This window comes from Carica papaya, chromosome 3 (genome assembly GCF_054855325.1).
Source record: "Carica papaya isolate Zhongbai chromosome 3, ASM5485532v1, whole genome shotgun sequence".
NCBI classification, from domain to species: domain Eukaryota; kingdom Viridiplantae; phylum Streptophyta; class Magnoliopsida; order Brassicales; family Caricaceae; genus Carica; species Carica papaya.
In genome coordinates, this window is record NC_142311.1 from 21475966 (window position 1) to 21535959 (window position 59994).

General features: G+C 34.3%; 3 protein-coding genes and 1 non-coding gene across 6 annotated transcripts; 3 read left to right on the forward strand and 1 right to left on the reverse strand.

Annotated features, from left to right (window-relative positions):
- Nucleotides 1–25610: 25610 nt before the first annotated feature.
- LOC148266839 (uncharacterized) lies at nucleotides 25611–28102 on the forward strand. The gene is made up of 5 exons (XM_088216266.1): nucleotides 25611–25775; nucleotides 27225–27311; nucleotides 27440–27697; nucleotides 27768–27821; nucleotides 27908–28102. Exons 1-3 carry the CDS (start codon nucleotides 25758–25760, stop codon nucleotides 27662–27664), a joined length of 330 nt encoding a protein of 109 aa, XP_088072392.1. The 5' UTR covers nucleotides 25611–25757; the 3' UTR covers nucleotides 27665–27697; nucleotides 27768–27821; nucleotides 27908–28102.
- Nucleotides 28103–28342: 240 nt separating this feature from the next.
- Nucleotides 28343–33460, forward strand: LOC110818487 (Protein kinase superfamily protein). Its single transcript, XM_022047385.2, has 16 exons — nucleotides 28343–28483; nucleotides 28568–28646; nucleotides 28736–28804; nucleotides 28910–28999; nucleotides 29082–29220; nucleotides 29430–29532; nucleotides 29932–29984; nucleotides 30086–30152; nucleotides 30827–30935; nucleotides 31094–31159; nucleotides 31291–31359; nucleotides 31465–31528; nucleotides 31617–31733; nucleotides 32499–32530; nucleotides 32684–32762; nucleotides 33046–33460. The coding sequence occupies exons 1-16, from the start codon at nucleotides 28476–28478 to the stop codon at nucleotides 33264–33266; spliced, it is 1365 nt and encodes a 454-aa protein (XP_021903077.1). The 5' UTR covers nucleotides 28343–28475; the 3' UTR covers nucleotides 33267–33460.
- LOC148266840 (small nucleolar RNA U3) lies at nucleotides 30437–30650 on the forward strand. Its single transcript, XR_015818179.1, has one exon. It is a non-coding gene; the product is annotated as a small nucleolar RNA U3 (small nucleolar RNA).
- A 3661-nt stretch (nucleotides 33461–37121) lies between the features above and the next one.
- On the reverse strand, nucleotides 37122–45003 carry ROPGEF14 (RHO guanyl-nucleotide exchange factor 14). 3 transcript variants are annotated; one of them, XM_022047391.2, is made up of 8 exons: nucleotides 44765–45003; nucleotides 43715–43880; nucleotides 39844–40233; nucleotides 38816–38970; nucleotides 38662–38736; nucleotides 38302–38571; nucleotides 37754–38101; nucleotides 37122–37597 (listed from the first exon to the last, which is right to left on the reverse strand). In XM_022047391.2, the coding sequence occupies exons 2-8, from the start codon at nucleotides 43785–43787 to the stop codon at nucleotides 37211–37213; spliced, it is 1698 nt and encodes a 565-aa protein (XP_021903083.2). In that variant the 5' UTR covers nucleotides 43788–43880; nucleotides 44765–45003; the 3' UTR covers nucleotides 37122–37210. The 3 variants fall into 3 exon arrangements, with proteins under 3 accessions (XP_021903083.2, XP_088072395.1, XP_088072394.1); XM_088216269.1 differs by lacking the exons at nucleotides 43715–43880; nucleotides 44765–45003 and adding an exon at nucleotides 41297–41629; XM_088216268.1 differs by lacking the exons at nucleotides 43715–43880; nucleotides 44765–45003 and adding an exon at nucleotides 41225–41629.
- Between the last annotated feature and the right edge of the window lie 14991 nt (nucleotides 45004–59994).

A 59994-nucleotide genomic window follows, 5' to 3' on the forward strand; every position in this document is an offset into this window, starting at 1 on the left:
TCTTCTTCACAAATAATAGCAGAGCACCTTAAGGGGAATGACTACGACGGATGAATTTCTAACCAAGAAGTTTGGAAAGCTGGTTTTTTAATTCTACGAGCTCAGTACGACTCATGTGATAAGCAAGTTTTGAGATTGGGTGAGTTACAGGAAGTAGGTCAATAAAAAACTCTATCTCCCATGGTCAAGATAGGGCAAGTAGTTCTTCCGAAAAGACTTTCAGAAAGTTATAAACTGTGACATCTCAAATGCTAATTAAGGTAAATGGGTGTCAAATACAAATTCAAAATAACGAGTTCATGATAAAATTTTATGCAGCAGAACAATTCATACAAATTCCTTACAAATATATATATAAGTTCCAATACAAACCATGGTACGATCTCCAACCATGGCCGTACCAACCATAGTGGTCTTATTAGATATGTACAGTCATGGAAGTACTTAGCCAAGGGTGACCCCTAACAAATATTCGCATTACCACTCTCGTCAGAGGGTATGTCGTCATCCACTAGAAGCGATCCTCTTACACCTTTCCAGACCAGATGAGGGAGGAGAAAATAGATACCCCTCAGAGATAAAAAGTCTAACGAGACACTTGATGTAATATACATGTCAAAACATATATATATTGCGAACCATTCATGCTTCATTCCACTTTTCTCTTTTCTTTTGCTTTTTATTCTTTATTTTTATTAGGCAATAATACCGACTTCATATTATATATTATGACATGTAAATCATCAAGTGTCTATAATTCACATAGCATGCTTAAAAACAAGAACAATTCGGCTTATCTGAACTATAAAAGCAAAGGCATACAAGTAAGTAAAATCACATTCATCATGTTTAATAATTTTATTTTATCTAAAAATATCTCTTAAGATGTCAAAAAGAATATTAAGTTTCATACCGAAACCTTGATGTTTTCTCCTTCACTGTTCCTTTTTTCTTTTCCTCCTTCTCTCGCTAGATTACTCTCTCTCTTTTTCTCTCTCTAAGTCTAGAAAAATGGAAGAATTGAAGTGTGGGGAAGAATGGGATGAGAAGACCTATTTATAGAATTTTAGAACATCGAATTTGTGCCAAATGGCAAAATTTAGTGAAGAGAAAGGAGAAAAAGATGATCAGCACGACAAATGAGGGAGAAGGGCCTCCTCCACCATGTTGCTCGAGGTGATTGTGATGCACAACCCAAGGCAGCAGTGCCCCGACCGACGTGCTGCAAGCTAGTGTACAGGCACACAGGCCTCCTGACGCGCACACAAGGGCTAGCCTGCACGCACATAAGGCCTAGCCGCGTTGGGCGCCGCGCGCGCAAGACTTATCTGCGCAGTCCTATCTGTGGGATTTCTTCCCGTTTCGCCATTTTTTATTTTTTCCAATTTTCTAAAATTAAATAAAGTAAAATAAAATAAAAGTAAAATAATTAAAAATCAACCAGATTTACGAGTTACGATAAATAATACGCGGTGTAATTTAAATGAGTTTAATGCGGCCAAAGGCCCAAACAAATTAGGTTTTCTAAATTAATTAAGCACAACGATGGATGGGGTGTTACATCCCCCCCACGTTAAAAAACTTTGGTCCCCAAATTTATCTCGAACAGGTCCGGATACTTCTCCCTCTTCTCACTCTCCAACTCCCACATGACTTCCTCAGGGGTATGATGCTGTCATCGCACCTTTACCATGGGAATCGTCTTTAAGACCTTATCGGTCCACCCAAGAATCTCCACAAGAACCTCCTCATAAGTCATGTCATCTTGTACCTGCACCTTGTCGCGAGGAATAATATAAGAAGAATCAAGGTGGTACCTTTTAAGCATCGAGACGTGAAAGATATCATATAGGCTCGTAAATTCTCGGGATAGAGTGAGGCAGTATACCATGGGTCCAATGCGCTAGATGATCCAAAAAGGTCCCGCATGACAAGGGTTCAACTTTCCTCTCTTCCTGAACTATATATTTTTTTTATGGAGGAAAACCTTGAAAAAGACCTGATCTCCCACGACAAACTCCAAGAGTTACCTACGATTGTTGGCATAACTCTTCTGATGGCTTTGAGCAGATGCTAAATTCTTGTGGATGATTATGATATTCTCAATGGTCTCCTAAACGAAATCTGATCTTAAATGGCACTAGTTTCCAACTTCACTCCAACAAGAAGGAGAACGGCAAGACCTTCCATACAATGCTTCATAGAGGTCATGCCGATGCTGGAATGATAACTGTTATTGTAAGTAAATTCACAAAGGAGAAGATACTCATACCTATTATCACTAAAGTTGAGGGCGCAAGCACGCAACATGTCTTCCAATGTCCGGATCGTATGTTGCGACTGATCATCTGTTTGGGGATGATAAGCGGTACTGAAATATAACCCATACCCCAGAGCTTCCTAGAAGCTGTCCTAAAAGTGAGAGGTAAACCAAGGATCACAGTCAGAACCAATGGATGAGGGAACACTATAAAGTAGAACAATTTCATCAACATATAGGCAGGCTAACTTGCTGGTGGAGTCAGTGATTTTAATGGGCAGAAAATGGTCGGTCTTGGTCAGTTTGTCCACGATGACCCAGATAGCTTTTTGACTAAAATAGATCCTGGGTAATCTTGTAACAAAATTCATAGTTACATACTCTCATTTCTATTCAGGAATCGGAAGACCTTGTAACAAACCATCAAGTCTCTGATGTTCTGCCTTAATCCGCTAATAAATAAGGCATCAGAAGACGTAGTCAACTATCTACCTCTTTATTCCTGGCCACTAGTACTGATGCTTCAAGTCCTAGTACATTTTGGTACTTCAAAGATGGATGGATAGCTTGGAAGCATGGGCGGTCTTGAGAACATCCGCCCTTATAGAAATGGGGACCCAAATTTGGTTTCGAAATATGAATAATCCATCATCTAAAATTTTAAAATTAGGAGATTCATCATAAGTGAACTTACCTAGATTTTTGATGAGTTTCGAGTCCGAGATTGATTTTATCAGATTTTTATAAAGAGATCTGATAGGGCTCGGATCTGGGTAAGATAGGTGCCTTTACCATAATAGCTAAGGGGGAGAGACTGCATAGTGTCCATCAATTTCTAACTAGAGGCCATGGTTTGAGCCAACACAGTAGACTCCTTTTCAGCTCAGTGCATGAGTGACCCCATTTCCTATCCCGAAGTGATAGATGATCTTACAGCCATAGTCCTTCAAAAGATCCATCCATCGTCTTTGTCTCATATTTAACTCTTTTTGTGAAAAGATGTACTTTAAAGTCTTATGGTCAGCATAAATTTAAAAGGTCTGACCATACAGGTAATGATGCCACATCTTCATGGCAAAGATAATGCTACTAGCTCTAGGTCATGGGTAGGGAAGTTCTGCTCATGAGGTTTCAATTATCGGGACCCATAAGTGACTACTCTACCATGCTGCATAAAGACACACCCCAAGCCAAAATGAGATCCATCACAGTAGACCTGAAATCTTCCCGTATTGTCAATGAAGATCAACACAGGAGTAGAGGTGAGGCGATGCTTTAATTCCATGAAACTTTTACTACACTCATAATTCCATTTGAAGGGTACCCCTTTTTGGGTAAGTCGGGTCAATAACCTGTCAAGCTAAAGAAACTACATACCTCGACCACATTCATGGGCAGATTTCAATTAACTACCGTTTTCACCTTGGACGGGTCTATAGAAACTCCTTTACTCGAAATTATATGACCGAGAAAGGAAACTCAATCCAACTAGAAAAAGCATTTAGTCAATTTAGCATACAGTTGGTTCCTACGAAGAGACTCCAACACTTTAGTCAAGTGCACTGAATATTCTTTAAGACTCTTGGAATACACTAGGATATCATCAATAAAAATGATGACGTATTGGTCTAGTGCGTGCTAGAAAACTCTGTTCATTAGATCCATGAAAGCTACAAGGGCATTGATTAATCCGAACGGTATTACTCTGAACTCATACAAATCGTACCTGCACCAGAAGGTGGTCTTCAGAATATCTTCTTCTTTGACTCCCAACTGGTGGTATCTCATCCTGAGATAAATTTTAGAGAAGACCGTGGCTCCTTGTAGTTGATCAAAGAGGTCATTGATTCAAGTTAATGGGTATTTGCTTTTAACAATCACTCAGTTGAGTTTTCGGCAATCCTTACAGAGTTTGAGGGAACCATATTTTTCTTCACGAACAACACCGGAATGCCCCAAGGAGAATGGCTAAGGTGAATAAACTTTCAGGTAATAAGGTCAGAAAGCTGATGTTCCAGCTCTGTTAACTCAGCATGACTCATACAATATACAGGCTTCGAGATTAGCTTGGTTCTGGGCAGCAATCCAATTAAGAACTATACTTCTCGTGAGGGAGGTAGACTAGGAAGTTTGATGGAAAAGATATCCAAAAAGTTGTAAATAATTGCTGTGGCACACACAGTAGGATCAACACCCATATTTCTGTTCATTCAATGGTTAAGAAAAATAATAACAAAAATTTTATTCTTTTTTTGGAGACTGTAAAGTTACAATTTTACTTTTACAATCGATTATAGCTCTATACTTTTCCAACCAGTCTATTCCTAATATCACATAAAATCCTATAAAATCTAATAGTATTATATTTATAAATACCTCTATTCCTGAAGCTTTTATCATGCAGTCTTTATATACACAATGAGCCTCTAGTAATCCCCTAGAGGAAGTTTCTACCATTAATGTTTCTGCCAAAGGTTCTTATCTAAAATAAAGATTACAAGCAAATGTACGAAAAATGAAAGAGTGAGTTGCAACTGTATCGATCAAAGCCTTGGAATAAGTGTCATGAATAAAAAGCATACCTTGGATAAGAACAAGAGTAGGAAGAGCACCAGGTTCATCTAAGTGGTACACGCGACCTTGTGCTATAAGTCGGGCAGCGTCCTTTAGTCGCTGGGGGTAGTCCTTTATAAGGTGTTGGGTGCTTCCACACCGATAACAGGAATTATTGCTATGTTGACAGGGTAGGTCACCATGCGAGCGACCACAATGCTGACAGGGTTGGTTAGATTGGGCAGGTTGAACTGTAGGTAGAGGCAAAGCAGGGAGAAGGGCAACTCTATTTTATTTATAAGGGTGGCTACTTACTGGGTTATGTAATATCCTCCTAAGTTACTGAGGTTGTTATTGGGTACGAATTCGAGTAATGCATTGATGCTTGGCTGATATGAGATCTTCAACTAACTGGGCATATATGAGCACTTCCGTATACGAACTAGGTCTTAGCATTGCGACCTTGTCATAAATGTCGACACGAAGGCCCTTGAGAAACTTCTTAGCTTTTTGGCTCTCGGGGGTGACCATTAGAGGGGTAAACTAGACAATTGACCAAAACGGGCTACATACTGGGCAACCGTCAGACTCCCTTATCGGAGGTCCCAAAATTCATCCTCATTCTTTTTTCGGACATAAGCAAGGAAGAAGTTATCAAATAATGCATCCATGAAAACTTTTCAGGTGGTAGGGATAAGTAGGACTTTCTTTTTAAGCTACCACCAATGTTCTATTTTACTGTTTAACATGAATGCTGCAAGGAAAACTTTTTGTTCCTCGGTCAGGTCTAGGACAGAGAAAAGCTTCTCTATCTATAGGATCTAGGCTTCGGCTACTAAGGGATCAGGGCCACCTTCAAAGTGTGGGGGGTTAAATTTCCTAAACTCTGCTATGTTGTGGGAAATAGATCTCTCGATGTTTCAAAATTCAGGGGCAAGAGGTAAACAAAGGTTGGGTTGATTCAGTCCTATGACTATAGTTAATCCTTAGATAGCTCGGAAGAGTTCGGTAAATTCAACCCTGGTCGAGTAATCCAGGGCTTCAAGTCACTCAGTACACTCTACGGATGGTCTTCCTCGCGTCATTCCTATAAAAAAAGGAAGACACGAGTTGGTGGTCTAGTTTTAAAAAGTGGACTTATTTTTTCTAGGTATTCTAAAGGGTTTTTTTCTACCTAAGCCCTCAGTGTAAGGGATTTGATCCGCAATTATTCGACTACGATACCATCTATAACATATCATTTGCTATACAGCAAACGGGTGTCAGATGCAGATTCAGAATAACGAATGCATGATATAATTTTATGCAGCAGAACAATTAATACAAATTTCTTACAAATATATATATGAGTTCCAATTACATACATATAACTGAGGCCTGAAGTGGCTATAAATTACAAAAAAAAACACAAAAGAATGTCACTTCTTTCACTATGCTATTGGACTCATCAGAGTGTGGAAGCAATCATGCACTCAAATTTTGTGGATCCACGGGATCCTCATAGACTTCCGATGGTAGGTCAGCCTACGGTTCCTTATTTTCTTCCTCATTTGGGGGCATGGAAAGAGTGAGTTTTATATCCTCAGTAATAAAAATAGTATTAAATTATCATAAGGTTTTAAAAGTGAATTATTTTAACTTAAAAGCTTACCATTTACCCTCCTCGTAGACTGATCCTACATTATGAAAATAAGTTATTCATTAAGAAAACAGTACATTAATATGAACAAATCAAACATACATTATGCCAAATAATAGAAAAAATCAAATAAATCATGAAATGCTCATATTTTTATGTCATACTTCGCGAAGTCATTACAACTTTTATCTCTGAAAACAGATACAGATTTCCAACTACCCAAGTGAAATGAATAGATTAGATACGGATACGACAATTTGCTCAGACCCATTTTCGGTTGGCCAAACCATGGTATGATTTACGACCACGGCCATACCAACCATAGTAGCCCTATCAAATATCTACAGTCATGACAGTACTTAGATAAAGGTGACCCCTAATAGATATTCGCACTACTACTCTTGTTAGAGGGTACACCGTCATCTAGTAGGAGTGGTCCTCTTACGTCTTTCCAAACCATATGGGGGAAAGGGGAAACAGATACCCCGAAGGGTTAGGGGAACAAATACCCCTCAGAAATAAAAAACTTAACGAGACACTTGATGCAATATGCATGTCAATATATATATATATATTTCGGACCATTCATGCTTAATTCCACTTTTCTCTTTTTTTTCTTTTTTTTATTCTTTATTTTTACCAGGCAATAATACCAACTTCATATTATATTTTATTACATGCAAATCATCAAGTGTCTATAATTCACATAGCATGCTTGAAAACAAGAATAATTTGACTTACCTGAATGATAAATGCAAAGGCATACAAGTAGGTAAAATCACAATCATCATGTTTAATAAATTTATTTTATCTAAAAATATCCCTTAAAACGTCGAAAGAAATATTAAATTCCTTATCGAAATCTTGATTTTTTTCTTTCACCGTTCTTCTTTTCTTTTCTTCCTTCTCTCACTACATTACTCTCTCTCTCTTTTTCTCTCTCTAAGTCTAGAAAAATGGAAAAATGAAAGTGTGGGGAAGAATGGGATGGGAAGACCTATTTATAAAATTTTAGAACCGTCACATTCATACCAAGTGATGAAATCCGTGAAGAGAGAGGAGAATAAGATGTTTGGCACGAAAAACTAAAGAAGAGGGCCTCATCCACTGGCAGCGACAGCGCGTAGCCCGAGGCAACGGCAGTGCACTGCCCGAGGTGACAGCACTCTAGCCGGCGCATAGCAGGCTAGTCTGTAGGTGCACAGGCCTCCTGTCGTGCATGCAGGGCTAGCCTGCGCGTGTGTAGGGCCTAGGGGCGCTTGCCACCATGCATGCATGCCTTAGGCGCACAGGCCTACTGCGCGCATGCCCTAGGTGCACAAGCCTACTGCACGCATGCCCCAGGCGCATAGGCCTACTACGTGCATGCCCTAAGCGCGCAAGGCCTATCGACGCAAACCTGCTACGCAGATGGCGCACACACAGTGTGCGATGCCTGTCTACTAACAAGGTGACGCAAGGACGGCCGCCTGTGTACAAAGTGACATGCGAACAGCCACCTGCGAACAACAAGATACACGTAGGACCTATTCTCGCACGGTACGCGTTGTGTGCACGTCCCGTGAAATCCGTGAAGAGAGAGGAGAATAAGATGTTTGGCACGAAAAACTAAAGAAGAGGGCCTCATCCACTGGCAGCGACAGCGTGCCGCCCGAGGCAACGGCAGTGCACTGCCCGAGGTGACAGCACTCTAGCCGGCGCATAGCAGGCTAGTCTGTAGGTGCACAGGCCTCCTGTCGTGCATGCAGGGCTAGCCTGCGCGTGTGTAGGGCCTAGGGGCACTTGCCACCATGCATGCATGCCCTAGGCGCACAGGCCTACTGCGCGCATGCCCTAGGCGCACAAGCCTACTGCACGCATGCCCCAGGCACATAGGCCTACTGCGTGCATGCCCTAAGCGCGCAAGGCCTATCGACGCAAACCTGCTACGCAGATGGCGCACACACAGTGTGCGATGCCTGTCTACTAACAAGGTGACGCACGGACGGCCGCCTGTGTACAAAGTGACATGCGAACAGCCACCTGCGAACAACAAGATACACGTAGGACCTATTCTCGCACGGTGCGCGTTGTGTGCACGTCCCGTGCATGTGTGCATGCAGGTGGGACGTGTGCGCTGCACGCATATCCCGCGTCTGCTAGGCACGTGTGCATACGCGCACAGTGCGCGGTATCTACATGCGCAGCTATGCTTCTCCATGGGTTTTTTTACCAGATTTCTTCTTGTTTTATTATTTTTCGATTTTTTCAATTTTTTAAAATTAAATTAAATAAAATTCAATGCAAATTAAATAATAAAATTAAAATTAAATAAAATTAAATAAAAAAATTAAAAATCAACTGGATTTATGAATTACGATAAATAATACATGGTATAATTTAAATGAATTTAATGCAGCCAAAAGTCCGAACAAATAGAGTTTTCTAAATTAATTAAGCACAACAATGGGTGGGGTATTACACAAACAGTGAAAATGGGATACACAGTAGGATCAGCATCCATATTCCTATTTATTCAATAGTTAGAGAATGACAAAAGTAATTTTTTATTTCATTTCTGGAGATTGCAAGGTTACATCTTTACTCTCACAATTAATAATCACCATATATTTCTCTAACCAATCTATTCTTAAAATAACGTCAAACCCTAAAAAATCTAAGAACATTAGATCTACAAATATTTCTCTTTCTAAAGCTTTTATTTTAAAATTTTTATATACATAGTGAGCTTCTAATAATCCCCTAGAGAGAGTTTCTACACCTAATATTTCTCTTAAAGATTCAGGACTAATATCTAATTTACAAGTAAATGCACAAAAGATAAAAGAGTGGGTAGCACCTCTATCGATCAGAGCTCTGACATAAGTTGGATAGAAAGCCTACCTTTGATAAGGACAAGAGTGGGGAGGGCAGCGGCTTCATCAAGGTGATACACACAACCCTGAGGTACAGGTCTGGCCACGTCCTTCGGCCGCTGAAGGCAGTCCTTTATAAGGTGTTGGGCGCTTCTGCACCGATAATAGGCGTGATTACTACGCCGACAAGATAGATCACTATGCGAGTGACCACAATGTTAGCATGGTTGGGAAGGTTAAGCAGGTTTTCGAGTAAGTGGAGGTAGAGCAAGGGGAGGGGCAACTCAGGGTCATTTATCAGGGTGGCTACTTACTAGGTCGGGCAGTCTTCTTCTGGATTGTTGAGATTAGTATTGTTGTTGTTGGGTACGAACTCGGGCAATGGGTTCGTGCCTGGCCGAGATAAGGTCTTCGGCAAACTGAGCATGTTCTAGCACCTCGACATAAGAGCTGGGTCGTAGCATCACAACTTGGTCATAGATATTGGCACGAACGCCCTTTAGAAACTTTCTAATCTTACGACTTTCAGGAGTGACCATTTGAGGGGCAAACCTAGACAGTTAGATAAATCAAACTGTGTATTAGGCAACCACCAAATTTCCTGGCAGAGGTCCTGAAATTCCTCCTCCTTCTTCTCTCGGACATAGGCTGAGAAAAAGTTATCAAAGAATAGGTCCATGAAAACTTCTCAAGTGGTAGAGATAGGTAGAACTTCTTTTTTGAGTCGTCACTAGCGTTCTGCTTCACCGATTAGCATAAAGATTGGTATGGGGACTTTCTGTTCCTTGGTTAGGTCTTAGATAGAGAAAAGTTTCTCTATCTGCAAAATCTAGGCTTCAGCTACTAAGGGGTCAAGGCCACCTTCGAAGTGTAGGGGGTTAAGCTTCCTCAACTCTAGTATGTTGTAAGAGATAGACCTTTTAGCATGTCGATATTCTAGGTAGGATGTTGGCAAGGGTTAGCTTGGTTCTATCCTACAGATATAGTCAATCCTTGGATAGCTCAGAAGATTCAGTAAACTCAGCCCTGGTTAGATGATTCAAGGCTTTGGGTCTTTCGGTTCATTCTACAAAAGGCCTCCCCTGCATAATTCCTACAAAAGAAAAGGAAGACACGAGTTGGTGGTATATTTTTTGGAAAGATGACTCATTTTTCTAGTTATCCTAAAGGACCAGAAGTGGCGACAAAATCTAAAATATCAAAATATAAAAAGAGGCACTTCTTTCACTATGTGGATGAACTCATCAGAGTGCGAGACAAGTCGCGCATTCAATGTTTGTGGATCCACAGGATCCTCATAGAATTCAAAGAGTAAGTAAGTGATCGGTTCCTCACTATCTTTCTCATCTTGGGAGGCATAGAAAGGGGTGAGTTCTATATACTCAGTAAGAAAAACAGTATTTAAATAACATCATAAGATTTTAAAGGTGAATAATTAAGTCAACAATACTTACCATTAGGGGTCATGTCGAGGTCCTTTCTTAATTTATGAAAATAATTTATTTATTTATAAAAACATCAAATTCATCATATCATTGTTATAACAATCAATTTAATCAAGCTGATAATAGAAAAAATCAAATAAATCATTATATGCTCAGGTTTTCATGTCATGCTTTGTGAAGTCGTTCTGACTTCCATTTACTGATGGCAGATATGAATTTTTGACTACTCATGTGGAATGACCAGATCATATATATAACAACAATTTGCCAACAGCACATTTTTGACTTGCCAAACTATGACACGATCTATGACCATGGTCATGCAAACCACAGTGATCGTATCAAATAGTCTATAGCTAGGCAGTATTTAGCCAAAGGTGACCCCTAACAGATAATTTGTGTCACCACTCTCATCAGAGGGTATGGCGTCATCCACAAAGAGCGGTTCTCTCACGTCTTTCTAGACCAGATGGGGGAGGAAAAAATAAAAATTCCTCAAAGATAGAAAGTCTAACGAAACACTTGATGCATTATACATGTCAATACAAATGGTGGCACACCGTCCAATCGATGGTGCACACTGCCCAAGGTGACAAACGACGTCTAAGAGGATAGTGACACACTGCCCAAGGCAGCAGCGTGTCTCCAAATCGGCCGCGCGCTACAGGCATAGCCTGCAGGTGCGCCGACCTATCCTGCCTTATGTAGGGCCTACAACGTCAGGCCTACTGCGCGGATAATGCGCGCACAGGGCACACGGCGTCACACTAGTTTACGCGCGATGAGACACTCGTGCAAACTGGTCTCGCGCCCTGTGCAGACAAGACGTGCGCACAGTGTGGATGTCCAGTGTTGGCTACGCACATGTACGTTTCCGCAGCATGCAATGCTCGCACGGGCAGGTTTTCTCTCGAGCATTTTCCTACAAGATTCTGCCCCTTGTTCCATCTTTTCTCCTGAAAATTTATTTTTAAAATAACAAAATAATATTAACAAAAATAATAAAAATATAATTTTTAGAATAAATTAAAAAAACGAATTTAAATTTATGAAATGCTATATTAAAAAAAACTGTGAAATAATTTAAAGAGTTCAAGTAGCCTTAGGGCTCGAATAAATAGGGGTTTTCCAATTACAATTTAAGTGCGAAGGTTTGCAGGGTGTTACATATACAGACTCAATGATGCAGTGCTTTCAAATAAACGTGGAGCAATAGTTTTCACGTGTCTACAGAGACAGTTATTCTTCATTCCTCGTGTAATGCCAAAATAAAAGTTTTCGCGCACACCTGCTAGGTGAGGCAATTTTCTTTTGACGAGTCAAAAGTTTTCTTCACCTGGCTGACGGTTTAATCTTCTCTAGTTTATATGCAACAGAATGACTCATGTTTCCTTAGGAGTACAACTGGTTTTTTTGAATTTTGTAATAATTTGTTTCCCTCAATATTATAAACAAACTTATACTTGAAAAAATGAACATAATAGAATTAAATGGGATGTAAATTCACAAGCAAAACGGATTAGCAACGAGGTGTTTTTGTTGCTAATTTATACAAAACACAGTGTAAAGAAAGATAACATAGTAAGCTCAATGAGGTGCCTAAGCTCTGATACCAAATGACGTTGGGTGAAAACGTTTACCCCACGAATCAAAAGAACATCGATCATGAACACACTATATTCAGCAATTCAAAACTTAATTACCTAAATTAAACCCCCCTACTGGCATCATAATCAATGTATTGAAGGCTTTTACAAGTAACTAGAAAAATAAAAAAAAAAATAGAAAAAGACATCACAGCTTACCTTATAAGTTGATCTTGATTCCCCACTCAACGAAGCAGTCTGAAGCTCCTACCTTGAAGACACCTGAAGAACTTGAAAATTAGCATAACTAATTTCAAACTAAAGCTTTAGTTTATTGAATTCTAAATATATTTGATTTATAGCTTATGGTGAGGCCTTTATATAGGCTTTTACCTAATTAATTCTACTAAAATGAAAATACTTCAAAAACAATAAAATAAAACCTATTCACAATCTGTATCATAGAAATATTAATTAAATAATTATAACGGATTAGATTTACATTAAAATAATAATATAAATTAATAAAATAAGTGCAGTTTTTATCCCATGTGAGTTTTTGATAAAAACACATGGAAAATATGCAAAAAAAGAGTCACAAATTCAGCCAAACAACTGCATATTCACACCAAGCATGCCAAATGTGCAGGAGGCATGCCTGCATACGCATTATTCTGCTAACATACATACGGTCCACGTACGCACCCCGTACACGTAACTTCTCCCAGCACGTGGCACGTGTTCGCCTTTATTGTCTGGGCATACATATGACACGTTGTTCGCCTTTTGTATTCTTTTGCATGCGCGACCTCCTCCATACGTGCGTGCCCCTATTGCATGTGCGCCATATACACGTAGTCTACTTCATGTGTGCACCCTTGTGCATGTGCAGCGGGCTATTCTACACATGCGCGCTACCAAGTATGCAAAAAAACTTGTCTGCACACTTTACATGCATTCCTTATTTAGGCGAGAGTCCCGCGGGTCTGAGACCTCCTTCTCGCACATGTGGTCGCCCGCTCGTGTGCGTGAGCTAGTTCACATGCATGACACATGCTCCCTTCTCTTCTATGAGGACAGATGGCTTATTCTGATCTCGCTTTTGGATCTCCCATTCTTGGGCAGAAATATTCAATGCAATTTGGAATTTCTTGGCCCAGGTCCTTGTGATTGGTCTAGGAGGCACTTGAATTTGTTTTCCTAGTTCTCCAAGTCTGTCTTGGATCTCTTTAATTTCCTTGTTTGGTTCCTAAGACTGAGTTTCCTTGCAGGTGTTGCCTGGATTCACTCACAAGCTTTTAAGGTTTTTGAGAAACTTATGTCATATTTACGTAGAACATTCTTATTATCTTAAGGTAAACTTTACGAGTGTTACTTAAAAAACTAGTCCATTCTTAAAGGTTTATGAGTTACTTTATCTAGTAGTTAATGCAAGAGAATTACTAGAGATTTAGTCGTCTATGTAGCTAAATAGGAGTTTCTGATAGTTATGCCCAAATAAAATAAGAAAAGAAAAAATGTTACAGACTTACCGATAAGTTAATCCCTACTTCTAGGCTCAACAAAACTTTTGAAAACTCTTATTCCTCGAAGAACATGAAGAAGCTAAATTAGCAAAAATACTAATAGAAGTATACCCTTTCCTGGGGCAATCTAGATGAATACAAACTCTTACATAAAATAATATCTTAGATAAAATTCAATCTAATTCTAGGATAATTACATAATAAAATATTTATTCTATCTTATCTAAATACAAAAAAATTAATTAAATAATTCTAGGGATATAATTTACTTTAAAATAATAATAAAAATAAGATAAATCTTATCCCATGTGATTTCTATGTAAAATACATGGGGAAATTAATTTAGGTATGTAGGATTTAATTTTACAAAATATGGAGAATTAAAAAGTGGGTATTAAAGCCTTTTAAACAAAAAAAAAATAAAAAATAAAAATATTAATTAATTAAACAGTGAAGAACGGGTCGGCTGAGTTTGGACAATCCGGGCGAGTCGGACCAGCCGATCTATACAGGCCACAGACAACAGGCCCACAGGTTGGGTCGTGGGTCATGCACTAGGCTAATTGGGCCGGTTCCAAGCTCATCCATGCGGGGCACACAAGTTTGGCCCCTTAAGTTTGCGCACACGCGGCTATTTTCGTGCGTGGGCCGAGCGGGTTGTGAGCATGGGTGCTGTCGTGTGCTCATACGCGTGGTCTGTGCAAGCACATGTGAGTGTGCACGTGTATGGGGCGTGCAAGTTGGGCTGTATGTTCGGGGCATGTGTGGGTCACTTTATTCGCACGTGGACCTCTGTGCCCATACACCAAAGAATTTGCCTGCCTCCGGTTTACCTACAGGTATAAGGCGACTTTGATTGGTACATCACGAGACCTTGGAACATCAGTGGACATGGGGGCCAAGTGTCTTGTATATGCATGGCAACACATGTGTACCCTACGGGTACCCATACCCATACTATATTCGGGCTTTCTTCTTGGGCTAGGAGTTTCGAGCCGAGCAGTTCCTTAGCAATAAGGCCCGTTACCCTTCGTGTCTCTAGCATCTTCTGGTGTCGTTTCTTCCTAGACCGAGATTTTTGTTTGGTGGATTTATCCTCACTCTTTGAGCCTTCAGTATTTTTGTCTTACATTTGCTTTCTCTTGTTCTCAGAAGCTCATTAATATTAGCTCGTTGCTTGCCTTCCACAAATCTAGGCTTGTCTTCAGTGGGTATCTGTCATTTTCGCTCGGGTTCTACATTACAATTCTTAGTTTTCATGTATGATGTCTTACATGCAATGCCAAGCTTTGTGAGAGGTCATTAATGGAAATGAAGTTTCACAATCGGTGGCAGAGGATTTAAATGGTACGTCATGGAAATAGAAGATAAAAATGGGCAAAGCGATGTTCATTTTGAAGATTATAATCAAAGATGATGTGCTAGAGCAAATATGAGATGCCAAAACCCCCAGAAAAGCTTGTGATACATTCACCAAGTTATTTTCAAAGAAGAATGACACAAGACTTTAACTTTTCAAGAGTGAGTTACCATCGATAGCACAAAGCAACATGACAGTCACTCAGTACTTTAACAAGGTGAAGTAGTTATGCAACCAAGTTCTGGAGTTGAATCCACAAGCTCTAATCGAGGAACCAAGATGAAGAAAATAATTGTTAACAGTTTGCGATTTGAATGTAGAGACTTTATCGCTGCAGTATAGGGATAAAAAAATCTACCATCACTTGTTGAGTTCGAAAATTTATTTGTTAGTTAATAAGCCTTGCTAAACAAATAGGAGTTTGGTTAAAGGGTGAAAAAAAGCACATTACACCACCAAAAGCATATGCAATTCCAAGCAACATATCATAAATGGATCTAAGATAAATGGGAGTAAGGCAAAACTTCATTAAAATTAGAGGAATGCTCGTGCAAGGGAGCTATAAAGTATCACAGAAACAAAAAAATAATTAAAATGAAGTGTTATGATGGAAGAAAGGTCATATGGAAAAAGTTCGTCGGTCGAAGAAAAAGTTAATGAAAAGTGACATTGCCATTTCTTAAAGTGAAGATGAATGGGGTGTTAAGGCATTCTTTGGTGTAGAAGAGGAATTAGCTCTTATAGTAACAACATCTAATCAAATTGGTTGTGAGAAAGATTGGATCGTTGATTCGAACTGCTCAAATCATATGACGTGTAGAAAGTAAAAGTTGCAAAATTTTTCAGAGAGCAAGATAAGTCGTGTGGTAGTGATAACAAATAACTCGGAGTTGCAGATAGCTTACATTGGTAATACATTAGTCTCTCCCTGATATAGTGCTATAAAGGTGCCACTTTAAAATGTCCACTATGTTCCAAGTATGAAGGAAAATCTTCTCCTAGTAACAAAATCGACCTCTTAAAGCCATTTTATTTTGTTTGGTCTATATTATGTAAAGGTATATCATGAATTTAACATTATAGAAGAGTTAGTGATAAAAGGATAGAGACTAGAATTAGTCTATGTGATCTTTGTAAAAATTGCATATGTTGACAAGACAAGGAAGAATGATGTAACACCCCAAAAACCTTCGCGCTTAATTTGTAATATGAACCTCTATTTACTCAAATCCTAAGGCCTTTTAAAACTTTTTAATATTTCGTATTTTTATTTTTTCTGATGAATATTGTAATTCGTATTTTAGTTTTGTATTTATTCGATTAAATAATTCTTGAAATAAATTATTTTATTTCATCATAGGAAAATTATATTTTATTTATTATTTAAATAGATTCAGGGAAAAAACAAAGAGAAAGGTGGAAAAATCCCGTAGGAATACCCACATGAAGGATCCCGCCGGCGCGAGCTCTGCACACCGCACGCGTCTGCGTGCGCGCGATCAGCGTAGGACTTGTGCAGTGTGCGCACGTCCCGTCCGCATGGAGTACGAGGCGCGGTCTATGTGCACATCCCATCGCGCATAAACATGAAAGGTGGAAAAATCCCGTAGGAATACCCACATGAAGGATCCCGCCGGCGCGAGCTCTGCACACCGCACGCGTCTGCGTGCGCGCGATCAGCGTAGGACTTGTGCAGTGTGCGCACGTCCCGTCCGCATGGAGGACGAGGCGCGGTCTATGTGCACATCCCATCGCGCATAAACAGTCACGACTCCGTGTACCCTGTGCGCTCGCCGTCCACGTAGTAGGCCTGCACGGTAAGCCTACATGCAACACCCTACACACCGTAAGCCTACGGTGTGTGGCTGGTTGGGCGGTGTGCCATCGTCGTTTAGGTAGGATGCCTTTAATTTTTGCACTGTCGTCACATCGTGACATCTATCTGTTAGTCGTCACATCTCACTTTCCTATTGACTTTCTCTCTCATCACTAGATTTTGTCACTTGTAAATCCAATGATCCCCATTTTTTTATAAATAGGGACCCTCCTTCACCATTTTCTCATCACTTCCATTTCCATTCTTCCATCATCCAAAAGCTTTAGAGAGAGAAGGAATGATCTAGAGAGAGAGGGAGAGAATGAGAAGAAGAAAAGGCATAGGGAAAACATCAAGGTTTCGATAAGAAATTTAGTATTTACTTTTAAACATCTTAAGGAGTATTTCTAGAATAAATTAACAAAGTTTAAATTAATGGTTGCATGATTTAAATTATATGCTTAAACGAAAAAAATTTATGTCAATGCATGTTTTACGATCATATATGAACTTATCAATTTTGCATCTGTAATTTAAATGATTTAATATTTGAGATAAATATTGATATATGATGCAATTAACGATGAAAAAAATGATTAAGCATGAAATGATGTATAAACATGAGAAATACGTATTAACATTGACATGTATAATTCATAAAATATTTTGTTAGGCTTCTTATCTCTGAGAGATTTCTGTTTCTCTCCCCATCTACTCTGAAAAAATGTAAGATAATCACTCCCTATTGATGACAGCGTGTTATCTAATGAGAATGGTGATACAATATGATTATAGGGGTCACCTTTGGCGAAGTACAACCATGGCGATAGTTAATATGTAGGAACACTGTAGTTGGTACAATCATGGTCATATACCTTGTCATGGTTTAGCAAGCTGTAAATGTGCTGTTGGTTTGGTAAGTCGTAAATGTGTTATTGGTTTGGCAAGTCGTAAATGTACTGTTAGTTTGGCAAGCCACAAATTGTTGTTATAAATTAAATAAATTGGTCATTCCACATTGGTAGTCGGAAATCTATATTGACATCAATAAATGGAAGTCAGAATGACTTTGCGCAAAAAATAAAATGAAAGACAGTGCATATCATGATTTGTTTGATTTTTTCTATTTTCAGCATGATTGATTTGTTTGACATGATATGTCTATGACATGATGGATTTGATTTTTTCTTTAATAAATAAATTATTTTCATAATTTAATAAAGAACTCCGACATGACTCTTGATGGTAAGTAATGATGATACTTTAATTGTCCTTAAAATTTTATGATGTTATTTAAATATTATTTTTCTTACTGAGTATATGAAACTCACCCCTTTCTATGCCCCTCCAGATGAGGAAGATAGTGAGGAACAGATCACTGACCTACCCGTTAAAGTCTTTGAGGATCCTGTGGATCCATAAACTTTTATGAGTGCATAACTTGTCATACACTCTGATGAGTCTATTTACATAATGATAGAAATGGTCCTCTTTTGTGTTTTGATATTTTGTATATTGTCGGCAATTCTAGCCTTAGAAATATATGTAATTTGGGAACTCATATTTTGTAAGAAATTTGTAATTAATTATCTCCGTTGCATATATTAATCTACTATGCACTCGTAATTTATTTCTGTATCTAATACCCTTATATCTTAATTAACATTTGGGATATCACAAATGAGACAATAGGTTTATGGCACATGTGGTTAAGTCACGTTAGCTATTCCAAGCTAAATATGATTATGAAAAGGTTAATGTTATAGGGACTTCCCAACCTTAAGTAAGAATAGACGCAATCTACGTAGGATATTAGTATGGAAAAATGCATCAATGGCCATATAAAGGGTCCAAATTTAAAACAAATGAGCTGCTAGAGTTAATTCATTTTTATATGTATGGACTTATCTAGCAAGTCTCTATTAGTGAGATAAAGTACATAGTGATTTTTATTTATGATTTTTCTAGATACATATGGGTTTATTATTTTTAGGAAAAATCTAATATATTTTTGAAATTTAAAGCGATTGAAAAGATAAAAGAATCAAAGTTTGGTACAAAGGTTCACTATTTATGCACTAACAATGAGAGAAAGTGTATCTCATATGAGTTCTCTTATTTCCTTCTGGAGTGTTGAATACATTATCAAGTCACATATCTTAGCACTTCACAATAAAATGACAAAGCACAAAGGAAAAATAAACACTTGGCAAAAGTTTATCGCAGTATGCTTCACGCAAAAAATGTCCCGAGACGATTTTGGGTAGAAACAATGAAGATTTTAGCTCTTGTCATCAATAGGCTTTCTCAACAAAATTTATGTTTTTTTCACTATTTGAAAAGTTATGGAATATGAAACCTATAGTTAGCCGTTTTCGAGTTTTTAAATGTGTATGATATATAAATATATATATATATACTTGATCATTTATGTAGCAAGATTGACAAGAAAATTGTTAGGTGTATCTTTATGGGATATAACAGTCAAAGGAATGGGTAGAAATGTTGTGATCCTATAACTAGGAAGTGCTACACATTACAGAATGTGACGTTTGATGAAGTATCCTCATGGTAGTCCTCAAAAAAGGGGATATTACCATATTCAGATTTTTTAAAATATGAATTACAATTTTCATAGATCCAGCTAAGTTCAAGAGAAGTTAAAGATCCATATGATAGTTGTGATGTGGAAGAAAGCACAACTCAAAGTCCCAGACAAATTGGTGTATATGAACGACTAAATGAAAAAAAAATGAGTCCAATGAAGCAGAAGTGCCAATTTCACTGAAAAGATCAACAAGAACAAAAAACCTAAATCTCAAATATGTCAACACTACCATAGTAAAAGAGGAACATGAAAAAGAACCAGAGATGTTTAAGGAAACATCTCATAATTTAGAGTAGAGTAAAGCTATGAAAGAGGAAATTGTTTATTAGAATGAAATCAAACTTGAGAGCTTGTGTCAAAACCAAGAGATGTGAAGCTTATTTCCTGTTAATGGATTTACAAGATAAAGGATTACATAAATATCAATTAAGAGTCATAAGGCTTGTCTAGTAGCTTGAGGATTCTCTCAACAATATGGACTAGATGATGATGAAACATTTAATCCAGTTGCAAAGCTTACGTATAAGTCTTACTTGCACTTACTGCAAGCAAAGATTGAAACTCATGGCAGATGAATGTGACGAATGCATTCTTACATTGGGAGTTGGATCGAGAGATCTACATGAATCAACTGATGCATTATCAAAGTCAAGATCATCATAAATATGTGTATAAGCTACGGAAGGCACTCTATAAATTAAAGCAAGCATCAAGAGCTTGAAATGATAAGATTGTTGAATTTTTAACTCATAGTGGTTATTCGGTGAGACCTACGGATTCTAGTTTGTTTGTTAAAACTAATGAATGGAAGTCAGTTATTATGTTACCATGATTGTAATACGAAACTGTGAAGAAAAGATTCTTTAAATAAAGGAGAATCTATCACTTCGTTTTCATATGAAAGAACTTGGACAGTTCAAACACTTTTTTAGTCTAGAGGTTGATTGTACTAAATAAGAAATATTTATCCATAAGCAATAATATTTTAGAGATTTGCTGAAAAAGTGTATAATGGTGTAAGCAAATTTCAACACTAATGAAGCCAAATGCCAAAATGTGTGATGATGAAGGGAGAGATTTAGAAGACACAATAATGTATTCATTATAACAATCGGGAATTGAAGTCTCAAAATTCAAAAGAAATGGAGCTAGAATGTAAAAATTTTCTTCACAATTTGATGAAGTGAATCTACATATATTAATGAAAATCATTTAAATAATAAAACAAAATAAAATAATATATATATATTTTAGTATTAATTGATATGCTTAAATTAAAAAATAAAGATAATTAAGAAAAACATATCATAGGGATCAAATTGAAAACATTTTGGGAAATTAGGGAAAACTGTAAATGCAAAAGAATCAAGATGAAAGAGAACTTGCGATTTACAGATAAATGGTAAATTTAAAAAATACCTAACACATTAGTAGCTGAGGTGTCTCGAGGAACCAATTAAAGGAAGCCCAGTCTGGACATGTACAAATGTGCTAGATTCAAATGGACAGACGACATCTTGCCATGCATGCACTGCGTGGCAGATTAAATGATGGAAAAAAAAAACCTAGATTCAATGACCTGGTTGCACCCTTCTAATTCAACAGTCACGATTAAATCATGGCCATTATAAGTAAGGATCAAATTTTTTTAAAAAAAAGAGAGAAAAATCGAACCCTAATTGAAAATTAGGGCCGATGGAAAAAGAGGGAAGGAAAGAGGGATTCTGGTAGACTGAGAGTTATTCCTTGCACTCACGAACACCAAAGAGCATGAGGTAGTCGTCCTTTAGTGTACATTTTTCTCTTTACTTAAATCAGAACCCCAAAACTCTGGTTATTCTAGATCAGTTTTTGAAGCAAACATGGATGTTTGGTTTTTGTGTGTGTGTGTGTGCAATCAGGTGAAAAAGAAAGTTCATTCCATAAATTAAAGCACTCCATCTGAATTATAGGGAAGGGTGAAAATAGTTTAAGCCTGAGACCCCAGTTTTGTAATTTAGTACTCCTTTAAGATAATAGATTTATTAAATATTTGATGTATTTAAATAACCACATATTTATTACGCGTTTTTGTTAATTTAGACATGAATATGGGAATGATATGTTAATATGCAACTCACGGTGACCAATGGTTCATGGAGTGACCTAGTAGTAACAGGAAGGTTAGGTGAAAACATTAGGGTGTGGGAAAAGTAAAGAAATGAGCCAAAAGGGCTTAATGGGTCAAGGACCAAATTATCCGAGCCCACATTTGGTCACAGGCTGAGACTAATAACATTATGGATCGAATTGGAAATTAGATGGAGAAATGAGGGTTGTGGGCCACTGAATAAGGGCCCAAAAAGGGAAACTAAAATAATAATAATGGTAATAATTATTATTATTATTATAATAACATAAAAGTAATAAATTGAAAAAATAATGATAATAATTATAACAATAAAACAAATTGAGATGAATATATATATATATAAATAGATATATCTATAAGAGATCATATTAATATATTACTAATAAGTTTAAATGGGCCAAAATAAACTAAATTGAGTTTATTCAAAAGTCTAGACGATAGACCCACCATGAGAAGAGTGGGAATAATTAAATTAATCCAAAAGGGTTGAATGGGCTAAGTATAAAAAAATGGATAGTGGGAGTAATTAATTTAACTTTAAAGGGCTGTAATGGGTCTGGTATAAATTGAAAATAAAATGAGAATAATCAATTTAACCCTAAAGGGCTTTAATGGTCCAAGAATGAAATGGGGATTAGTTAAGTAAATAATAAGGGCCTATTAATCTAAATGGAGATAGAGGTGAGTAAATGATCAATGGACTAAATGATTAAGTGCTGAATGGGTTAAATATGGAAATGATAAGTGAAAAATATAGAAACTCAAGTGACACTAGGAAGAAAAAATTTCATAGAATGTAATAAGTTAAGATAAAGACAATCAATAAGAAAATATTACAAATATGCCTATATCAACCGTGTATAAGCTTTATACAAATCTAATTTTTATAGAGTAGGTGCAAGAAATTACAAGCTTTAAGAGTAATTAGTTACCTTCATAAAAGTTTTGACATGGCAACAAATTTTATTTAGACACTGAACAATAAAGAAAAGTTGAGTAAAGGCTAAATGTAAAGTAATGAGTCAAAATAATGAGTAACAAATCTTTAAAACTTGTTTAATCTTACATCAAAGGGGGTGTGTGTGTGTGTGGCCGAGATTCAATCGAGGTGATAATGAATCCTATCTCGTGGACAATCGACCATATCGTACTGTATTGATATTATTACCAGGTTTATAGGAGGGTGTGTGAGTACGTGGTCATTTTCAGTAATGAGTAACCCCTTTCCATGAATGGAGAAATTCACCATATTGTACTGTTGTTGTGTCCTTTATGGACATACCGTACTGTTATATTGTTGTTGTGACCAAGTCCACGTTGATAGTAGCGATCTCTATTGCTCTCCTTGAAAGTGATTAAAACGACATTGTACAATAAAATTATAAAGTCTAAGTATCTAAGTGTTAATTGCATTTTTTAATTGTGATTGTGAAAAGGGTATCGTACTATATCATAAATCATGAGAAACAATTGTACCATAATTGATTTTGTGTTATTAGAAATGTTATACTACATAGTGAATCATGAGAGTGGAGTTTATAATAAAATAGTAGACGTTAAATTGTGCCCGAAACCAATGATCGTTACATTAGAGAAATGAGAGGTATAAAAATGAAAGTGATAATTTAATAATTTAATATAAGTAAAATATAGTTAGTTGACTTAAAAATTTTCAAGTAGTATAAAATATCAATTAGGTGGAGGTGAAACGTAAAGAAGTCTTATGGGTACCGCATATAATTCTATAGATTAGGCTTTTAAATTATTATCATTGAGCACATATAGCTCATTCTAATTCATTATTTTTAGAATAGAAGAACCAAGATCCAATTCAGGAATCGTCGAAGCAGTAAAACAATGCAAAAAGAGTACGAAACAAATAAAGAGTTCCATTTATGTTGATTTAGTTTTCTAAACCTTGAAGTACTACTTAAGTTTTTGAGATATTATGATGCCTCACTAATTTGTCAATGTTTATAAAGGCTCCACTAAAATGCATGGAATGAGAATGTTATTAATTGTCGATATATGCCAGTTTACTTACATAAGTCATAGTATATATAAATGGATGTGTAGAAAAGATGCTCGTGATTCCCTACAGAGTTTGGGTTGTTACATTGACAATTGATGGGTAGTTTGACCTATTTAACTTTAAACATATCCGATATTTTTTATACAGTCAGTGTGATGAGTTGTACATACAGAATCTAAAGAAGCCTTATTTGGAAGCAATACGATGAATCCTAAAATATGTGAAAAGTACACTTGGCTATGAAATCTTGTATAAAAAAGGTAGAGATTAAAAGCTAATTGGTTATTCTGATGCTGATTTTGCTAGTGATCATGATACTTAACCCTCAACTACTGAGTATATTTTTATGCTTAGATCGGGGCTAATTTCTTGGTACACTAAGAAATAACCAACTATGCATTTGTCAACAACAAAAGTGGAGTATCAAGCTGCAACAATAGGAGTAAAAGAGAGCACTTAGCTTATATGATTGTTGAGGGACCTACATCAACTGATATATTATTCAATTTCTCTATATTACAACAACCACAATAATATGTTTAGCTGATAATCTAGTTTTTCATGCAAGAGCTAAACATGTGGAGGTGCATTATCACTTCATCAGGGAGAAAGTTCAGCAAGAGGAAATTGAATTAAAGTGTATTGACATGAAAGAGATTTGTTCACAAAAGGCTTGAGTAGCAACATGTTTAGAAGCTTTTGTCATCAGCTCAGGATGGTGGAAAGAATGAAATAATGTTATGGGGAAATATTAAAGTTATAACAATAAGTAGCACACTGACTTTATTTGACCGATTTTATTTTTCATTTTAGTTCAATTTATCTATTCTTATTGTTATTGAGGAAGTTAGTATGTTTTGGTTTCCTATTCTAAAGAGACTTGTAAAAGATCCATTAATGAAGAAACTAGTAGTAGAAAATAAGAGAACATGACTTGATTAATGAAGAAATTAATAGCAAACAAAATATTTTGGTTAATTGAAAAGTTAGTGACAGGGAACATGCTTTCTATGCCTATATAAGGCAGTCCATTTGTATCAAATAAATTCATCCATTCATAGCTTCATTTCTTAGTTTGCTATATATCTTTCATTGAGTGCACTTTTTCTTTTCTTTATATAACATATGACTCTTTTTGTTGAGTTTCTCAATTTGTGGTATCGTAGCAATATATAAGTTAAATTTCTAGAAAATTATGAAATTCTTTATTAAATTCTAAGAAAATTGTGAAATTCTTCTATAAAATAACAAAAAATGAACTCAAATAAAATTTTACATAGAATTAAAACAATTTGTATTTCAAAATTAATAATACAATTTACAATATATATTTTGATCTTACATGAAATTTTACATGAAGTTATTTTTTTTACTATCATAATATAATTTGCATCAGTTCTTAATTAAATTAAAATTATACTTGAAATAAATATAAAAATTTATTGTAATTCATTTACAAATCTATATTTATTTTAACTAAAGCATCATCAAAATACTATTTATTAGTATATTTATTTTAATTAAAGCATAATCGAAATGCTACTTAACTAATAAAAATTGAATTCATATGAATTTTATGCGGGATTGGTGAAAAGTATATTTCAACTTCTATTAAAATTTTAAAATAATAAAATAATAAATTAATAACATGAGCTAAAATTATTATTTCACATCAAAAGGGGGACCGCACACCGGCTATACTGTATATATGACGTCATCATCAGTTTAAAATAAAATAATAATAAAAAAGTAATTAAATGAACATAAGAAAATTAGGTTTTCTTGGTTGGCAAGAGAAACGCTACCAAAAAAAGGGCAGACAGATATTTGGCGTGTAGAGAGATAGGGAGGGTGTTGTTGGGAGCACATTTTGGGAGGGGTTTCACATTGGGGAGAGATAGAGAAGCTCTGGATTCCACCTCTACCCGTCCTTGGTGACGGTGGTTATGCCGGTTGGCTTTCAGGTATTCTCCTTCTTCTTTCTCTCTCCTATATTTTTAATCGGTGCTTTTACGTCTGTTATATCTATATGTTGGGCTCAGCAATTTGGTGTTCTCACGGTTTGGATCTGATCGGATCGGGTTCGATTATGTCACATCCATGATGTCCTTTAGATTTTGGTTTACGATCTATGTGATTTTCAATTTTCGATTAAGTTAGGGTTTTGTTATTTCATCCGCTTTTGATTGGTCTTGTTTTTGGAAAGGAAGTAATGGTGCCATGGCTGTTTGTTGATTTTGTTTCTTTTGCATTTGTTTTGAATTCCTTTGGGATTTGTGAGAATTTGTTGTGGATACGGGTTTTCCTGGTGGCTGCTTTCTGAGATGCACGGATATGATAATTATGATTTGATTTTACTCGTTTTATATGTTTGTGTCCATTGCCTCGTAAAAAAGGGGTTGATTTGGTCCGGCTATACATTCTGACTATGTGTGATTTTTAGTGATATTTACAATGGATGGTGGTGAAGTTTTCCAGCCAATGTATGTTTTTGCTTCTTATTCTGGATTGGATTTTGATTGCTTTCTTGTGATTCAATCTTATCTTTAGTACATTTAAAAAAAAATTCAATCTCATCTTTAGTTTTATGGGTCAGAGCATGTATATCTGATCCATTTGAACTTCATTTTAGGAATTGGTAAAACGTTCATAATTGATTGTGGAGCTGGCAAAATTTTGTTGTTTGATTGTTGATCTTCATTTTTGGCATGTACTTTGGTTGTCTTTCAACAGTTAGAAATATGTTATATGTTATCTCATTGACCGTTAATGTTGTTCATATATGTTTATTATGTTATTCTAACAGTGTCGTTGCATGCAATAGGGTTTAAATTTTGCTGCCTATGATAATTCCTTTATGGTTTGAGTTTGTTTGTCATGATAATGTGAATATATAAGATATAATGTTTAGGGTGGCATTATTATTATTTTGTGGTTTCCTTTTGTTGATGTGTGTTTATGAAATTTGATCAATGAGCCTGTTTGGTTTGACTTATTTTTTTCTATGCTTTAAGCTCATAATAGTTGGGTATTGAGCTCATAATGCTGTAAGGTTGAAAAGTTTTCAGATTATCCAACTTATTTTTTAAGCTTTTAGACTTAAAAAACTATGAAGTCTTTGGTAAATTCATAAGTTTTATCTTGAAATTTTAATTAAATGATCAAAATGGACAGCTAGTTGCTCTTTTAGTCAAATATTATTTTACTAGAGTTTATTATTTCAAAAGAAATTATTTTAGTAGAGTTTAGTATTTTTGTGGATTACGTCGGTAAAAAATATAATTAAATGAGCTGAAAGCTATTTATTAAAAACTCTAAAATGAGCTGGTCCTACAAATTTCTTTTTTTTGGTCCTAAAAGCTTTTGAACTTTTACTACTTTTTGCACTGAAATACTTCGTGTTTCTTTTGTAGCCAAAATGTGCTTTTAAGTACTTTGTCCACCAAAAACGAGTCAATCCAAATGGCCTCTATGTTTTGGATTTTGCAAGTATGCACTCGGTATACTTCTCTATTTGGATATGCTTTAGAGGTTATTTATATAGCTATATCACTAAGTGCCTATGCTATTCCATTGTCTTACAAATTTGGAAGTTGATGACTAATTTTCATGCCCTAACGTATGTCAGGTTGTGCTGGACTTGGATTTAGAGGGCTACGTTTTCCTTTCTAAGACATGGAGGAAGCGCTCTTCTGGTCAAATAGCCACCAGTATCTGGTTTTTCCATTCCAAGAAGTGCTTGACTGGCGGTTTCTCATCCGTGGAGATTTTCTTTTGGTTTCCTTTGTTAATTGCACTTAATGGTCATTTTTGCTTTAATGATCAGTACAGGAGGCGTGATGCAAATTTCTAAGATAGGTGTTGGATCTTTAGTGCACTCTTACAAGTAAGTCTTTTATCAGTATTTCTTAGGACATATTTCTGTTTACATATCCTGATGATCTTTTCATTGTTAGTGCATTGCTGATACAACATCTAGTCAAAACTATTGGGAATATACGTCTTCCAGGGTACAGCATATACAATATAGTGTCTCTTATTTACTTAATTTTTTTAAAATCCATTTAAAATTCACATTATTGTTCTTTTGTTGCAGGGTTGAAGTCTGCAAGTAAACAGTTGAAGGTTCTTTGCTTAGTGCTAGATAACCTGTTGCGTCAATCCTGTGCAGGCTGTAGTTAGTTATCATTCCAACTTTTGCTGCTGATGGGTACTGGTTAGAGCTGGAGATGTCCGTTAACTGAAAATTCTGCTCAATTTCTGCATAGTGTAGATGAGTTAGAGCCAAATACTGGGCCATTGAGTGACTGTGTTGAGCTTAGGTTCCTTAACTGGATCAATCATTCTTCTCGGTTCGACCTTTCATGTCAGTATGTTCTATGGAACTTATCTTCAAGTCCAAATCTATGCGTTGGTACATTTTTGAAGCTGCAAGTTTCAAAATGAATAAGGCTCGGCCCATCCATCAAGATAATTCTTATTTTCTGCTCATGCTGGTTTTGAGAAGAAATTAATGGTGGATTTGGCTGGACTATCAAAACAGTATTTTAGTAGTTTTTAGCTTTTATTAGGAATCTTCTGACAGAAGATAAATGCCACATATATCTTTCGGGAGTTCTTATACTTGTCTTGAATAAAGGAGCGGATTGTGTTCAACAGAAATAATGGAGAGGTTAGCTTTTTTTTTTAATTAACACTTTCATCTCTATTGTAACAATTCTTTAAATTTATTAATGTTTAATTTTGGTTTATTTAGGTACAAGTTGATCAAGGAGGTTGGTGATGGAACTTTTGGAAGTGTGTGGCGAGCTATCAATAAGCAGACTGGTGAAGTTGTAAGTGTTGCTTAAAGTCCATTATGTACACACGTAGGAAACCAACTAATTTAAACGATGTAGTGTTAACTAAAAAATTTGTTCTACAGGTTGCAATTAAAAAAATGAAAAAGAAATATTATTCGTGGGAGGAATGCATAAACTTGAGGGAAGTGAAGGTAATAGTATAGTCTCCTTTTTTTGTGTGAATGGTCAAGTTACTTGTTGCTATCATAGTTACTTTCCTTAGAGATGTCTTATTTATTTATCTTTTCTTATGGCAGTCTTTGAGAAGAATGAACCATCCGAATATCGTGAAGCTTAAGGAAGTCATCAGAGAAAATGATATGTTATACTTTGTTTTTGAGTACATGGTGAGTTGTTGATTTGGTTTGCCTCTGATGCCTACTTGTAGTCTGATCCGCAATTTGAAATAATTGAAAACACATGTTTTAGGAATACAACCTTTACCAACTCATGAAAGATAGACAAAGGCTGTTCACCGAAACTGAAGTCAGGAATTGGTGTTTCCAAGTTTTTCAAGGTCTTGCTTACATGCACCAGCGTGGATATTTTCATCGTGACCTTAAACCAGGTAATTTCCTATTAAGGAACTTATTTTGGTCCAACCTAGTATTTTCTTTTCTTTGGTTTTTTTCTTTTGCAGTCAATAAACATCTTTGAATAAGTCATTCTGCATATTATTTTACATGTTAGCCTTCTAGTAACAACAACTTCTTTTTACAATGTACTGTCTAACCTACATATCCTGCAATTGAAATTGTTTGCAACAAACTGTTGCAGAGAACTTGTTGGTGACAAAAGACGTAATCAAAATTGCTGATTTTGGACTTGCACGGGAGATAATTTCGCATCCACCATATACAGAATACGTCTCAACGCGATGGTATGTGTTTCTTTTCATTTCTTTCTCTCTTGTAGATGGTAAAACAATTTTTGTTTATGCATGGAAGGATAAATAAGAACATTTTAAGTTCAATTGCAAGTCAATAGTTTGCTTTGTCGAGTTGAAAGACCAAATTATATTTTTATGTGTATATATATATATATATATATGAATTTCAATAGGAGGCAGCTTCCATCTTGTTCAAACCTCTTCCTATATTTTTTACTAGCTTTCTACATGTGAAAGTGTGCTGTCATTCTTCCAATTTCTTCCTCCCTCTACCATGAGAAGTATGACTCTGACATTAGTATACCTTCTTGTCCATTTTTTCTTTATGCTCACAAACATATTAGGTGTTCAATATCTTATTTCTCTGGTCTAGTGACCTATCAATTTCAGGTACCGGGCTCCTGAGGTTCTGCTTCAGTCATACCTATATAGCTTAAAAGTTGGTTAGTGTTCAACATGGATAAATTTTTTTATGATTACAGTTATGTAATGCAAATATTATATGCTCATGATTCTTATAATTGGATGTTCTTTTGCTAACCAGATATGTGGGCTATGGGAGCTATCATGGCTGAATTGTTCACTTTAAGACCCCTCTTCCCTGGTGCTAGGTTTGTACCAAAGCTTTTGAAACTGAAAATAAATTTGAGGAAAAAAAACCATCACGGATTGTTCGCTTCACAACCTTATGCCATCTTTTACTCTGTGATAATACTACATTTTGTTGATATGAGGAGGCTGAGATATTAGTGAGAGCTACTCTTGTAGGATTGTAGACAAGAAAGAAATTTGCTGTTGACTTGTTGCATAGAAGACTTCTTCTTCTTTTTTAACAGTATCTGTTCAGGACCTGCTCTTTAGGCCCTGTGCTATAGGCTCTGTTCTATAAGCTTGTACAACCTTACCTAAACAGGATTGTCCTATAAGCTTGTACCTCTGTGTCCTTGAGTTCTAAGGAGACAGGATTTCAAGTCTGGTAGATGAATCATGGCCATGTGATGAGAGCGTTATTAATGATGGAGGCGGTTACTGAACTGTTGAGGCTGTATAGGATCGTTCTTAGTTGGATTTGACCTAGCTGGGGTAGTCACCCGGTTGTCTGACAGACTTGTTGCATAGAACATATTAAGGCATAGATCCAATAAGTTTTGAAGCTTCAAATTATGATTTGTTTTATAGCATTATGAATATAGATAGTTGAATGTTTGGTAATCGCTCTCTTGTTCTATCATTTAGAAATCGGATGTAGGAAATGGAGTTAATCATATCCTATTACTATGTGCAGTGAAGCAGACGAAATCTATAAAATATGCAGTGTAATAGGCAGCCCGACAAAGGATACGTGGGCTGATGGGCTCAATCTTGCTAGGGCCATTAACTACCAATTTCCTGAGGTTAGTCTTACTTTTATTCATCTGGTACATTTTGAAACACACTTCTGAAGTTGGAATTAGATGGTGATATTGGACCCTACATTGTAATTTAATGCAACTGCCCACTATGCTGCTAATTTTATGTTGATAGGTTGCTCACTGTGACTATTTGCTTGCAGCTCCCTGATGTACCTCTCTCAAGTTTGATACCTTCTGCAAGTGAGGATGGAATCAGTCTTATTACAGTACGTGATTTATTATTTCTGTTATCTCTCACCTTGAGAGTAATATGCTATTTCTTAAGTTAAAACTTTCCTCCCTGCTATTATTTGTCTAGCTGATCTTTATTTTTTCCTGTTCTGCTCATATTTTGTAGTCACTTTGTTCTTGGGATCCGTCCAAGAGGCCGACAGCTGCAGAAGCGCTTCAACACCCTTTCTTTCAGGTTGGCAGTTTTTTGTTATTTAGTTCATTTCCATTCTTAGAATTTGAGATGTGGTGTTTTTGATGTTGTTCCTTCAAATTTTGAGACGTACGTTATTTGTGGCAGAGTTGCTTTTATGTTCCACCATCCCTTCGTTCTAGAGCAGCTCTTACTAGAACCCCTCCATCTGGTATGATGTGTTTGTTGTCGTACTTATTGGAAAGTAAACATGACCTCTGTTCAATGGATTTGTAAGATAATCTAATTTGTTTGTTTAGCTGGAGCAAGGGGAGCACTGGAGCAGCCATATATTAGGAGGTATTCAGGGCCTTTGGCTAATGCTAAGCTTGCTAACAACCATTCTACTTCTAAGTTTAATGCTTCCCTGAGCACAGGTGAGATATCTAAATGATTTTAGCTTGGATCATGTCTTATTCCTGCCTTTTTTTAATTGTAAATTTATGTTTGACGACTTTTGCTTTGTGCTTTGTATGAATATTATTGGGTATCTTGATATTACATTCATGTGTGTGCATGTGTAAATATTTTTTGATATCTTGATGTTATATGCGTGCATGTGTAAGTTCTGTCTGCTCAGCTAAAAACCTTACTATTATCCTGATTCATGTTAAATTAAAATGTATCAGCTACAATAGTAATTGGTGAAAGGCTGCACAAGTTGAGCCAAACAACTCTTCATGTCAGTGGTGAAGATTATATTTTGACATCATGCATGATATCATTTAAGTAGTCTGGGTCTAAATTGTCCTCAGAAGTGAACAAAATTTTAGTTTTCGTATTCCAGCTCCTACGAAAATATGTTGGTTTTTGTAATGATCAGAAATTATGATGATCAATACAAACTTGTTAATGTTATTGTTCAATATGTTATGTGGGGTTCTCCCATGTAGGTGTACTGCCCTTCAACCCCTCCAACCACGACCCCAAAAAGTTGTAATCCTGATAGGTTCTGTATGAATTTCAAAGGAAGAACTAAGCTTTTTAGACATGTACTGCTGTGCTTTATCTTTATTCCTGTGGAATTGCCGACCAAGTTTCAAAAATAGAATAGTTTAGCTTGATTTTGTTCATCCAGAAAAATTCAGACATCGAAAAGAGATTCTCATATAGATTGGCATTGTTCTTGTTCCTGCTTGCAGGTCTTCAACGTAAGCTGGATATGGCAAATCAGGTAAAGGGCTGACTACTTCAGATTTTTTTTTCATGCTCTTTATACTAGTGAGCATACATGTGCATATTTAAATGCATGCTTTTAAGTATTCTTATTCGAAGGCTTAACTGGTTTTATTTTTTCTCCTTTTCCTTTTCCTTTTCCTCCTTGAAGGATGGAGACAAGAGTGATAAATCCTTAAAGGGCTCTGTCAAACAACCTAAATACCGACCCCCAGGAAAGAAAAGTCCATGTAAGTTTCTATGGAAAAAAATGTCACAAAAATGTGGTCATGTTTCTCAATGATTTGCCTAATCAGTTTGGTCTTTTATTACTTAAAGAGTTTGTTGTATGAAGTCCTAGTCACTAGTGTTATTAACATAAATTGCCATGAAGTAATGCTCGTGCTTCCATGAGGAGATGTTATCATAAGTGCAAGAAAATGTTTCTTTTACTCGCTACAAGAATAGAAAGAAAGGGCGTATTCTTTGTGATAAATTTTCACTGAATTAAGAAATACTTTATTTGACTAACAGCCTCCATGAGCAAGTGTAGAACTGTGCGAGGAGTGTCAGACACATCAGAGAAGTTGGCAAATATGACAATAGGATCCCGCCGACAGCCTGGGGTGCAGCTGAGGCAACCTCCACCAATGAAGGCTGGGGTGCAATGGATTGGAGAATCTGGTGACTTGTTTCTCAGACCAACCCAGAATATTCAAGCTGGTAATGCTTACTCAAGGAAAGTAGCAGGATGATACATGAACTCTCAGTACTCTTAAAAAACGTTTTATATATATATATATATATATATATATATATTATATGCAGAATGGCAGTGACATAAATAAGGCGGATTTACCTTTCTGACTGTTTGCAAGTAAACCTACATATGCTTGTTATGGTGTGGCGTGTGATGTGTCCAGTTCTACAAGGAAACTTCATCTGCTTCCATCTTGATGGTTTTACGATAAATATCTCCTTGTTTGCATGTCTGTATCGTAGGAACTCTGATCATTTGTGGTAATAAAATTTCTTTATTACAAATATTCTTGCTTTCGGTTCTGAAAAAGCGTCCAGGTTAGCACCGTGTTTGGGTTCCAGTTAGTGAAAATAATCTAAGATTCATGTTTTAGTAAATTATATGGAAATTCTTATAATTGAACTTATTGTTCTGAAAAATTACAATCAACTATCAGGTACCTTACAACATAGTATGGAGAATTGTATTAATATGACTATAGGTGTGAAACTTAGTTTAAGTTATTGTGTTCGATTGTTTATTATGATGTTTTCCATAAAATTCTCAGCAGTTTATTTCTAGATATCTAGTGAAAGAAGAACCTTTATGTCTATGCATCGATTCTCTTTGTACGAATCTAATGAGAAGAATGCTAAGAAACCTTTTTATCACGACCTTTACCTTTTCATTTTCAATGCGAAAATGTTATTTAAGTATATGTAGTTGTTTTACCTTTTTGTTTTCATAAATATCTCTTATATAATTTTTTTTTTAGTGTTATTTATTAATAATAAGCAAGTTCAATGTTTTATTTCTTACCTTAAATATAAGTAAATTATGCTTGTCATGTTTTCATTGAGAGTAGGAAGTACTTAAGTTTTCTCTCTTTGAATATTTGGATGAATTACATAGAGGTTTTAATGTTTGTGCGCTGATTGTATTATTTTTTAAATTGCTAATTTAGTCAGTTTATAAGATTACTTCATTATTTATACTTTCTTTACCATATAAACTAATTACCATCGGTATCTTTTTTCCTTGTATTTTACTTAGGAACATAAGAATTGCAAATAGATATTTCATTTTAATGTATTTTGTTTTTATGCACTTTAACGTATTTAAGTTTAATTATTTTTCGAGAAATGAAGTTTTGGAAGAACTTCTGTTTCCAAGAGCTTATTTTAATTATTTTTCAATAATTTGAACTTACACAATCGATAAATTTATAAATTAAATAATTTTGCTTAATTTAAATAATTAATTTGACAATTAAAAGAGATGCAAGACATAATTTTATTAGTATTCTTACCCAGTAGTTGGCCCCCTGTTGATAAATTAGAGTTCCACCCCAATTAATTTAGATAATTCTTTATGGACTAGTAAGTAAATATATATAATACAACAAATCAACCTCAACTGGATTTTGATTGAAAACTCAAAAGATCAAATTGAAGAAAGCCCCTCCCGCTTAGGTGACATAAACTTTACTTTGATAAAATAGCTTCAAGTCTTTTGTACAATATATATATGTATATATATTAAAAAAAAAATTAAGTTTTCGCATCAATTTTGTGTCTACTTTAATAATGTAGTTTTGAATTTTATCTGAACAAACTCTCCATGCTATCAGTCATTTGAAATCCATTACACGCTGCACACATGACAGATGATATGATCATAGTTTTAGTTGACGACTCTCATACAAACCAAAATATGCATATCCATCTCTGAATCCCTAAATCTCTTTAACCCTCACCCATGAAATTGAGTTTTTTACCACTTCATCTTTTTAAATATACTAGTCATTAGGTATAACTCAAACTCCATATCAATATGTGAGTGATAGTTAAAGATTTATCACTTTAAATATAAAAAATATAATATTTGATATTTGTGTTTTTTGATCAATCTTAAAATTTAATCACCATAAAAATATAAAGAAAAAAATTTCTCTTTAAAAAAATTAGTCTATATATCATTATGCTATAATAATAACTATCAGAATTTGATACTGTTTATATTTTAAGTTCTTTTAGAATACAAAAATTAAAAAAAAAATCTTCAGAAATTTTATTAATGTAATTTTTTTTTTTTTTTTTGAGAAATCATTTTAATATCTCGTAGGAATATTGATATATTGATAGATGTCAATTAACAAATTTATTTTAAATAATTATATAATTAATAAATGAGATTATTCAATTCACCACTAACTAAATAATTGAACCTAATAGGCATATATGGATGTTCATCTCTTAGTCTAGACTAAAAAATTTGACTGAATTAAACTCTTCACTTTAGACTGAATCACACACTAAAAAGATTTTGGTTTGATCCTCAATTCAGGAGGTTTGGGATTAAAAAATATAATATGTTTCAATGCGGCTCAGTTTCAAAAGTTTTAAAAATAAAAAAAATACATATGAATAGGACCTAGCTTTTTTCTTCTTTTTTTCTTCATCTTTACTTTTTCACTTTACTCGCTATTGTATAATCGCTCAAAGTCTGTGCGTTCTCGCACTGTACTATATAGTACATCCTCATGATATGCTTCCTTTCTCCATAGCTTACAATAATTCTCTCTTCTTCTCCTACCTCTCCCTCCGTATTCACAAAAAGAAAAATTCTCTTTGTTCTCACTCCTGTCTCTCTTCTTTTTCCATATCACAAGCTTCTCCCTCCATCCCTCTCTCTCTCTCTCTCTCTCTCTCTCTGTTCAAAAAAGTATATACACACACACACACACACACACACACCCCCATATATATATATATATATACTAGATGTAAATAATACATCTAAAAATTGCATATTTTTTGAAATAATCTATATCATAAATATATATATTTTTTTGTTTATACACTATTTTATTCTTTTTTAATTTGTAAACTTTTTTATTTTTTTGATTTTATATTTTTAAAATTATTTGTATAGTTCATGTTTATTAGTTTTTGTTAGCACTGTTAATATAATTGTCATATATCACTATAATTAATATATGATATCATTTACTTGATTAATATTTTACATTAGATATCATATTATATTTAACATATATAAAATTATTTTTTATAAAACGTAAAATTTTTAAAATTAAAAAAAATAATAATTAAATGCTTCCTCTTCCTCTCAACTGAACCAAACCCATCAAGCAATCTGTCAACCAATCCATCATCTGAACTACAATTAGTCACCAACTCCTCTCCATCCATTAACCCACTTCCTAACTCCCCTTCCCCTTCCCCTTCCCCTTCCCCTTCATCAGCATCTTCCTCCGTGGCAACTGCGTCATCCTTTTCCTCAGGCACCATAACGGCGGACATGTGCCCCTCGAACAGGTTCATGTGACCAAACAGCTTGTCTTTCCTCGAGAAGTTTCTCGGTAGCTCTTTAGCTCAGCTGCCACCAAGAAACTTTTCTTTCTACACTGGCTGTAGAATACATTTTGGACTAATACCTCCTCTTAAGTAGTTCATCCTTAAATCTTCAACTCTGAACTCTAAATTTAATTAAGAATCATTTAAACAAAATTCTGCATCTACCTGGTGAACTTATATAAATAAACCTACCTAGGGAGTATTCAAATTATGAAATTAGCATGTCAAATGTTGTGTAGCGATTCTCATAACCCACTGGATTCTGTTTAATTTTTAAGAGGTTTGAAATGTTCTTCCACATTTAATAAATGTAGACAACTTCAGTAATTTACCCTATGACTTATCATGTGATCCTGGTTTTGATAATTTCATAACTACAGATTGAGTTTCTTTTGCTTTTTTTCTTAACTCTATTGAATAATGCCATGTTATAACTTTTCAAAGAAAGATATACATTCATATAGTAGTAGGGTAGAAATAAAATGACACTCTAATAAGAGGTAAACCAAAATTAACTTGGCTATCTTGTTAATCACATGATGCTGTAATTTACAAGATGTCTATAAAAAATAACTCTCCGGTATTAGGGAGATTTCACAGGGGAACCGCCGATACAAGCCTCTCTACGCATGCACCATAAACGTCCCCTACTCGGAGTTGCATTCACAGAACTTGTTTTTGCTTCACTATACAAAGAATCCAAATCAAAATTATCACAACTAGTAGACTCATAGTTTCTTCCATCCACACTTCTCATCTGATCAGAGAGTGATCGCCTTACATCTACACCAGGCACTCGATTTTCTGAATTATTGGTGCTATTTATATCTGGAAAATTATATGTGAGAGCCGGAGAGTTGGGATTGCTCGAAATATCTTCCTGCAATATTTCTCCTATACGACACAGGATGCTAAAAGCCAAGTTTCCAATTACCCGGGAATATGCTTCTATAATTGAATGCCCAATGTCCTGAGAGGATTCAGATTGATTGAAGTGAATATAGCCTTAAATTGATAATCATCAAAGGTTATATTCATGAGGTTGTAAACTGATTATTGGAGTAGTGAGAAAAAATGCTGCCAAATAATGGAAAATTATTTACCATTAACTCAAAATGGAACTCACCTTGCCATACTGAATTTTTGTAGCATCAAGAAATGAATGAGGGAGATTAGGATTTCTGGCCTTGATTTCTTGCAGAAGGACTTTAGCTTGCTCCAATAGTAACTCTGTCCTATCTAACTCGGACATAGGGTCCTTAATAAAAGACCATGATTTACGAACTGGTGATTTACCACTATTTTGTTCCATGATTCTCTCTCTCCATGAAAATATAGCAGCTTCTAATCGACTAATGACCTCAAGAGTAGTATGTTCAGATCTTAAATTGATGGAATTGAGCATTGCATCAGCAGAACAGTATTCTGTTGTTAAGACCTTGTACAGATCCTCACCAAGGTTTGCTCTTCCAGACTGTAAATGAGCAGAGACAAATGTTACTATAAGCATATACACCATTCAAGAATTTCTGTTTGTTTTTCTATCATCAACTTTCGGATGTAGTAGTTTCAGATTCTACTTTTGTGCATGGCTTACAGAAAGATTAAACTGGAAAAGCTTCAGCAAGGTTTTCAATAAATAAGAATGATCCGGAAGGCAGAATGCCAGCTCACCTTGGGAATTGCATCCTTGATAATTGCTGGCACAGGCATTTCCTGCAGGATACTTCCGTTGATGGATTTAGCAGCCTTGAAAATTTGGTGGACCATCTTACCCTGGCAGAACAGTTTCTTCCTTTCAGTGTCTGAAAGACCAGTTTTTGGTACTTGTGGTGATGGAAGCCACCACCTCTTGCTCTCCCTTGCACTCTTGTTCCTTCCTTCCGCCCTGCTGCCCACTTCTGCATACCAGAACTCAGTGTCCAGCATCGAGTCAAGTGTCTCCTGTTAATTTGAAATTTTGAAGCTGGTCAGATGAAAAATTTAGCGAACTGAAAAGTTATAATTTCAAATGAAATGAAAAACATCACTCACAATAAGCATAGAGTCCAACTTCTGAAGAGCTGGAAGATTCATGTGAATATCAGCACGAGCTTTTGGTGTCATTATCTGCTTCAATAAAAAACAATCTGAATTTGCTTCACATAGTCTTTTCGTCTGTTATATATATATAAAAGTGAACAAGTACCTCCAAAGTTCGTCCATTGGCGCCACTTTGTTTGGCAGGGACTAACTCAACCATATAGTTTGTAGGAGAGAGCAGCCAGTCCATTTCTCTTCGCCATTTGTTCTTCCTTTCCTCAGGCAACGGTTCCAATTTCCAGAGCTCCCCAAAAATAGAAGCTAAAAATCCATTTCTTTAGCGCGTTAGATGCTAGAAGAGATAGAGAGATGATGATGTGACAAACATAAACGAAATGCATGTCCTAGATCACTGATCAAGATTCCCAGAAAGTTTGGCGGAGTTGATATTCATGATCTTATAAATGATAACTATGTAATTCTAAAGTGGAGACATGCCTCATTTCATTCTCATAGTCTTTTTAGCTTTGATATTCTGTCCTTTCTGTTTACATCTCCCTCACCCCTCTCATTTCTTTGCAGGATAGTAAAGGTTGAAGCCAATGGATAGATAAAAATGGACTTGAAGGCTACTTTTGATTGAAAGACTTCAGCCTATCGTTAAATCATAAAGAAAAAGAACCCAGAAGGTGCTAGCATTTCCATCTCTTATCACCTTATGGCAATTACAAAGCGGAGATTTGTTACTGCATCCTTGCATAATTTCCCAGCAGGTTACCTAGTTATTGCATTAAATGTAAAAGGAGGAAGACTATAATGCATGAGTTTACATCAGATTTTTATAAGACATTTTCTCAAACAGTTTCTTTCACTAGTTCATTTTAGCAACAATGTATTAGATGAAAGTCTTGTAGCATATTCTCAGCTTACTTTTATATTTCTTGACAGTAGTTCATTAGCAAAATGATTGTATTCCTCAATCAATTACTTTAAGGCTTTAATGTAATTATAGTCTCAGTGATCAGATTACCTAATCAAACATGTATATGAAGAGGTCAAGGAATTAATTAATATGTTAATCTTCATGAACTGTTGATAAATGAAAAGCCAATCCCAAGAATGAATGATAAATAGAAGATACCTAAAACAATCCCAAGAATGAAGTTTCCACAAGGAAAATAAAGTAAGACATACCAGAAAGATTTGTTATGGCATTTGACAAAGCTAATGCAGTGCTGACACCTTTACGACCCCCTGTAATATCTTCACCCAGGAGTAGTTTAGCAAATTTCTCTTTCATTGCTTCTACATCTGAAAACTGAACGGCATAAGCAGGTTTCTCTTTGCAATAAAAATGCTGTGGGCTTTCGGAGAGCTCCCATTCATCAGAACCCTGTTCATCCCTCTTCATTGTCAACCATTTTGAGGAAAATGATCCAAAAGCATCTTTGCTAGAAGAGCAGCTTGAATCATCATCATCCAAAGAGTCAGTTGCACACCCATCTCCTCTGCTTGTTCCACTTTCATCCTCATAAGATTGACTGTTGAGAATGCAATTCTCAAGACCATTATATGTCATTACTCCTGTCAAATTCAGTTATAATTACTACATTAAGGAAAATGAACTTCGAACTTATAGGTTGGCAAACAAAATGTTAAAAAATTACAAGAGCCTCTGCCATGCCATGTGGCCATGCGGTTTACACTACACGCAGTTGATATTTCCAGAGAAGTAAGATCGAAATTTGTGCCCTGTATCTTAATTGACACAAGCAATGGACATAATACGTTTTTCCATCAAAATCTGTGTCGACGGCCGTACTAAAGTAATTGCCAAACGCTTTCAGTCAATATTATGCTTGACCAATATTTTCTCATGAAACATTTACAAGATTGCGACACAAAAAGCAAATAAATAATAGTATTCCTTCATTTTTGGGAGCAGAGATTCGGATAAGTACAACACTTGCATAAAATTACTCTAGGAACTTTCGATGCTCTTTCACAATATTCAGTTATTCTAACGGAACATGTATGTATCTGCACCTTTAATGTTTATTACACACTGGATTCAAACGAGATACTCGGGCCTCTTGTATAATTGAATGACAAAATCAATCCTGTCAAATTTGTCTCTATTATAGGATTGTTAGGTGTAAGCACATGCAAAAGAAAGAAAATGGTATTTGTCACGGACTCACAGGACTTGACTCCGAATTCCCGCTTCTTAAGTTAATAATTCACGTTATTTTATCAATCTTTTGATGAGTTCAAGGCTTGCAAATCTTTTGATGAGTTCAAGTCTTGAACCTAGCTCAACATGCTTTTAACATTTGCAAGCGAGAAACTATACGATGTCAAAAATTATAAATTGACCTTTCTATCCACTGAAGCTAAGTACCAATACGTCCTACGTTGACTATTATGCAGACATTTTTCTCTTCCATTCGATTAAGTTAATATGCAACTTGGAAGATGAACGAAAAACACTCCTAAAACAAGCCGTCAGATCCAAAAACCATAACTTTTTCATCTCAATCCAAATACAAATTCCCATGAAGTTTCCAGAACGTACGCAAAATTACTCAGCCCGTTCTGTCCCAAAACTAATCATGCTATAAAGAGAATACGGCCGGAAATTATTCACCATAAAGAAAACCGGTGACGTCAGATCTCAAACTTTTCGTCAGAGGATAAAGAACAACCGGAAAGAAGAAGGCAGGAAGCTTCCTAAATTTCAACAGAATAGACACCCTACAAAATTAAGTTTCGAAGAAGCTAGGCACTTGTCAGTTCAACAGTCACTTAGCCAAATAAAGAGAATACGGCCTTCTTAAGAACTAGTCCTCCGAATAGTAGTAACTTAATCCCCCACAATTACGTGTTCACATCGACTTGTGTCTTTTCTTTTCTTCGTGTTGTCGGTTCATATGGGCTAACAAAACCAAAGGAAATAAGAAACAAAAAGAAATTAAAGAGAAGGAATCGTCTTAGGGAGGGAACTGATCCAAATATAAACGGTTATAAATGCTGCAGGACAAATTTGTTATAAAGACAACGACTTTTTTTGTCCCCACCAAATTACTTCATCTTTCCATGAAGTCGCAGAAGTGGTTCACACACCATATAGGCCATGTTTGAGTAGGGTACACCAAGGATTTAATTTATATCTGAGTAAGTGGATGAACGGGGACTCTAAATGATTATGATATATTTAGCATTTTCAAATATTAATGATTAGTTTAGACTATTTATAACTAAATACTAATGAGCTATTAAATATTCATAATTAGTACACAATATCAGTAAAAATTAAAATATTAAATTTTATATTTTGATAGAAATTAGATAATATTTAGTTGGCCTCTAAAGATAGCTGTACTTTATGCTGTAAATTTTGAAATATTATTAAAAAATATTTTTATTAAATGTTATTCAGTTGAAATAGTTATAGATTTTTTAAAAAAAGTAAGAACTGTATGTTTGGTGAAAATGATTTTTGATATCTAAATGTAAATTTTTATTAAAAATTAAAGTCATTTTTTTAAAAATCATAATTATAATTTTTATACTTATACCTATCAAAAATAAATTTTAACTTTTATCTTTTGCTACAAATAATTTTTATTTTATCTAGCCGATTGAAAAAATTAAAACCAAAAACTGCCGTAAGTGGACACCTTAGTACTAATTCATTATCTAGCGCAGCTATAAAAGTAGCACATTTTTGGTAATTCACATTCTAGGGTTGACTTGGTAGGAGCAAGTTATCTTGCCCGTAAGGATCCCTCATAAAGGAAACAATTAAGACAATACATTTTAAAAATAAATTGACAACATAGAGGTACATTAAATTTCTGGCAGGCATCGTACCAGGTGCACCTATTAATAAATCAGAATTTATTTATTTATTATGTTTCCTAATGAGCTTTTTACACCCTACGGCCTAGATTTTGCTACTATATTCTTCCCAATTCCCATCCTCTAAAATGCTTGAAAACAGCCTCAAAAAAATTCAAAATTATGATATAACCCCATGTGATCTCGCTATGAAGGACGGCCTAGATCCATTACATTTCTTCATGTGAAAATTGAAAGATATAGAACTTATGATTGATATTCAACCAAGTCAAAAATGCTGACTTCTAAGCAACTAGAAGTGCGCACCTAACGGGATATACTATCGTATACAATACATGCACCAATGAGATTTTTGTCATTCTTATTGAAAATAAATAGAGTCAAGTCATAAAACTTATTGAGTTATTTATAAATTTACTAAAACTAAATGGTACAACGTCAGTGAATGTATACTCATTATAAAAGCCGATTCCTACGTAAGCTTGTCTACCCTTATTTTCACCCAATTACTTGGACCTCTTTTCATCAGTAGATCCAGTAAACACATTTCTACCAAAATTTATCTTCTGGGCAATTCCTTCAGAAAAGAAAATTATTTGTCTTGGGAAAATGTAAACTAGTTAACTTAGCTTTCGTTTGTATAAACAAGTTTTGATTGTTAACTACCTCATTACCTATTATGATTTAAATTTAAATCTTTCAATACCAAAGATAAATTTTTGTAACCTTGGTAAATTTTCAGTAAATATGACTTGAGTTTTAAGGTAGAAAGTAGGATAAAGAATTGTAAATATAGGCAACGAAAATGTCAATACACATGGGTTGTTTGTTGAGCAAAACGTGACTCTTTTTCTTTGGATGAAGAAACGAGTAACAATGCTCACTGGTAGAATAAGTTGTCTTTTTTTTTTTTTTTTTAAAGTAATAATATTCAAACTATTCATCCCATGTGATACCTACAAAATAAACTGCAAGACAAAAAAGTGGCTGGTGTAAGATTGTTTTCTTTTTTGGAAGAAATTTATTTATTTAGTCATTTATTTTTGTGGAAGAGTGTGAGTTTGTTAGCGAGCAAGCAACATAAATCACGGAAATATATATAATATAATATAATATAATACTTAGATATTCGCAATAGCACCCAATTACTAATCAGTTACCATTATACTGCTAAAAAAATAGTAAATACGAATGTGATTCTTACTCTCTTGTTCATCGAAGTCGACGCTCATCTCTCTGTCCCAAGTGCAGCAAGCGAGCCTCCTTCTCATCACCATTATTTTTTAGTAAAATTTTATTTTGAAATTCTTTCTCGATGGGAAAATTACTTTTAATGTGAGTGGCCAAAGAAGTAATTTGCGGTGTAACCCCTGCATTAATTCAAATGAAAATTAATTATGTCCAAGTCAAGAGAAAACTATAATGTTAAAAGGGCGAGAAATAACGTTCCCTGTGCCTAAAAGAAGTGCAAAAATTAGGATTAACCACGTGAAAATACTCTATTTTTCAGATTTTATTTTGAAATTTTATATTTATATTTATCCATAAAAGTCGCAATTACATAGTTCTAAAATTAAAAAAAAAAAAATCAGAAACCAAGACCATTAAAAATAATATTCAAAATATTTTATTTCCATATCTTCTTATTGTTATTGTTTTATTAATAACAAATGGAGCCTAAATCTCTCTCCTCATGCTTGAGAGCAAGTTACATTTGCTAGTTAAAATAAGCTTAATAGAAAATTGAAAACTAGTTCAAACGTTCTGCAACGGAAATTAGTTTCCCAAAGCTCTAATGATTTTGATAAAAACATTAAAGTTGTGAATAAGCATTATTAGAAACAATGATGACAGCACTTAATTTTCAAAAATCTCGTATCATGAGAGCCTACAATTTATGTAAGTTGAAGCGACAAAAACAAACAGTTCAACGATCTTTCGTCAAAAGGAAATAAATAAAAGTAGAAAAATCACTGGAAGTTTTTCAAAAATGTTACGCCCTTTGTAAGTAAAAGAGAAAGTGCAAAAAAGAATCTAGAGAAGAAAAATCGAAAAGAAATAAGAAAGAAAATATTGTTTCATCCAAACATTTAGGGGAATAACAATCAACACCACACACAGATAGAGATCCAAAACCTTCACCCTTACAATCAGTTTCCAGGAAACACTTATCTTCGCTCTTGCAAGTAGTTCTACACTAAATACATCCTCATCCACTAAAAAAACAAACAAACAGGGCAGACTAGAACCAAACCTCAAATGGAGAAGTGAAAGCCGCAGACTGAAGCAGAAAAATTGAAGAATGCGGCGAGGAAATCTTGATTATAGCCGCCGACGAGACAGAGCCTCAAAGCGCTCGAGATAGAATCAAGCTCTGGAGAAGAGTGATTACTATCATTCTCACTGTATTTTAAGTCACTCTAGAAAGCAAAAAGAAAGGTACGCAGGGAGAAGAAGCCACTTTGGGGGGGTGGGGGTTGGTGAGGAAGAGAGTAATTATATCTGGAGCAGAGCATTTAATAAAACTATTTTTTTTAAATATCATTTTTTTAAAAATAGAATTTAAAATCTTAGACTCCAAAACACGGGACGCGGGGTGTGATTGAATCTGGGCCGTAAGTTTCAACCTGGCCCCGCAAAATTGGTCTAACTATATTTCAACGATCGAGATTTAATTGTGAAAAGGACAACGAGTTGATTGGGGGAAGGAAGGGGCAGTGGGGCCCGTTGCATGTGTGCTTACAACGCTCGACCAGATTTGAAAACATGGGGTTACGGGACGAGGAGCCATAACATGGGCAAATCACGTTCCTTGTTAAAAAAAATTCTTTAAAAAAATTAAATAAGCTCAATACTATTTACATTATTCAAATAGAATTCCTGTACAATTTTTGTAACTAAAAGTTGTAAAATTTTTGTTTCTGTTCAGTTAAACCCAATTTGTAAGGGTAATTACTTTTTTTTTTTTATTAATGATGTAAAATATATTATTAAATAAGGAGGATGATGTGATAATATGTACAATATCATCATAAGTAATAAAATGTTCTGAACTTCCTATAAAAATTCATGTAACCAGGCCATGAGCCAATTCATTACATTTCCTTAAAATCCATATCATCATAAGTAATTTCATTTTCATAATCATTATAATTTCAAAAGTCCAATTCTTTCATTTATTATGAGTTATATGTTATTTAAAAATTCACTTAATGTCGTTATAACTCAATATTGAATAAATTATATGAAATTAAATTTTTTTTTTTTTCTATAAAAAATGTGCATTCAATCCCAATCAATTATAAAAAGTATAAAAGTGATAATACTTGCAATTCTATTAAATAAAATCACAATAAAAACTTTAAAAATTGAGAAATTTTCATTTATTTAATACTTTCTATTATGATAAATCAATTTTTATTTTTACATGTATCCAAAATAAAAATTATATAAGCAACATACAACATAATAACAAAACAACATAGTGTTTCATTTTACATATCTACTCAAAATTTAAATCAAAAATCAAAATTATAAAGCAATAGTGTTTCATTTTATATCAACTAAAAACACATTTCAAATAAACAAACTTCAATTACTTAATTTAATATTAGAGTTCCAAACATAGGTTTAAAGCGAATTGGGTTTATAACAAAAATCACAAAGGAATATTATAAGAAAAAAAGGGATATTGTTGGGAACAAATCTTGATAGAGATCAAGGTAGGTTAAATTAAACTAGACCACAAGAAAGCTCAAGATTATTTGGAGGCTCACAACCATATGAGAAATCATGGCCATATGAGCTTAAGAGCTCACGACCACTTTGAGGGAGAGCAAAACACAATCCAAGATGCTTAAGAGGAAATCGATTTAGGTTTTATGAATGATGAAGGTCACAACAATGTATATTCCAAGGGAGATCTTCATGGCAAGGTCCATATAAGTAGACATCAAGACACAATTCAAGGCGACTTGGACTATGCAAGTTTAGGAGGTCACGATATGGGTTATCCTAATGGAGATCAAGGCGGTTTCAGCCATGAAAACACTCATATGGAGAAAAACAAGGCTTGAACACAACACATGATAGACTTTGGCCACATGGAAGGGGTATCTTAATGTCAAGTAGACCAAACATAAGATCATGAGCTAATAAACTAAAGGAAGACTTTCAAGTTTATGTTAAATGGTGGATACATGAGGAAAGAAGTCTTGGGCCAAAATTTATAGGCCTTAGAACATGGAGGCCAAACCCATTAAACTAAAAGAAGAAACGGCCACACAGTTGTCCTTCAACTCACCACAATTGAGTACTAAGAGTCATACACATCTTGGACTCTCAGATAACCTATTCCCAAGAGTTTTTATCCATCTTCCATAAAAAACAAGCATAAGGGAGTCCTAAAGTTTTGATATATTTAGCCAAATATTCTACAAGGTTTTATAAGCAAGCGACCACCAAAAAATCCTCATAATCTTGGATTCTCGGGTATTTCACATAAGGAAGCTGCTCATTCTTTTTGAAAGACTTCTAGTTGTTCACTTATCTTTTAAAGTCATAATAAACATGTGAAAAAATATGTTAAACGTGCGAAAAATCAAGGATACTCATCCCAAAAATATATAGACAAATTTTGGTTCAATTAAGGATTTAAAAATCCTACTTATCCTAGTAAGCATAGACGATTGCCAACTCTTCTATAAAGTCTTCACTAAACAAATTTTTTTTATCATAGCCGAGACTCCAAAAGGATAAAGATCAAAGCATGGTCGATCAATATAAGAGAAAAAAGTTCTTATGTGTTAATTAAACATGTGTATAATCTTATCACTTAGAGTAGTTATTATCAAGAAATTCTTGTAATTAGCTAAGAGTTCTACTTAAAAGTAGTTATTTCCTCTTGGGACTCTTACTAAAATTGCCTATAAATAAGCTCTTTTGTAAATATATAAATCATTCAATTTAGAATATTTTCTCAAATTCACTGGTTTAGGTGTATTTTTTGTGAGGTTTCTTCAACCTTCTTGATGCACAGAGAGCTGTGTTTACTTATTAAGGTAACTTGTGGTGTTTTTATGAAATTTTTTTCTTGAGTTAATTTCAACTTATCAATATATTTCTTGTGATGTTTTAATTAATTCATTTATTCATATTATCTTAGTTTCAATCATATATTGATTGTAAATTAAGTAGAGATGGTTTGTTTAAGGAATAAGTTTCTATGTTAATTATGTATATGTGAGTTTACATTGCATTGTTAATATTGAATTTTATCACTACTTAGTGTTTTTGTTCTTTTTTATTATATTTCCGACATGAATCGGACAATGTCATCATTTTTTATTACATGCTTCTTTTTTCCTTTTTGATTTCACTCTCTTTGCATCTTTTTCTCTCACTCTTATATATATATATATATATCTCACTCTCTCTCTTTATTTTTTTTAAGGTTATGCTTCTTTCATCCTCAGCTTCAACCCCTTTTTAATAGTTGAATACTTTCACTTCGACAAATAATCGCCGTGCTCCCAACTTTCTTTCTTCCGATTCGAGATCTTTGCTATCTTTGTGTTAAAATTATCTTGATGATCATCCATCAAACATCATCATCACTAGCCTTCATCATTTTACTTGCCTTACCTATTCCCTATCACCTACATAAGAGAAGAATAAACTAACAAAAATTGTAACCATCATTTTTCCCCTCAATTTCAAAAATCAAAAGAGGGAGGCATTTAAAAAGATGAACATCTAAAATTATGACTTAAATACACTATTGGATCGCTTCTAAGGTCTTTAGTTTTATAGCTTGGGCTATTTATATCCATTATTATCATTAACAAGTTCTTGATTAATAATGCTTAAGGTTATCTCAAGTTATGTGGTGATTTTGCATATATATACTTATGTTCCTAATAATTAGCATTACTCTTGACCTTTGGCTTTTAGAATGAAAAAACTTTCTTAACTTGGAACTCTTCCATTTCACTGATATACCGATTAGCATAAATACTTCAAATAATATTTATTTTTATCTATAACTAACTTTGAAATTTTAATAATTTTTTATAAATCTTAAATATATTAATTAAGTGAGAATTCACCTAATTCGACTTAAATCAACTTACCGAATTCAAATTGTATCACGTTTATTTTGAAGACAATTTTTTTTTTTTTTAAGAAAGTAATTTCGTCCCATTATTTTTAGAATTTTCTATGATTAACTGTGTATTTTTCTTACCTAAAATCTAAAAGCTTATTTAATTTATGTGCATACATTCCCATCACCTAAATATAGAATTATTTCAAATAAATCTCTAATATATGTAGCCAAACTTTTAAGAGATGTAGAATAAAAATATAGAAATACGAAAGCTTTCTTTGGATTTGTGTTTGACTTTTATCTGCATCTGGGTTTTTGGTACATATAATATATTCGTCTTGTTGACAATTAATAATAAATTAATGGTAACATTTATCTTTATAATAAAAATTTAAATACTAATAAATAAAAAATTTATTTAATAATTTTAATCAATACATTATTATTAGTGTTAACAAGTAAAATTTGAATTTTGAAATGAAAAATCTTTTAGATAAGTAGTTGGCTGAATTTATAGATATGAACGTTTGATTAGGAAAGGGACAGTGTAGTTTTATAGGCCAAGCGGGTCTGTCGACGTGGACGGTTTAATTTAAATTCCTCCAACCCATCATTGGTTGCAGCTGTTACCCGCTTTCCCTTTGTTGGGCTCCGCGCACTCTTTTGTCTCTCCATCTTTCACTCGCTCTTGTACCCATCAAGGAAAGCAGACACACACACGCGCACACACACACACACATATATATATATATATACACACGCACACACACACACACACGTATATACATCAAGGGAAGCATATATACATATGTATACAAAAATATATATATATATATATATATATATATATATAACATGACAATTACTGACTCGTCATTTAATGGGATTCAACTACCATCTTAAGTTTAATGTTCTAATAATGATCAAAGTATTAAATTTTATTCAAAATGTAATTTTACATAATAAAAAATGTTACTACAGTATTAATTCTATATTCAATTAAAATTAATTATCGTTTATGGCTTATTTTTTACGTAATTAATTGCCTTTATTATTTATTTTTTGATATATAAAAATATAAAATTTATTGCTCTTCAATCGAAGATAAAAAAATTGATTTAATTTACATTAAATGTATAAGTTACAATTAATATTTATGTATTTAAAGAACTAAAAAAATTTAAAAATTGAATGGAAAATATAATCAGTGAAAATTAAAGACGAGATAAATATATTTTAACTACTGTGCGATATCCAATTTGCAAAGAATTTGGATATGTTTGGATGGATGAATGTTAATGCAATACAATTTAATTAATTTTTGAAAATCATAACAATCTAATTAATTAGTATTAATATGCAAAAATATTAGTATACAATACAATTATTTATTGTATTACAATGTTTTGTCATATAATATAATACAATGTAATTATATCTATTTTAAATTATATAATACAATACAGTGTAACTATATCTTTTTTAAGTTGTTTCAAATAATACTTTATATTTTAGATTAGTACAATATTCACATTTGAATTTGCTTAATCTACCATTTTACTTTTTCAACTAGAGAATCTCTAACATGGCATTTATATATGTTGTCAATGAAAGATGAGATTATTAAAGGAATTAGGATAATCCCTCCGATTTTAAAATTATTAATATTTAAAAAATATACTTTAAAAATTGTAAACAGTAATATATTAAATATTATATTCTAGATTGAATGTATTCATTATATATATTACAATTATTATAATTTATTAATTCCAAGAAACTTATTAGCATCAATGTTCTAATGAAAGATGGATTCAGGCATGAGATAGAAACATTAAATACTTCCATTTAAAAATCACTATTGGGAGTCACAAGAACTACATTAATTTCATACATATAAAGCATTTGCCTGCAATCACCTATAGATATCCAATCTCACTTTAAGGAAACTTACTAGCAAATCTATCTATGATTCATCCTCTCACCCTAACATACCAACCTACTACCAATACTATATCCCAGTCTATCGCCTCGGGTGAAAATGAAGATCCTGTGGGAGCAAATCATAACTCATAACCACATGAGACCTTACATGGAAGCTCACAACCATATAGGAAATTACGTGGGAGGTTACATGGAAGCTCACAGCCACATGGGAAATTACATGGGAGTTCACAGATTCATAGGAACTCACGATCATGAGCTTAGGAGCTCACATAAGTGATGAAGGTCATGGTAAGATCCATACAAGGGAAGATCCTCAAGGTTTGGTCCATTTAAGTGGAAATTAAGACCTAATTCAAGGTGAACAAAGTCTGCATGGAGAAAAATCTATGATGGATCAAACTTATGGTGCACTTGACTATATGCATGGAATATCATTATATCATAGGCTAATAAACTCAAAAAAGACTTTCGAGTTTATGTTAAAGGATGAATATGTGAAGAAGAGAGGCTTCAACCAACTTGGAAGCCTATAAAGGATGAAATCCAAGTTTATTTGGCCAAGGGAGTCGACTATGCAATGTCTTACAAATTAGGGACATATGGTTGATTCACTCATTAGAAATTTTCTCTCACACATGAGAGTTTTCTTTCCTTATTCATCTCATTACAATTGGCAATAGAAAAAGTCCACAAAAATATGGACTATCAGGAATCTAGCATGGGAAAAATGATCGCATCTTTTCTAGCTTTCCTAGCCAAAGTCTTCTCTTCTAAAAACATATTAAACATATAAAAAACATATTTAACATATAGAGAATTAGAGGAGCTTATCCCCAACCTCTTGGTCAATTTCCCCCCTTAATTTTCTGAAGAAGAAGAGTTTTCTCCTACTTCAATATGGTTGGATTCTCATACATTTACTTAACCGAAAGTTCTTTACTATCAAGGTCATTGATGGGCACTTATACTCCAAGATATGACCGACTCCATCTTTCAAGACTCCAAACATGTTATTCTTCTTTCATTTAAGAGTTAAGAGTCTATGTTTATGTAATTTAACATGTTTTAATAATTATTTTCGAGAGTTTAGATAAGCATTAAAGATAAACATCATAAATCATTTAAGCCTACATTTATAAATAGGCTTCATGTATTGATTGTAATCATTCAAGTTTCAATTCAATAAAATATCAAGCTTTTCAAGCTTACGAAGCTGTAAGCTTTAGTGTTTTTTGAGGAGGTCTTTTTTTTTCAATATTCTTGTTGAGTGAGGAATCAGTTTCTACTTATCAAGGTAATTCTTATGGTATTTTAATCGATCCTTATTTTTTTCCGCTAATTATCTTAATTGCAATCATAAATTAATTGTAGGTTAAGTATGAAATGTTTATTTAGTAATTAAGTTTTTATATTAATTGTCTAAGTGTGGGTTCAGATTGCATTGTTGATCTTTGAGTCTACATCATGAAAACTTATATGCAATCACACAGGAATTAAAATTTATCTAGCCCCTAGAGAGTATAAACTCTAAAAAAGTCATGGGCCCATATGGGATTCCTATTTCATTTTATAAAAAGTAGTAGAAACTAATATGGATAGACCTAATAGCCTATGTATAAGGCTTTTTTACACGAGGTATCTTCTTAAGAAATTTAATCAAACCAACCTAGTTTTAATTCCTAAAACCCTCGCCTGTCCATGTTTACAACATTATTGGCCCATATCTCTTTATAATATGAGTTATGAAATTATTGTAAAAATTTGGTTAAGTGGCATCATACCTATCCTAACACACATAAATTCCTTATTGATGTAAACTTTGACACAAGAGACACAAGGAAGGATGCTTACCTGGAAGACCAAAAAGATAATTAGAGAGAAGCATGAAGAATGATTCAAGTCCTATAGGGACCTATCACCTGAGCTCGTGCCAAAAGCTTATAAAAAGCTTTCAATCTTCTCATCCAAGGTTAGATTATCTAAGAGATTGATTTTAAGACTTAAGAAGCTGCAAGAATAGGTCTAAGAAAACAAGAAGAGCCCCAACAATATCTAGTTTTGGTTTGGGAAGAACATGACCAAGAAGGAGGAGATGCCATATCGAGCACCTACATGGGAATCACTGTCACCTAGCCATTTCAAGTTGTGTTATCTCCTTGAGGAGGCTTGAAGCATCTCCATGGACTCTGACTAACCTACCAAGCGGAAGCAAAACAAAGACAAACACAATCAAGAAAAACATCATAATAAATAGAAACAAAGGTGCAAATGAAGAAGACAAGCATGTAAGCAAGAACACCTTTAACCTGAGGAAAATCACCCTTTATACAAACCACCTTCAAGTTTTAATGTAATTACATATTTGAATCAAGGAAGGAGACCTTCATGCAGCCATTAGCAGATGAAGAGAAGAAGAACACCTAAGATGAGTAGAATAAAAAAATTGAAAGGAGTAAAGAAGAGGAAGACCATATGTATGAAGAAGAAGAAGTTTGGCCAAGGTGAAAAAGAGTCAGTATCACATCCCAAATACTAATTAAAGCATATGGGTGCCATATACAGAAACATATATGAGTACATTTAAGAAAATTGTATGCAGTAGAATAGAATATTACGATGCCTTACAAAATAATTATAGAGTTCCAAATCTTACAATACTGAGCCAAAATAAAATTTCAGTACAAGCATCCTAGAAAAGTTGAACTCATCAGAGTGCATAACAAAACATGCACCCGTAATGGTTCACAGATCTATGGGATCCTCAAAAGCTTTAATAATAGGCAAGTCAATGATCAGTTCCTCACTATCGTCCTCATATGAGGGGGCTCATGAAAATGGGTGAGTTCTACACACTCAGTAAAGAAATTAATATTTAAATAACATCACTAAGATTTTAAAAGTAATTAAACTAAAAAAGGGTACGTTTTTTACTTTCTATCGAAAATCATGTCGGAGGTCTATTTCAATAATTATGAAAACAATTTACTTTATTTAAAAAAAACATTAATATCAAGTCAATCATGTTAAATCATGTCATAATCAAATTAAATCATATCAATCATATCATTCATGTCAATCATGTCAATAATGTTAATCATGTTGTGATTAAATAGAAAAAATTAAATAAATCATGTCATGCTTTTGTCTTATTTTCATTTTATTCTTCGCGCGAAGTCATTCTGATTTTCATCTATTGAGGACAATACAAATTTCTGACTACTCATGTAGAATGACCAATTCATTTCGTATCATTTCAGTAATTTGTGGCTTGTTAAACCACAACACATTTATGGCATACCAAACCATGACATGATCTATGATCACGACCGTACCAACCACAGTGGTCCTATATGTAAACTATAGTCACGACCGTATGTCACCAAAAGTAACCCTTACAATCATATCGTGTCACCACTCTCGTTAGAAGATATGCCGTCATCCACAAAGAGTGGTCATCTCACGTATTTTCAGATCAGATAGAGGGAGAAACAGAACTCCTCGTATATAAAAAACCTAAAGAATCATGTCATTTAACTACCATGCATGCTAATATCAATAACTATTTCTCATGTTTATGATACAACATCATGCTTCATCACTTTATCATGTCATCATATACACTTTATTTACTTATTTTTACATATAATATAAACATGCATTAACATATAACATATGAAAAAGTAATCATAACAATAATTAAGCATGCAACCAATTGGTTCAAATCAATTTAATATTCCATTTAATCAATCTAGAAATATTCCTTAGAATTTAAAGATAAATACTAAATTCCTTATTAAAAGCTTGAAGTTTTTCCTACATCCTTCTTTTTTCTATTCATTCATTTTCTCTCTCTAACTCTCTCTCCATCTCTAGAATTTCTTTGATGAATGGAAGAATGAAGTTGGAGTGGTGAATAAATGGTGGAAAAAAGGGTTCTTATTTATAGAAAATGGGAATTGTTGGATTTTTGCCAAGTGGTGAAATCCTATGAGAAAAGAGGGAGTGAAAAGGTGACCTGATGCGATGCGACGACTGATGGACGCAACTAATGGATGGTCGATGAGACGATGGTATGAAAAATAAAAACACACTAGATGAGGGATGGGCACCCCCCCAAATGGTGGTGACACGCTGTTTGAACAGTGGCACAGCCCCCCAAGGGGCGACGCTTACTGCCCAAGGGGCGGCACACGCAAGCTTGCTTTGTGCTGGCTATGTCTGTCATGCGCGTTGGCTCACACACAAGATGCGTGATGTGACGCGCACAAACTGTGTGCCTTGCGCCTCACGTGAAAGGGACGTGTGCGCAGGTGCACATCCCATGATGGCCGCGCGCGCATGCGTGTGCATGGTTCACGGGACCCGCACAGACGAGAAAATTTTTCTGTAGCCCTTTTCACATGATATTTCGTTATTTTCCTTCTCTATTTTTTCTAAAATCTTTTAAAATTAATAAATTAATTAAAATAAATAAATAATTATTTATTTAATAAATAAAAAATATTTTAGTTTGCAAAAATATGATAATTAAAATTAAAATTCAATTTTATTTGAAAACCAAAATATAAAATTTAAAGAGTTAATGACTTTAGAGCTCGAATAAATAGAGATTTTTATTCAACAATTAAGCACAAAGGTATCAAAGTGTTACAGTCAGCTTTCACAATTCTGGAAGGCCTATTTTGTCAGCCACTATTTGCAAAAAATGAAAGGAAAAAAAGTTAGACTTCAAGACCCAAAAGGAGTTAAAAGGAGGAGTCCAAGTGGGAGTCTAGCCGCCTAGGGAGAAAGCAATTTAACATGTAAATTTTTAAGTTTTTGAGTTTTAAATTAAATTAAGTTTTAGTATTTTATTAAGATTAGAATTAAGAATTATGTTTAGGATTCTTATTTTCTAGTTCGAGTCAAATAAGGATGGCTAACCCTATAAATAAAGGCCACCACCCCCTTATTGAAAACACAATTTAGATTATTAATAAAATTTATGGTATTCTTGCTTTTAAGCTTACAAGCTTTTAAGAGTGAGTGAGTGAGTGGTCTTCGACTGGCTTATTGTGCTAGGAATTGGAATCACTTATCAAGATAAGCCTCGTAGCATCTTTTCAATTCTAGTTCTTTGTTTTTTCCCTATAACCTTAGTTTTCACTCTCTTATTGAGTGCAGGTCAAGTAGGGAGAGTTTACTCAGGTCTTTGAGTTTCTGCTTGTTAATGTATATAGGGAATTTTTTATTGCATTATTGATCCCAAATTTTACATTACTTATACAAGGTGTTTTCCTCAAACATAAACACATCCAAGATAACGTTATCATTGCATAAGAATTAATTCATTTAATGAAACATAAGTAGGGAAAAAAGGTTGGTTCTTACTAAATATTATATAAGGAGGTATATGATTAGATGGAATAAGAATTTCTCATTGAAGTCACTTTAACCCTATAGTTGTTTAATTATTGTCTTAATGTTATCCTACTACTACCTATCAGATCCTGATTAATAGTTGTTGACAACTATGTTGTTTGCACTGAATGTTGGTTGGGATATTTTCTCTATTAAATGGAAAAAGATTTTCTGAATACATGCCTTTAATTAAGCTGATTATACTTAATTTAGTAAATCAACTATTTAGGAAAACCTATGCCTATAATTAAGGTAATTATTTATAAGAATAATATTGATAAATAAGGCAATATAATATTACAACTAAATATAGATCCATTTTTATGATATCCCCCATTAAATTGATGCTGGTCGGTCAAGAAGCATCAATTTACCTACAAAAAAGGAATGTCGTTGATGAGTCAAGGCTTTATAAACACGTTAGAAATTTGTAAATTAGTGGAAATATGTGGAAGGGAGATGTTGTCTACAGCCTCACAAATTGAATGACAGTCCACTCGATGTGCTTTATACGTTCATCGTAGACTGGATTAGTTGTAACGTGAATGACATTAGTGTTGTCTGCATGGAGAGATGTAGGACCATTTTGAGGAAAACCAAGTTCAATCAACAATCTACGCAACCAACCAATTTCAGAACACGCAGTATACATGAAATGATACTCTAACTCAGTCAAATATTTGGAGACACGATCTTGCTTTTTACTTTTCTAGGATATTCATGAAGAACCCATGAATATAAACTAGCCTATTACTAAACGATGGGTATCTGGAAAACCAGTCCAATCAGCATCATTAAAGGCTTCCATGTAAAGAGAAGAACCAGTAGATAAAAACAAAGTCACGAGTAGGTGTGCCTCAAAGATATCTAATAATACGAACAATTGAGATGGCGAGGAGTGTGCATAAATTGATTAACCTGTTGCACATTAAATGAGATATCAGGGCGTGTGATGGTGAGATAATTCAAGCTACCAACCAATTGCCGAAATACTGTAGGATAAGGAAGGAGGTCCCCCTCTGTACTCCGATACTTCACATTAACTTCCATAGGAGTATCTACAAAGGAGGAATCTTGGAGACCTGCTAAGGCAATTAAATCTTGAGTATATTTATGTTGATTCAAGAACATTATCAAAGAATTAGTATATATCTCCAACCCTAAAAAATAAGTAAGCTGACCAAGGTCCTTCATATGAAAGGATTCTCAAAGATGTTTTTGAAGTTGTGGAATCAAAGTAGAATCACTACCAGTAATAATAATATCATCAATATAAACAAGTAGGAGAACAACACCAATGGTAGTCTTGCGAAGAAATAATGACTTTGTACAAATGAAAAACAAAGCAAAATAGATCAAAACTTTTCAAACCATGCATGAGAAACTTGTTTCAACCCATAAAGAGACCGTTTTAACTTACATACAAGTGAAGAAGGAGAAGAAAGCAAACTCAGTAAAGGACGCATGTAAACATCTTCCTAGAGATCTCTATGCAAAAATACATTTTTAACATCTATATGATAGAGTGACCAACCTTAAGAGGCTACAATAGAAAGTTTTATACATATCATGGTCATCTTAGCCATCGAAGCAAAATGTTTCCTTATAGTTTACCACATATTCCTACTTGTTACCAAGGACAACTAATATTGCCTTATAGCGATCTAGAGTGCCATCAGAATAAAGTTTAAAGGAGTGGACCCACTTTCAAACTTTTTGAACATTAGAAGGACAACAAACCATGTCCCAACTATGATTTTCCTGAAGAGTTTTAAGTTACTCATCCATTTCCTTCCGTCAGCAATCATGTTTTACAGCCTCTAAGTAGCAATTAAAAATAGGAATAAAAGACAAAGTAACATAAAGAGAAGTATGAGAGAAGCCGTATCATTTAAGAGAGAAGCATTACCGATTGAGAGGATGAGAAACTCTAGTAGAGCACCTGGGATTTGGCGTAGGACGCTTAAAATTTGAAGTGATTGTAGATATCATGTTAGATTCAATAATAATCAGTTGAACTGGCTCAGATGATGGGTCAATATTTAGACGAGGCAAAGTCGGGCGATCATCAAAGCAAAGAAGAATACTAACTTCAAGCAGTGACCCAGTATGTATAAGAAAGAAATATTTATGCTAAAAAAAACAACATGACGAGATATACGAATGTTATTAGAGGAAGGATTATAACACATATAACCTTTGTGTGAAACATCATAACCCATGAATGCATATTTAACTGATTGTGCAGAAAGCTTATGACGTTCATTTGAAGGTAAATGAACAAAACAAACACATCCAAAAGTGTGCAAATTAATGTAGCTAGGATATTAATTAAAAAGACGATAATATGGGGAATCAAAATTTAGTACTTGTGAAGGCAATTGATTAATTAAATGAATTGTTGTTTAGAGCTTCAACTCAAAACTTAGAAGGAATGGAAGACTTAATTAATAAGGTATGAACCATGTCTAAAAGATGATGATTTTTTTTGCTTCGTCACTTTATTTGGCTGAGGAGTATAAGGACAAAAATGTTGAGAAATAATACCTTTATCCTATAATAAGGCACGAAATTCATTAGACATATATTCACCACCTGAATATGATCTCAGGACTTTAATACCTGTAGAGAATTATGTTTCAACATAGGCTACAAATGATTTGAAGACATAAAAGACCTCAAATTTGGAGCACAAAGTATATCGACTATAATCATCAATAAATGTCATAAAAAATCTGTATTGATAATGTGAAATAACAGGTGTAATGCCGCACACATCACTATGAATAATATCAAAGCATTGTTTTGCATGACTACCATGCGATGAAAAAGAAAGAGTTTTACTTTTACCCAATTTACATGTACAACATTCAGTAGAAAAATAAGGACAAACATGATCTTTATCTCCCAACAATTCAGAGTTTAACAAATGAGACAAAATAATAGAGTTTGGATGTCCAAAACGTTTGTTCCACATTGCAATATTAAATGTCAAACAAGCTAAAAACAAATAACTAGGAATGGAAAAATTTAAAGGAAATAATCTTCCAACTTTAGGCCCCTTCAAGAGTATCTTCTCGGACATCTGATCTTGCACAAGACAATCATCACAAAAAAAATAAAAATCACAGTTGTTATCAATTAATTGACTAACCGAAATAAGATTAGAGGAATGCTGGGGAGATACAAAAACATCACAAAAAGAGGAACTAAGCTCCCCAACAACATGAATAAGCAAACAACTTCTATTGGCAATCTCTATATCTATGATACCATTATAAGAGCAAATATTATAAAGAACATGGGAAGAACTAGTGATATGATTAGAAGTACCCAAGTCAACTAGCCGAGTTGTAGATAGAGAATTTTGCTTACCTTGGAGCTTCAAGGTAGAAAAGGCTGAAGCAATCATCTCTTGCACCATATCAGGAGTGAGAGTACTTTGTGTCGCTATAGAGGATGAAGTTTATGATGCCGTATAAGTAGTAATAGTAGTTTCACGATTCTGAGGTCAAGTAAGACAATCTTTAATAATGTGACATGATTGTTTGCAATAGTTGTAAAATTTCTTAAAGCAATGTAGAGCAATATGACCTTACTCCTTACAGTTGTCACGTTGAACTTTGCTCATATCCTTACCCTGTCCTCTCCTTTGAACTACATATGTTACTAGATTAAAAGAAACTGACTCTAGTGTAGCTTGTGTGAGAAGACATTGCTCTTCCCGAAGTAGTTCACTAAAACAAAAATCCAAATAAGGATAAGGAACTCGATTCATCAAATTGGAGTGAGTGATCTCAAATTCAAGTCGTAGCTTCATCAAAAACTAATCTCTCTTACTTTGTTCATGTACCTCCTGAACAAATGATTGAGATGCAGCTGGGATTATTGCATAAATCATATTTGAAAGCTCTCCCCATAAATTCTGAAAACTTGAAAGGTACTCTTGAATAAACAGATATCTTTGATGGTAACTAGCAATTTCATACTTCAATTGGTAATGATGAGCAGTGTTGTTTTGAGTTATAGAC

Coding starts and splice junctions, on each gene's coding strand:
- LOC148266839 (XM_088216266.1), top strand. Junction 27,312..27,439: donor ATTTTGCAAGTATGCACTCG/GTATACTTCTCT, acceptor AACGTATGTCAG/GTTGTGCTGGACTTGGATTT.
- LOC110818487 (XM_022047385.2), top strand. Junction 29,533..29,931: donor GAATACGTCTCAACGCGATG/GTATGTGTTTCT, acceptor TATCAATTTCAG/GTACCGGGCTCCTGAGGTTC. Junction 31,160..31,290: donor ATGGAATCAGTCTTATTACA/GTACGTGATTTA, acceptor CATATTTTGTAG/TCACTTTGTTCTTGGGATCC.
- ROPGEF14 (XM_022047391.2), bottom strand. CDS start 43,787: ATGGTGATGAGAAGGAGGCTCGCTTGCTGCACTTGGGACAGAGAGATG. Junction 40,234..43,714: donor CGACTTCGATGAACAAGAGA/GTAAGAATCACA, acceptor TGAATTTGACAG/GAGTAATGACATATAATGGT. Junction 38,737..38,815: donor CCAATGGACGAACTTTGGAG/GTACTTGTTCAC, acceptor TTATTGAAGCAG/ATAATGACACCAAAAGCTCG.